This window comes from Myodes glareolus, chromosome 7 (genome assembly GCF_982192425.1).
Source record: "Myodes glareolus chromosome 7, mMyoGla1.1, whole genome shotgun sequence".
In the NCBI taxonomy this organism is placed as follows: Eukaryota; Metazoa; Chordata; class Mammalia; order Rodentia; family Cricetidae; genus Myodes; species Myodes glareolus.
In genome coordinates, this window is record NC_142032.1 from 54,702,020 (window position 1) to 54,761,989 (window position 59,970).

The 59,970-nt window shown below is 44.0% G+C and overlaps 1 protein-coding gene, 1 long non-coding RNA gene and 1 pseudogene across 4 annotated transcripts; 2 read left to right on the top strand and 1 right to left on the bottom strand.

Annotated features, from left to right (window-relative positions):
- The first annotated feature begins 8,937 nt into the window (after nt 1–8,937).
- On the top strand, nt 8,938–31,675 carry Spindoc (spindlin interactor and repressor of chromatin binding). Of its 3 annotated transcripts, none has more exons than XM_085693581.2 (6): nt 8,938–9,069; nt 24,035–24,364; nt 24,440–24,589; nt 24,708–24,833; nt 24,996–25,196; nt 30,888–31,675. In XM_085693581.2, the coding sequence occupies exons 1-6, from the start codon at nt 9,063–9,065 to the stop codon at nt 31,097–31,099; spliced, it is 1,026 nt and encodes a 341-aa protein (XP_085549707.1). In that variant the 5' UTR covers nt 8,938–9,062; the 3' UTR covers nt 31,100–31,675. The 3 variants fall into 3 exon arrangements, with proteins under 3 accessions (XP_085549707.1, XP_048313881.1, XP_048313880.1); XM_048457924.3 differs by lacking the exon at nt 8,938–9,069 and adding an exon at nt 14,008–14,370 and having other exon boundaries at nt 30,926–31,675; XM_048457923.3 differs by lacking the exon at nt 8,938–9,069 and adding an exon at nt 14,010–14,370.
- Nucleotides 31,676–33,151: 1,476 nt separating this feature from the next.
- LOC148121421 (uncharacterized) lies at nt 33,152–38,281 on the top strand. The gene is made up of 3 exons (XR_015738379.1): nt 33,152–33,234; nt 33,439–33,534; nt 37,465–38,281. It is a non-coding gene; the product is annotated as an uncharacterized LOC148121421 (long non-coding RNA).
- Nucleotides 38,282–57,865: 19,584 nt separating this feature from the next.
- Nucleotides 57,866–58,053, bottom strand: LOC148121422 (Nuclear RNase P; annotated as a pseudogene).
- Nucleotides 58,054–59,970: the final 1,917 nt, after the last annotated feature.

Sequence of the window (59,970 nt, forward strand, 5' to 3'; positions counted from 1 at the left end):
GGGGACCTTGGGGGAGGATTGAAGGGGGGAGGGGAGAGGCAGGAAGGGGAGCAGAGAAAAATGTATAGCTCAATAAAAAAATCAATTAAAGGCAGGGCCATACAAGGACATAAAAACTGCCATCTTTTAAATAATAAGGATGGAAGTGAACTTATAGTTCATGAAAAACTGACTTATAGGATTTAAAATGCAATTCTGAGTTTGAATAGGTTTGTTCCATAAGCTCTATGGGTAGGGAAAAAATATTCAAAATTGGGGGCTGGAGAGATGGCTCAGCGGTTAAGAGTACTGGCTGCTCTTCCAGAGGTCCTGAGTTCAATTCCCAGCAACCACATGGTGGCTCATAACCATCTGTAATGAGATCTGGCGCCCTCCTCTGGCATGCGGGCATACATGGAGGCAGAATATTGTATACATAATAAAGAAATAAATCTTAAAAAAATATTCAAAATTAATGTCGTTTGAATTTTCATTGTGATTTTAATTTAAAAGTAAATTATTTTAATTTTAGCTTATGTGTATGTGTGTTTATGTGTGCACACATGTGTGCATATGCCTGTGGATGCCAGAAGCAGGCATCAGATCCCTTGGAGCTTGAGTTACAGGGTTTGTCAGCTGCCTCACCCAGGTGCTGAGATCTGAGCTCCAACAATGATACTGAGCAGTAAGCACTGAGCCATCTTCATCCCCTCAATGTGATTTTAAATATGTATGTAACTTAAAGTAATAAACTAAATACTAATGGTTTCCACATTTAAAAAAAAAAACATTATGCAATCTATTTCTGGGGGTATTTATCATCCCTTTCTGTTTATTTAGCATATTCTTTAAAGTTCGATTTGATTTTTCTATAACTGCCTGCCCTATAGGATTGTTTGGTATACCTGTAATATGCTTTATATTATAATAAGCAAAAAACTGTTTTATTTTCTTACATACATATGCTGGAGCATTGTCTGTATTTATTTGTGCAGGTATACCCATGATGGCTATAACTTCTAGCAAATATGTGATTACTGAATCAGTCTTTTCTGTACTCAAAGCAGTTGCCCATCAAAAATCTAAATAGGTATCAATAATGTGGCATACATATTTTTTTAGCTTTTCAAATTCTACAAAATGTAACACATCCATCTGCCAGATTTCATTCCTTTGAGTACCCTTTGGGTTACTTACTGCAGGTAGTGGTGTTTGGTTGTATAAAGAACAAGTAGGACATTTCCTTATAATTTCCTTGGTTTGTTGCTACATGATAGAAAAGTCTTTTAAACCTCTGTTATTGACAAGATGTTTTCTATGAAATTCCGAGGACTCTAGCACATTCCCAATCAACAGTCAATCAATTTCTTCATTACCTTATGCTAGGGGCCTGGCAGATCTGTATGGACTCAGATGTATATTTTATATATCTATGGAATGATTTTTATTCCTGATTATTTTTTGTAACTGAATAAATAATAAATTCAATTTTGTATCATTAGGTATAAATTTAGCAGTTTCAATATGCAAGACAATTCTTTCTGTGTATTGCAAATTGGTAACTATGTTGAGAGGTTCTCTAAAATCCCTTAGTACCATGAGAATAACATACAATTCTGACTTTTGAACAGAATGATAAGGGCTTTGATCCATTTTACTTAAATTTTCTGATTTATAACCTGCCTTTCCTGATTTATTTGCATCAATATAGAATGTAGGAGCTTCAGTTATTGATGTGTCCCATACAATGTGAAGAATCCAGTTTGTTCTCTTTATAAGTTGAATTCTCTTGCTTTTAGGATATTTGTTATTAATCTCTCCCCCAAAATTACTACAAGCTCTTTTCCAGGGTTCACTTTCTTCCCATAATTTTTCAATTTCATCCTTTTTAAAAGGTACTATAATTTCTGCTAGGTCTATTCCTGCTAATTGATGAAGTCTCAATTTTTCTTTTTAGAATTAATTCAGAGACCTTTTCCATATAACTTTTTAATTTTTTACTCAGTCTATGTGGTAAAAAAAAATCCATTCTAATATCTTCCCTCTGCATTAAAATTCATGTAGGGAATACTTAGAGGGTAATATGACCAGAATGCAGTTAAACTTTTGATCCTCATGATCCACACGTGCGTTCTGTAATTTCTCTTCCACTAAAGCCAATTCTCTCTCTGATTCAGCTGATAAATTCCTGGGACTATTTAAGCCCTTGCCACCCTGTAAGGTTTTAACAAATTACTCAGTTCATCAGGACCTATCCTAATAGTGGGCCATAGATAGGAAATGTCTCCTGGCAATCTTTGAAAGTAATTAAGAGTCTGCAATAGATCTCTCCTAATTTGTACCTTTTGTAAACCTATTTTATAGCCTAAATAATTAATAGAATCTCCTCTTTGTATTTTTCCAGGAGCAATTTGTAATCTGCAACAAGGCAAATTTTTCATTACTTCTTTCTAAAGTATCTACATTTGAGTCAGATTATAAAATGCCATTCATGTAATGGCAAATCATAGATTGAAGAACTTGCTTACATATCATTTCCAACAGCTGCATACAAAATACTGGCACAGAGTGGGGCCACTTAATATTCCTTATGGGAGAACCTTCCATTGATACTTCTTAGTAGACTGAGAATTATTATAAGTAGGCATTATAAATGCAAATTTTTCTATTTTTCTTTCTTGTGAAGGTACAGTGAAGAAACAATCTTTTGAATCAGTAATTTTAAGAGGCTGTCCTTTAGACAATAGAGAAGGTAAAGGAATCCAGACTATAGAGAGCCATTGACTGAATCTCCTTATTAACAACTCTTAGATCTGTTACCATTTTCCAGATTTCTTTTTAATAACAAATACAGGAGAATTCCAAGGGCTGGTTGATTCTTCAATATAGTGAGCATCTAGCTGCTCCTGTACCAGCTGTTCTAAAGCCCGCAGCTTCTCTATTGTTAAAGGTCGTTGACTAACCCATACAGGTCTGTCTGTCAACCATTTTAAAGGAAGGGTTGTTCGTGTCTTTGAAAGATCAGCACCTGCTGTGCCCTGTTCTTGTACAGCCTGAATGGTTGATGACTGTTTTTACAATACCTTGCAATATTTTTCCCAGAAACACACATTAATTTATGGTTTGTTTCTAAAATTGGTGAAATGTTAATCTGAGTATTCCATTGCTGTAACAAGTCACATCTCCACAAATTCATTGCTATGTTAGACACATATGGCTTTAATTTTCCTCTCTGTCCTTCTGATCCCTATATATTTGACCCACATTGCACACTGCTTTACCTGAAATAAAGTCCCAATCCCTAAAAGTTTAACATTTACTTCCTGAAGAGGCCAATTTGGATGCCAAGATTCTGGTGTAATTACCGTTACATCCATGCCTGTATCTATCAGACCTTCAATGACAATGTCATTTATTTGTATTTATAAAAGTTTGCCAAATTACTTGCTTTATGATTTTTCCTGAATTTTTGTTCTCTCTTCTATAGCTATTCTATCATCCAGAGCAGTATGGATTCTTACAATAGGCAATTAGATTCTCTAATTGCTCTGGGAAGAAGTTTCCTCCATGATAACAGGAAATGACTGAACTGAATTTGGCATGGGGGCCTGAGAGAGACCCTTTAAGGCAAAGAGTTACCTTGAATTTCCCTTGGTGAGCTATGTTCATTAGTCCAATGCCTCCTTTGCAACACCTTCGGTACCAACCAGAGGGGAGGAACATTTTGTTTGAATTATGCTTAGAAAAACCTTGATTCTAGGAACACCTTGTTTTTTTTATTGCTTTATAAACAATACCATTCAAAATTTCTACTTCCTCCCCTCCTTCCATTTCCCTCCAGCTCACCCACTCACCCCCTCCAGTCCTAAGAGAGGGCAGGGTTCCCTGACCTGTGGGAAGTCTAAGTCAGTCTGACTACAGGACAAGGCCAATTCAGGCACCTTCTCCTCTACTGCCCAGGGTCCTAGCTGGGAATATCCCCTGTGGACACCTGGGAACCACTCCAGAGCCAAGCCTCTTGCCAACCCCAATATGACTCCCTTAATTAAGATATCTTCTTCCCTGCTCCCATGGAACACCTTGTTTATAATCCCTTTTAAGGTGACCTTGTTTGCTGTAATTGAAACACTTGACATTTTGATTTTTCTTCAAACCTCTGGAAATCACCTTTCCTATCCAAGTGTCATCATGATCATGAGATTCAATATTGATTGTATCTTGGATCCACTCCTCCAAGGGTGCTGATCTTGCCTTTAAAGGCCCAATTATCCTTTTGCATTGAGAATTAACATTTTCAAAATCCAGAGATTATTATTACAAATTATTATTTGTCTAGCTTATGAATTTGGTTTCATTCTATCCACTGCTAATGTCAATTTTTGTAAGAAATCAGTGAAGCTTTCTTTTGGGCCCTGTATGACTTTAATAAATGGCTCAACCTTCTTTCCTACTTCAGCTCTGTCCCAAGCATTCAAAGCTGCTGTATGGCCTAAAGCCAGGATGTGACCATCATATAGAGATTGCCTTTCTATATTAGCATAATCTCCTTTTCCAAGAAGTTGATCTTGGGCGATTTCCATACTTCTAGCTCTATTCCATTGTGTAATGGTCTTAGCCTCATCTTTCCACCAGTCCTTCACTGCAATTGTCGACCAGGCTCCAAGCCTCCCCAGTTTTGAGGGATGGTTCCATTACAAGTTGACCATGAGTTTAACATCTGCTTGACAAATGGCGAATGCATGCCATATGAGACTAACACTTCCTTGAGTCTCCTTAAATCTAACATTGCCACAGGAGTCCAATTAGCTCTTACAAAGCTTCTATCATTTGGCAGATTCTGTAAGTATACTGGATATATTATGGTTGGTTGCTTGAAAACCTTAGGCTGTTCTTCTCTAACCTTAGAATGCAATTTCTCTGTCTGGGTTTGAATATTTCTATGATTTGTTTTATTAATTTTTTCTAAGGCTTGTATCTTGGGGCTAATACCAAACAACTTTTTAAGAGCTAAACCAAGATTTATCAAAATGACAACAACGATTATCAAAAGGATAATTAACATTTTGTCAATTCCAGTTAAGTTGATTACCCCTTCATTTAATTGTTTCATTTTTAAATTGTGCATTGCATGATTGTATAGAGACCTAACTTTCTCTATTGTAATTGGGTTTACCATTTTTTAATGTGGGAAAAACTCTGTCCTTTAACTAATTCCTCCTTTAAGAATTCCCACTCTTCTCCCAGATCTGCCCACAATGATGACGCGGTGTGAGGCTGATGGCTGCTGTGTAGGACAGTAGAAGCCTGACTGGATTTCCAGGCAGCGACCTAGTTTGGCAGCAGCCTGAGAAGGGGGTCCCGGGAAAGTCCACGAGGAGAGAATAAAGGAAAACCTAGCCAGTGGGGCAGTGACTCTGGCCATGTTCAGCTCCAGCCTATGCTGGTGGCTGCAAAGTCACAGGTAAACGTTTTGTCATGAATTTGTACCCCAAAAGTTGGATGCCAGGCATAACACTAATTCTAATTGGTATTATCAGGGTAAAAGATGAAGGATCAGAGAAGCAGATAGGTCAGTCACTAGAGTTCTTACCTCTACTAATGCTCAGACCAAATAGGAGATCCTGTCCTCAGACTGAATCCTTAGATTTCTTTAGACTGATTGCTTCCTCAGACTGCACTGTTCCTCAGACTACAATGAGCTCCTGTCTCCCCCCACCTTATATTCCTCTCTCTGCCCAGTCATATCACTCCTGTCTCAACTTCCCTAGTGCTAAGAATAAAGACTTGTGATCCCAAGTGCTGGGATCACCTTTGTGTGAGCTGTTTCTCTTTTAGACTGGATCAATTTTGTGTAGCCCAGGATGTCTTGAACTAACAGATTCCTCTGCCTCTGTCCCCCTGAGTCCTGGGATTAACAGTGTGTGCCACCACTGTCTGGCCTCTAGTAGCTTAGCTCTGCACTCTGATCTTCAGGTAAGCTTTATTTATTAAAACACAAACAAAATATGACTACATTTGAAGAGAACCTGGGTTCAGTTCACAGCACATACATGGTGACTCACAATCCCACTTCCAAGAGATCTGTCACCCTCTTCTGGCCTCAGAGGGGTACTTGGCACACACATGGTGCACATACATAAATGCTGGCAAATATTTGTGTGCATAAAAATAAATAACTCTTGGGCTGGAGAGATGGCTTATTGGTTAAGAGCTCTGCCTGCTCTTCCAAAGGTCCTGATTTTAATTCCCAGCAACCACATGGTGGCTCACAACCATCTGTAATGAGATTTGGTACCCTCTTCTGCCCTGCAGGAATACATGCAGACAGAGCACTGTATACATAATAAATAAATTAATTTAATTAAAAAAAGAGATATATCTTTAAAAATAAATAAATAAGTCTTTGGAAAATGAAAGTAAATTTTCCAAATGGTAATAGGCCCAGCAAGTTGGCTCTATAGGTAAACAGACGTACTATCAAGCCGGATGCCCTGAATTCCATCTGCAGGACCACACGGTAAAAGGAGAGAGCCAGGCAAGGCATGGTGGTACAGGCCTTTATTCCCAACACTCAGGAGGCAGAGGCAGAGGATCTCTGTGAGTTCAAGGCCAACCTGGTCTACAGAGTGAGTTCTAGAACAGCCAGGGCTACACAGAGAAACCTTATCTCAAAAAAAAGAGAAAAAAAGAAAGAAAGAAAGAAAGAAAGAAAGAAAGAAAGAAAAGAAAAGAAAAGAAAAGAAAGGAAAAAGAAAAAGAAAAACAGAAAAAAAGAGAAAAGTATAGAGTTGTTTTAATGTTGAACTGTAACTCAGGGACAAATACTTCCCTAACATGTTTGGGGCCTGGTGGTTTTAGACCCAGCATCGCCCAAAACAAACAAACAAACAAACAAACAAACAAACACAGTCTAAACTAGTTAGACACAGTTGTGCAAATCCTAGCACTTGGGAGGCTATCACAGGAGGATTGCCTTGTATAAAGCCTGGACTCTATAACAGGACCCCATCTCAAAATAAACAAGTAAATGAGGTCTAATCATAAAAATAATCAGACTGTGAAAAAAAAAAACTTAAAGTGTAAAAATTGCTATAAGCCCACCATTCAATTTATTAATAATATTTATTTCTTGATATTCAGTCATATTCAATTTCTTTTTAATTGTGTGTGTGTGTGTGTGTGTGTGTGTGTGTGTGTGTGCATTTGTAGGGGGGCATTCAGGTCAGAGTCCACCTTTTGGGAATTGGTTATCTCCTTCCACAGGAATGGAACTGAAATTATTGGGCTGATATAAGCACCTTTACCTAGGAAGTCATCTTCTTGACTTCTTGAAAGACTGATGTCTTTCATTCTTTTTTTCTTTTTGACAGAGAGAGAGAGAGAGAGAGAGAGAGAGAGAGAGCCTCTTAGTGTGTAACCTATAACCCTGTGTTCCTGGCTAGCCTGGAACTCACTCTGTAGACTCATAGAAATCCACTTGCCTCTGTCTCCTGACAGCTGGGATTAAAAGTGTGTGCCACTAAGATAGGTCAGGGTTTGGTGTCCACAGATGGCAGAAGAGGATGTGAGATCCCCTGGAATTTGAGTCACAGACGGTTGTGAGCTGCCAAGTGAGTGCTGGGAATCGAACCCAGTCTTCAGAAAGATCAGTAAGTACTCTTAACTGCTCAGCTGTCTCTCCAGACTGTTTTCTTAATTTAAAAAAAATAGTGTATAGGTGTTCTGTCTGCATACCATGAGTGTCTGATGCCTGAGGTGGTTAGAAGAAGGTGTCATACCTCCTGGAACTAGAATTGCAAATAGTTGTGAGCCATTGTATGAGTACTGGGAACTGAACCAGATTCCTTTGGAAAAGCAGCAAGGTCTCTTCGTAGCTGAGCCCTCTCTCCAGCCACTCAGTCCAAATATCTTTGACATGCTTCAGCAGAAGAAAATTTCACCCAAGTAACTAGGGCTACAGACCTGAGCCACAAAGTAAGCCATATGGCTCTGGTTGAAGTCACTACTGTGGTGATGTTTTGTTTGTGCCTTAACAAACAAAACTTGCCTGAAGTTAGAGTGTGGAGGCAACACACTAGTTAGCCATAAAGGCCGGGCAGTGGTGGTGCACACCTTTAATCCCAGCACTCAGGAGACAGAGCCAGACAGATCTCTGTGAGTTCAAGGCCACCCTGGACTATAGGAGACTGAACCAATCTACAAGAGAAACAGTCAAGTGGTGGCAGCTCACATCTTTAATCCCAGCACTAGGGAGTTGGCAATGGGAAGTCATAGGTTGGACAGAGAGAGGACTATAAAGCAGGAGGAAACAGGAGCTCGGGATGCGATCTAAGGATTCCTAGAGACAGGATAACCCGTTCAGTCTGAGGTTTCATAGAGACAGGATCTGGCCCATTTTGTCTGAGCATTGGTAGAGGTGAGAACTCTCTAGTGGCTGGCTGCTTGCTTTTCTGATCTTTCAGCTTTGACCCCCAATCTGACTCTGGATTTTTATTATTAAGACTAATTAGAAATTGCAGTACACACTTACGTTAAGTGTGATGTCCCACCCCTTCCCTTGATGAATCAACTTAAGATCTTCAGCAGGTGACTGAAATATCAACAATAAAAACTATGCTCAAAGAAATGTTTCATTCCAGCTTTGGCCTCAGCTAAGCACACACTGATGTGCTTAGACCTGGAGTCAGTCATTGCTGGAACAAAGGCGATTCGCCACCCTCTTCATCTCTACCCTGTCCCTCCTGCCCCAGCTAGGAGGACTCACATTCCAAGAACAAATTCCTGAAGTGAAAAAGACTAGGCTTTCTGACGAGGCTCCGCCCCAATCACAGTGGCAGAAATCAACAGTGGGAATTCCCATTTCTTTGGGGTATTCTCGCTCAGCACGGAGTACTTAGCGTTACTTTTTTTTAAAGATATAAGTGGGGAAGGCCAGTTCCACGAGGGGCAGCGGTTCCACGAGGGGCAGCGGTTCCACAAGGGTCAGCGGTTTAACGACTGGTAGCAGTTCCATGACGGGCAGTGGTCACACGAAGCCTTTGTGGATGGGAGACCACGGCGGGTGAGAGACAGACAGATACATCATGCAGGGTGAGTACAGAGTTTATTATTGGGTTATGGAAGGGAAGGGGGAGAGGGAGAGGGAAAGGGAGAAGGAGAGGGAGAGGGAGAAAAAAAAACAGGCAAGGGGGAGGGGGGAGAGAAGAGGCAGCAGCCACCTCTTTTAAAGAGGAATGGAGATAGAAAGAGGGAGAGGAGGGGGAGGAGGAGGGAGGGAGGGAGAAAGAGAGAGAAGAAAGAGGAGGGAGAGGGGGAGAGAGGAGAAAGGGGGAGAGAGAAGGGGAAAAGAGAGGGAGAGAGGGAGGGAGGGAGGGAGGGAGGGAGGGAGGGAGGGAGGGAGGGAGGGAGGGAGGGAGGGAGGGAGAGCACTCGCACTCTGAACACCGGAGGGGGCGGGATATCTGCTTCCCCCTGCGGAAAGGGAGGGGTTGGGAGAGGGCAGGGCTTGCTCTTAAAGGGACAGGGTACCCAGGTGACAGACCCGCCAGCATATCATAACACACAGTAGTGGTCACAGCTCGGTACAAGATGGGCTTGAGTTTCCCCTCTGTGATGTTCATGCTATTCAATTTGGTTTCTTCAAGAATGTGCAGCCGGGTGGTGGTGGCGCACGGCTTTAATTCCAGCACTTAGGAGGCAGAGGCAGGCAGATCTCTTTGAGTTCGAGGTCAGTTTGGTCAACAAGAGCTAGTTCCAGGACAGATTCCAAAGTTTCAGAGAAACCCTGTCTCGAAAAATCAAAAAAGAAGAAAAGAAGAAAGAAGAAGGAAGAAGAAGCAGAAGGAGAAGAAGGAGGTGCTGGAATTAGCTAAGTAGTTGGAGGCACATTCCTTTAACCCCAACACTCCAGAGGTGGAGGCAGGTGGATATCTGTGAGTTTAAGGCCAGCCTGGTCTACAGAGCAAGTTCTAGGACAGCCAGGGCTACAGAGAAAACCCGTCTCAAACAAAACAAAACAAATCTCTTAGCTGGGTGGTGGTGGCGCACACCTTTAATCCCAGCACTCAGGAGGCAGAGGCAGCCAGATCTCTATGAGTTTGAAGCCAGCCTGGTCTACAAGAGCTAGTTCCAGGATAGGCTCCAAAAGCTACAGAGAAACCCTGTCTCAAAAAACCAAAACCAAACAAACAAAAAACAAATGTGTTAGAACTAATGGTATATACTCTGCTATTCTCTGGACAGTGATTTAAAGTTGCCAAGAGGATCCGATCCGAGAGATGGGTGATCCAGGAATTTAGAACATACTTGTTGATTTTTCAAAGGATCAGGGTTCAAGTCCCAGCTCCCCACATGGTGACTTACAATCCCCTGGAACTGCCCTCTTATGACACCATTGGCACCAGGCACACACATATGTATATGTAGGCAAAACTCTCATTCATATAAAATGAATAAATCCCCCCAAAATCTTTCAAGTTTCCAAGAGACAATGTAATATTATGAAGAGTCAAACAGAACTAGCGATTCCTGCTTTCGCAACAACCATGCTCTATTAAATCTGGAACATTATAAATTACAAGAGGAACAACTAAGCCAGGTGGTAGTGGCACACGCCTTTAATCCCAGCACCCAGGAAGCAGAGACAGGTGGACCTCTGAGTTCGAGGCCATCCTGGTCTACAAAGTGAGTTCAAGGACAGCCAGGACTACACAGAGAAGCCTGTGTCAAAAACCAAAAAATCAAATCAAAACAAAACAAAACAAAAACCAAACAAGAAGGACTAGTATGTATTTATTCCTAAGAAAAAACTGCTGTTAAACTATGACACATGATTTCTTTTCTCTCCCCCAATTCCCTTGTTTCTTTAAGTAATGTTTAGATTTATGTAGCACCACTAATAAAAACCCAGGGTTTCAAACTGAAGATCAGAAAAGCAAAACAGTCAAACTCTAGAGATGTCTTACCTCTACCAAGACTGGGAGATCTTGTAGTAAGCGACTGCAGACTGACCACAGACTGAGACCTTGAGCTCCTGTCTCCTCCTGTCTCCCCTTCCTCTCTAGTGCTGGGATTAAAGGCATGCACCACCACTGCCTGACCTCTGTGACTAACTAGTGCAGCTGCTGGGATTAAAGGTGTGTGCCACCACTGCCTGGCCTCTATGGCTAACTAGTGTGGCTAGCTTTGCACTCTGATATTCAGGCAAACTTTATTAAAACATACATAAAATATCACTATATTTATTTTATGTATGTTTTGCCTGAGGAGGCCAGGGAAGGCATCAGATACCCTGGACCTGGAGTTATGGATGGTTATGAGCTACCATGTGGGTGCTGGAAACTGAACTCCAGTCATCTGTGAGAGTGACCAATACCTCAACTGCTGAGCCACCTCTCCAGTCCTTTCCAGTATTTTGTTTTGTATTTTTCTTTTTGGAGACAGGTACTCTCTCTCTCTCTCTTTTTTTTTTTTTAAATCCAGTTGCCTCTGCCTTCCAAATTCTGGGATTAAAGGCATGGGATACCATGCCTGATCACTACCAGATAATTTTTTCTTTCTTTTTTTTAATGTTTATTTATTATTATGTATCCAACATTCTACCTCCATGTAGCCTGCAGGCCAGAAGAGAGCACCACATCTCATCATAGATTGCTGTGAGGAACCATGGTGGTTGCTGGGAATTGAACTTGGGACCTCTGGAAGAGCAGTCAGTGCTCTTAACCTCTGAGCTATCTCTCCAGCACCCCCCTTTTTTTTCTTTTTCTTTTTTTGATTTTTGAGACAAGGTTTCTCTGGAGCCTGTCCTGGAACTAGCTCTTGTGGACCAGGCTGGCCTTGAACTCACAGAGATCCGCCTGCCTCTGCCTCCCAAGTGCTGGGATTAAAGGCATGTGCCACCACCTCCTGGTGAGGTATTCTCTATGTAGCCCTGGCTATCATGGAACTCACTATGTAGACTAGGCTGATCAAATCTCAAACTCACAGAGATTCACTTGCTCTACCTCCTGAGTACGGGGATTAAAAGCCTGCACCACTACACCCATCTCATTTTTTTAGAAATTTCTTGAGGTAGAAGCTCATGTAACCCAAGCTGCTATCAAAGTGGTCAGCCTTGAAACCATATACACATCAGCAACAAAGCATACCCAGCTGGTTGTGTTTATGTATATACGTGTTGACGTGTATATTTGTGCATACACATATATCTATATGCATGTAACAATAATAAGAAAAAGAGGCTATCAAATTGAGAGCCATAGGAGGGACTCATGGGAGGATAGCTGGGACGGGCTAGGGGGAGCAAAGAGAGGGGAAAAAGAAATGAAATGAATCTTTCAAGTTTTTGTTGAAATGTAAATTCCTTTATCTCAGGATATGTAAGGCCATTGGGTGTGTGGTTTAAAAATCTTAAAAATCAGTAAACTTAAAAGCAAATAAAAAGTTTAAAACTTGTAACAGGCAGTAATTGTAACAAAAATTAGTCCCAGTACTTGGGAGGCAAAGGCAGGCAGATTTCAGGATTCAAGGCCAACCTGGTCTGCAAAGTGAGTTTCAAGACAGCCAGGGTTACAGAGAAACCCTGTCTCAAAAAAAAAAAAAAAAAAAAAAAGACAAAACCCTATTTATGTATATGAGTGCTCTATCTGCATTGCCAGAAGAGGGAATAGGATCCCATCATAGATGGTTGTGAGCCACCATGTGGTTCTTGGGAATTGAACTTAGGACTTTGGAAAGAATAGCCGATGTTTTTAACCACTGAACCATCTCTTCAGCCTTTGCTTTGTTTTTTGAGACAGAATCTCTATGCAGTCTTAGATTTCACTAAGTTTCCTGTTTTGTTTTGTCTTTTGAGACTTCTGGCTGTTCTGGAGCTCACTCTGTATATCAGGCTGGCCTTCCAACTCCAGAGATCCTCCTTCCTCATCCTCTGGAGTGCTGGGATTAAAGATGTGAGCCACCAACACCCTGCCAGGACACTTTGATCCTAACAATAGGGAAACTGAGGGAAGAGGTACAGTTCCAAGGTAGCTAGGGTTACAGAAAGCTCCAGGATAGGCTGTCAACAAAGCAACTCATTATCTCAACAAAACGAAGGCTGGAGATACAGTGGGGAGTGCTGGGCATGCCCAAGAAACACACACAAAAAATATTGAAAGAAAACATTTCTCTTCTCCTATTTCCTAGTCTTCTAGATCATCCCGGATTACTGTTTCTAGGCTGATTTTAGTTTTAAATTGGAATTTTTAGAGCCAGACATTTTTACAGTTTTTCAGCTGAAATCTAGTGTGTGTGTGTAGAGAGGGGGGTGTTGGTGAGGGCTGGGGAGGAAGTTGATGGGCTGTTCCGTAGAAGAGTAAGCATCCATTGTAACAGCCTCCACTCAGGGCACGAATGCCAGGCAGCAGTGCCATGGCAACCGCATCCCCGTCTTGGAGGTTCCCAAGGGATTTTCTGTGTCCTGGGAAAAGGCCACACTCACTGGACTCACGTTTTTTAAAAAGCGAAAATGATATCCACTGGGATAGGGTTTACACACGCCCACACGCCACTCCAGTACTCTTCATCATCTAGAATCTTTGTTTAGGAGGATCCAAAATGATTCCCCCACCCCACCCCGCGAGCGTATAAACTAGTAAAAAGAAACAAGGCGCAAAGAAAATTAAAAGAGATGCTGTCTGCAGGATATTCTGAGCCGAGGTCCTCCCAACACCCCTGCCGCTCTTTTTTCGTTGGAATGCCTTCCAAGCGGCCAGTCGAGGGAAAGCCAACAAGCGAGATGCCGGAGCCGCCCCGCAGCGCCCTCTCCGCCAGCGGCAGGTGGGGCTGCCCTGCTGGGTCCCCACGGCTGCGGACGCCCCTTCCGGGGACGACTCGGCGACTCCAGGCCTCTCAGGGCCAGAAGCGAGCAGCAAGTCCGCGCGCCGGTCCCGTTTCTGGCCGGCGCGTGCCTGGGGCGGAGCTGGGGGTGGGCCCTCGCGTGATTGGCCATCCGGGCCAGGAGGCGGGGCTGCCGGACGGACGCTGACAATGAGCCTCCATAAAAGGGAGCGGCGGGGTCGGGGGCCCCGGATCGAGCCCTCCCCGCCCGGGGTCGTGACTAGCTGAAGGCTGTGGCTGGCCGGGTGGGCGGCCGGCCGGGCGGCTGAACTAGACGATTCGCGGGCCCTGCGTGGTCCGGGGCGGGAGGCGGCCGCCACTGGCGGCGCGCCGAGGCCTGCGTGCCCGTCCTCCGCTATCGGGTCGCCTTTCTCCGCCTCGCCATGGCACTGAGAGCAGAAGGAGCCGCGGCGCTCGACTGCTTCGAGGTGACGCTCAAGTGTGAGGAAGGAGAGGACGATGAAGAGGCCGTGGTGGTTGCCGTGATCCCGCGGCCCGAGCCGATGCTCCGAGGTAGGGGGGGGAGGTGAACCTCACTTCAGCATGGCGACAAGGGGCTCGGCCACCGGTTCCCATTCCCTGGTCCCCAGGCGCGGTCTGGGCCTTTCCTGGTGGGGTCCACGGCGGGCGCGCGCCCTCGCTCCTCCCCCACCGGGGTTTGGAATCCCAGGCCTCTCTCGGAGCCCCTTCCTCCGCTCCCCTCCCCCGCTCAGGGTCTGGAGGCTTCCATCCACACCAAAAGAGCGCTTCGGGTCTTCCGGTTCCTTGTGCCATCTCGGGCCCAGTTTAAAGGCCGGATTCCCAGGACCGTGGTTTGTGCGCCGCTGCCGGCTCCCCGTTTCGGCCTGACTGCGTCCTAGGCCGAGGGGCGACCAGGCCTCTAGGCCCCAGGCTGGTCGCCGAAGCGATAACTGTGGCGAAGGCTAGCGCGACTGCTAAACTCCCGAGGGGAGCATTTTAAAAGCCCTGCCAGGTAGAGTCCGCCCGACCCCATCCCAGGCCTTCTCTCACAGGAGCCACAGGTGTCAGTTCCAGAACCCCGCCGTTGAATGGAACTGCAAGCAGCACCCAGTTTGACAAAAGCGGGACTTGATTGGGGGGTAGTACTAAGCCATCTACATGGAGATTAGTCACCAAAGGAGGTATTTGAGGGACAATTGGAAATAACTCGCTCACCCCTCCCCTTCTCCATTTCTCTTCCCCTGCTTATTTGGTCCAAAGGAGAAAACAAAGAACTACCTTTGTGCAAGGCTATCAGTCATTGTTGTAGTTTAAATGAAGTCATGAAATTGCAAATATTTTCTTGAGGAATACCTGTTTCCCTTAAGCAAGACTATAGCCAAAAGAGATTGAGAACTAAGTCCTTCGTCCTGCTTCTTAATGATTTCTGCGCCCCTCCCTTTTCAAGAAGGGAGGATTAGAAAATTCGAGAAATAAAGGGCACATTCCTCTCAGTGTTTGCATCACGCAGGTTGCAGGTTATTTTCTGCGTGTGCTGGTCTATGGAGTGCTTGCTCTGCTGTTGTCAAAGGCTCGCTGTTAATCCACTCAACATTTCTACCAGAGTGGCCTCATCACTGTTAGAAGGAAACAGACAACTACAGAGGTTCATTCATTCAACTGTATTTATTTATTGGGCAACTATATGCCAAGCGTTGCTTCAGGTGGGGTGGGGGTTGGGAGAAACGTAACAGTGGTGAGCAGGGTCAATGAAACCCTGCTCTAGAAAATACATCCCAGTGGCAGCCAACAGGAAAATTGAACTATAGTGTGTTAGCTGGCAATGAGTTCTTTTTTACTTGGTTTGTGTGTCACAGCATGCATGAAGAGGTCAGGACAACTTTTGAGAGTCAGTTCTTCCACCATGTGGGACTGAATTGGCTCATAAGGGTCTGGCAGCAAGAACTTTTACCAATCCAGCCATCTCCCTGGCCCAGCCATCAGGGTTTTTTAGGGAACACGAAAGTGGAATAGAAAAGTGGGGGTATAGTAAGAATTTTGTTTCTGTCAAGTGGTTAGGAAAAGTGTCTCTTCAAAACAGAACAAACAGAGCTGGGTAGTGGTGCACACCTTTAATACTAGCACTACAGAGAGAAACCCTGTCTTGAAAAACAAAAATAACAGTTACAAAAAAGAACAGAAGGAAGAAGTCTTAGAAAGTAGATGAGTTTAAAGTTTTGTTGTTTGGGCTCAGCATGGTGCTGTACCCCTTTAATTCTACCACTCTGGAGGCAGAGGCAGGCTGACCGCCAAGTTTCAGGTTATCCTAGTCTACTTAGTGAGTTGCAGGCCAACCAGAGCTATAGTGAGACAGTGTTTTTATAAAGAAAAGAGTTTAATTTGGTTTGTTTTTGTTTTGTCTTAGTGACTTTTGTGATAAAGACAAGACAACTTGTTTGTGGGACTTGTTGGCATATACCCAGCACTTGGGAGGCAGAGGATAGGCTGGAAGATCTCTGAATGAATTCAAGACTAGCCTGATCTATTGAGCGAGTTCCAGTATAGCCAAGGTTACACAGGAAAGCTGGTGGGGGGGTACTTAATTAGGAGCTTAGAATCCATGCAGGTAGGAAAGCATGGTGCTCAAGCAGTAGCTGAGAGCTTATACCTGATCCACAAGCACAGGGCAGAGAGAGTACACAGGAGCTTACCTGGGAGACCCTGAGAGAAAGAGTATAATGTGCTAACTGGGAATGGCATAGAGTATTTGAAACCTCGAAGCCCCACCCCCAGTGACCCAGCACCTCTAACAAGGAATGCCACACCTCCTGATCCTTCCCAAACTGTTCCACTAACTGGATTAAGCATTCTTATACATGAGTCTTTTGGGCCATTGTCATTCAAGCTACCCACAATTTTGTTCTCTGAAAGTGGAAGGATTATCAGTTTACTGAGACAGACAGGGATGAGGTGTAGACTTGTTGGAAGATTAGGATAGGTCTTTGAATATGGTTGCATTCACATTGTCTCTTACAGGCTCTAGCAGAGTGATTAAGCATTTGGATGTCTACACCTAGAATTCTTGTCCCATGGGTATATATGTGTTGCCAGGTCAGATAATCAAGCTTGTAATCTGAGCTACTCAGGAGGCTGATGCAGGAGGATCACAAATACTTGAACATCCTGGACTTGTCTCAAAAAGTAAAAAAAAAAATAGCTGGATATAGAGCTTGTTGGTAGCTCATCTGCTAAATAACAAGTACAAGTATGCAACCCTACAGTCAGTCTCCAATAATGCTGAAATAAATAAAATACGGGAGTTGTCAGCAGGCAACCAGGTGAGAATTATCCGAAGGAGGAGGCCAAACGGGGCCAAAGGGCAGCCAGTCCCTTGTCCTTGATACTTCGTACTGTTGTTGTTCTTGAGGTTTAGACATAAAAGAGAAATCTATCAAGGGCTGGTGCTGTACTGTGCTCTGGAGGAAAAAAGCAGGGGGGAGGTGGCATAGTCACCTGGTAGATTGCAGCTTCTGAAGGAGGTTGAGAAAATAGTTTTCAGAGTGATTGAGTAGGAGCAGGCAAGTTAAGTAAGAGAATCAAAGAGGACAAGCAGTGTCCTAAATGTGAGTGGTAAAAGTCACTAATTAATTAAGTGTCCTAAATGTGAGTGGTAAAATGTGAGTGGAAGGTGATTGACTGAGTAAAAGAATTGCTGTTGGGTCACAAGTTCTGGTTTAGGAGAATGGGGGGAAGAAGGCCAGTTGAAACTAGGGTGTCCTGTCACATAGGAGAAAGGTTCTAGGACCTAGACTATTCTAGATGTTACCTTTTCCTAAAGCCCCAGGTAAATGTCGGAATCCAGTTAATATAGAGATGGTTACAGTACCCAGGGATTACAGGCACTTGGCAGAAAAGTACCAGGCTGATGCTGAACAGAGGGTTTCTACTCTGTGGGAGCTTTTAGTTCTCATATACAGAAAGCCAGTAACACAAGCCAAAGGGGGCGTGACCATCATTGCAAATACTTTGGGAGCACCCTGGAAAAGGAAGGCTTGTTGTGAGAGACAGATTGACCTTTGGGAGAGTCCTCAACCTGTAGAGAAGCAAGCAGGGTAGCTGTTCCTTGCATGCCAGTTTTTTGGTAACAATAAAATAACCAAATTTAGAATCCTCACCCTCAAAAAAGAATATATATTACTGTGGTTAATCCTGGTGCCATCAGGAAAGAGGTGCTGTAGGCAGTAGTAGTTTGTAATTACCCACCTACTGGGGCATGGCCTCATATACTATATACGTGCAAGTGAACCCAGCGTGTTCTCCTCCCTCTTGCTTTTTTGCCGCCAGCTGCCCCTTTGGACATGTTATTCAAGGGTCAAGCGGAGGACTCAAGAAATGACTATCTCATTTCCCCCACAACCTCAACACCTGGCGTGTAACATGAGGGCCAGCTTCTTGGTATCTGTCCCCGCCTGGTACCCTACAGCCGGCAAGTCCCAGAGAAAATCAGAGATCTCTATAAGTTATAAAGCTGATTGGCCCATTAGCTCAGGCTTCTTGTTAACTCTTATAGCTTATATTAACCCATTATTCTGATCTATGTTAGCCAGGTGGCTTGGTACCTTTTTCAGCTGTCAGCTCACATGTTGCCTGTTCAGTGGTCTGGGCAGGAATGGCAGAGGAACCTTCCTGCTTCCCAGAATTCTCCTGGCCTCATTGCATCACCTCTACTTCCTGTCTGGTTTTCCCGCCTATACTTCCTGCCTGGTCAATCAGGGTTTTATTAAAATACATGATTGACAGAATACAGATAATTCTCCCACACCACTGGCGTCTACGTGGGTTTAAACTCCACACCCACCTGGCGGATGGTTTGGTCCTTCCATGGCCCAGACAGGCTTACTGTTGTCTAAGCTTTTTTTTTTTTTTAAATACCCACCACAATGGAGTTTGCAGCACTTAAGCAGTGAGTTCTCTCTGTGTGTGGTCACTACTCCTCTGACTCCATCCTTCTTCATCCCAGTATCCTTAGTTTGGTTGTCCTGCCTGGCTACTGGCCAGTCAGTTCTTCATTAACCAGTGACAATAATACATATTCACAGTGTACAGAATTGTTCCACAGCATGTCCCCTTTTTGTCTTATTAAAAAGGTTTTAACCTTGACATAGTGAAACTAACAAAACAGTAAGAATTACAGTTACAATATTCAGCCCATTTTTGTATTTGTCATATTTAGAGAAAATACTCTATTATTTATCTTATCTTTGTGACTCGTTTTATACCTAATTTACATTTTATTATAACTTATGGAAAACTTTAACTATGACTGTCTAGTTGTCAACTCTGTCAAAGACCCCAGAGGAGTGAAATGTTACCTAACAACAGGATATCAGGCTTGCCCGCACAGTTACCCTAGGTTCTTCTGTAACTTTGGGGTATCCAGCTCTGGCCAGATGTGTCTCACTGTCATGAAAAGCTTTAAGTTATTGAACATTAAATGCCATATTCTGTAGGTCTTTGATGTGTTTGAAGGCCATCTACCTAAATATATCTGTGCATGACCCTTGAAAACATACCTAACATGAGTATAAGTTTGACTATTACAGATAACTATCAGTCTGTATTTTTGAATTATATGTTACATTTTTAAATGAGTTGCAAAAGCACAATACCCCAAACAAGAGTAGAAACATACATATAAGTATAGGAAAAATAATTTTCTGTCAATAAACCAAAATCCAAAAATATTTTGAGATAAATAGGGTATGTTTTCTTATTTAGATTCAATAACCTGCCCTTTTTCCATTCTTCCTATATCACATTCCTCTTTTTTTCCCTTAGGAAGATATCTTTTAATTTAATTTTTTTGTTTAACCTTTTTTTTATACTATAACAAATAACATTTGTAACCAACCTCCTTAAATAATAACACATTCATAACCAGTGTTTTGGGTTTGTGAGCATCATTGTCTAGACTTCTGTGGGCATTGTTGTCTTTGGAGGAACCTTGACAAAGTCAATATAATTGTTTGATCAAAGCTGGAGTAATTTGAGAGATTGGACTATCTCAGCCAGCGGCTTTGAAGCTGTCTTGGATGTAGGATATTGAGACTGTAAAAAACATTTTGAGGAACTGTATCACCTGAGCCATCTATTTTTATTGGTGTCTGGTCTTAATGTTCTGAAAATACATAACCTTTTAAAGGTAACATACCATTTTTGTATTAATACGAGCATAGACTATGTGTTGTACACAAGTTAGTCTAAGATGATCTTTTGTTTTATATTTGACAGATAAAATGTATGTTACATGTTTTGTAATTTTTGTAGGTTTATGTCTGTTGTCAGAATTTTCAGGGAGAGGCTGAAGAGATGGCTCAGTGGTTAAGAACACTGGCTACTCTTCCAAAGGACCTGGGTTCAATTCCCAGCATCCACTTCACATCTCACAACTGTAATACCTGTTCCAAGGGATCTGATTCTCACAGGCAGACATTCCTGCAGGAAAAACACCAATGTTTATAAAATAAAAATAAATATAATTGATAAAAGAAAAAAAGAATTTGTGGGGAATTTTCTTTAATCAAACCTGATTTTCTTTAACCTGGAGTGGATCCATAGCTTCTCCTTTTCCATGAAATAAAAGCATAACTTCTCCCTCAAAGCAACGTACCTTTTGACTTAATTTTGTTTTTGTTTTAAAGATGTATTTATTTTTATGTATACAGTTATGCTTACATTTATGCTTGCATGCCAGAACCAGAGGGCACCAGATCTCATTACAAATGGTTATGAGCTACCATGTAGATGCTGGGAATTGAACTCAGGACCTCTGAAAGAGCAGCCAGTGATTGCTCTTAACCTATGAGCCATCTCTCTAGCCCTTGACTTAAATTTTGAAGTCAAGATATTTTTAAAATATGTAAGTTGGTTTAAACTAGTAGTTTTTATAATCCAGTGTCCCTGGGCAGCCAAAGAATTTAAAGACAACACAGTAACATACAGGATCCAGAGTCTGTGTATTCCCCATCTTTACATGGCTTTTTTTTAATTTTATATTACTTTACTCACTTTCTAAGAAGTTTATTTTAGGCCAGGTGGTAGTGGCACACACTTTTATCCCAGAACTCAGGAGGAAGAGACAGGCAGATCTCTGAGTTCAAGGCTAGCCTGGTCTACAGAGTGACGGGTGCCAAAGCTACAGAGAAACCTATCTCAAAAAAGAAAAACAAAAAACTTTATTTTAAAACTAAAAGTAAAACTAGGTATTACTTTTTTATGACTGTCTACACTTTCTCTTTTTCCTCCCAAGCCTATATATATTTTTAAACATACTGTAACCTGTTTAGAGGTTTTCTTCATCTGAATTTCTCTTTTTGCATATCTATAATCTTTCTGACTGCATGAGCCTTTAAACTGCTAAGTGGCATGGCTAGGACCTCTGCCTCTGTTTTGGTGACTGGTTCCATCTGGTCTGCTTGGTTCTCTGAGTGTGCATGAGAGCCATATTTATTGCCCCAACTCTGGGAGTTTTTGGATTCATGCTGTCACCAAGTAGTGCACCATCTGCAGTTCATAATCCCCACCTAAGTGTTTGGTAGCAGCCTCTCCACCCCCCCTTTTTTCCCGTTTGGGACAGGGTTTCTCTGTGTATCTTTGGAGCCTGTCCTAGACCTCACTATGTAGACCAGACTGACCTTGAACTCACAGAGATCTTCTGCCTGCCTCTGCCTCCCAAGTGCTGGGGAACTGTGCTGTGTTTGCTGCTAGCACTGATCCAGGAAACAGTCTCTTAAAGGAGCCTTGCCTCTGCTTACTGCTAGCAAATAGAGTTTGCCAGGAAAAGGCAGTTACCAAGAAGCTGTTCTTGACTCCACTTTTGTGTTTGGAAATTCTAGCCCCACATTGGAATGCCAGCTCCAGCAGCTCCCAAATAAACACTGAGGCTTAATGTTAATTATAAATGCTTGACCAATAGCTCATGCTTGTCACTAGCTAACTCTTAAATTTTCAGTTAACCCATATTTCTTATCTATGCTTTGCCACGTGGCTTGGTATCTTTTCTCAGAATGGCATGTCCATCTTGTTGCTTCTCTCTGTGTCTGCTTATGACTCCTGACTCCACCCTTTTCATCCCAGTATCCTTAGTTTGGTTGTCCTGCCTATACTTCCTGCCTGGCTACTGGCCAGTCAGTTTTTTATTAACCAGTGAGAATAATACATCTTCACAGTGTACAGAAGGATTATTCCACAGCATTCTAGGACAGCCAAGTCTACTCAGGGAAACCCTGTCTTGGTGCAGGAGTTGAGAGAAATGCCACTGATCAAGGGTTTGGGGGAAGTAAAAACTTACGTTTTTCTGTTTATTTGAGACAGGGATGCTCTGTGTAGCTTTGGAGCCTGCCCTGGAACTCACTGTGTAGACCAGGCTGACCTCAGACTCACAGAGATTTGCCTTGCCTCTGCCTCTCGAGTGCTGGGATTAAAGGTGTGTGCCACCACTGCCTGACTTTTTGCTTTTTTTTTTTTTTTTTCCTTTTCTGAGACACGGTTTCTCTGTATACTCCTGGCTGTCCTGTAACTTACTCCGTAGATCAGACTGGCCTTGAATTCAGATTCACCTGCCTCTGCCTCCTGAGTCTTGGGGTTAGATGTGTGCCACCACACCAGTGGCAGGAAGTAGACTCTTATCTGGACAGTTTGTATGATTTATTTCAATTTTAAGAATCTGCAAATGAAACCTAAGTTTTACTGGTACAATGGATGTTGGTTACCTGGTGCTGAAGGAATCAGCAGTAATTACTAAAGACCAACATGGCATCACTGAGATTAAATTTTGTGAGAAGTATTTCCTCAGGGTCAGCACTCAAAATCTGGTGGTCCAGTGGGGGCAGAAGCTGCATCTCAATCTGAAAACTGAACATGACAGTGTGTAAAACTCATCCCGTATGAGACTGATTTTGAAAGCATGAAGGGGTGAGTGGAACTGTTCAGTTTTTAGAGTCACCTTTAAAGAGAGAATGGCAGATGATTACTTCCTTCAGATTGGCTTGTGGGCAATGTCTGTTGGAAATTGTCTTGATTGATATGGGAGGGAGGGTCCAGCCCACTGTGGGTGGCACCATCCCTAGGCTGGTAGGCCTAGGCTATATAAGAAAACAAGCTGAACAAGCTACAGGGGGCCTGGCTTGCTTGTTTGCTTGCTAGCTTTTTTGATTTTTCAAGACAGTGTTTCTCTGTAGCCCTGGCCATTCTGCCTGCCTCTGCCTCCCAAGTGCTGTGATTAAGGGCATGCACCACCACTGCCTGGCTGAGGGAGCAAGTTTTCAAGCAATATTACTCTTTAAACTCTTACTTTAATCCTTCCTACTTTGGCTATTTTCATGATATACTGTAACCTGTAATCCCTCTCTTCCTCAAGTTGCTTTGATTTTGGTGCTTATCATAACATAAAACAAAAAGCAAACTAGAGGAACTAAAACACCGAATCTGGTTGTAAAACCCTATAAATCTACCTATTCAGGAGGCCAAAACAGGAGAACTGCATGTTCAAGGCCAGCCTGGGTAACTAAGCATGGCCCTGAGTTGTATTGCTGGAATCCATATAAAGGTGGAAGGACAGAACTTCATCCCACAGGGTTGTCCTTGGGCCTCCACGTGTACTCCTTGGCACATGTGTCCCCCTATTATACATACTTAAATTAATACTTCAAAGGGAGAAGGCTAGAACTATATCTTAGTGCTTGCCTAGCATGCATGGAGCAGCCCTAGGTTTGATCCCTAACACTTTAAATAACAGGCATGGTGGTGCATGCTGCACTAAGGAGGTGGAAGCAAAAAGATCAGGGGTTAAAAATTATCTTCAGCTATGTAGGAAACTTGAGGTCAGCTTGGACTATTTGAGACTGAAGTGTGCATTGTGACCTACACATCAGATATGGGTACAGTTGGCTAGTGGGTGAGGAAACCTAAAAATCTCACTGGAATGATATCTGCCAGGTGATCAGGGAGGTCACGGCAGACATAGGGTGCCGGGTAGCCCCAGAAACATGTGGAAGGGTACTCATGACTAGATGTGAGGTAATATAAAGGTGAAGGTGCAATACCAGGCACCCTGGCTGTGTGTTTCATGCTGCTCTGGTAGGATCTGGTGGGGAGGTGGAGCACTGCACAGGAACCCCTCACCCACCCCACACTGATGTGCTCCTGGCGTCTTCACAGCACTTTCCCCTTTCTGCAGTAACCCAACAGGAAAAGACGCCGCCACCTAGGCCTAACCTGCTGGAAGCAGGTGTCGAAGGCTGTGAGGAGCCCAAGCAGCAAGTGCCATGGGAACAGGAGTTCCTAGTGGGGAACAGCCCAGGAGGCAGTGGACGGGCACTGTGCATGGTGTGTGGGGCTGAGATCCGGTCCCCATCAGCAGACACTGCTCGCACACACATCCTGGAGCAGCATCCGCATACCCTGGACCTGAGCCCCTCTGAGAAGAGCAACATCTTGGAAGCCTGGAGCGAAGGGGTGGCCCTTCTTCAAGACATCCAAGTTGACCAGCCATCCCTGCCCAGCCTAGGTAGTGAGGGTGAGGGCTGAGGGAAAAGTGGGGCCTGTAGGGGCCCTGGAGCTCAGTGGGCTTTTGCCCCCTCAGAGGCAGGCCAGGATGGCCATCCAGACCCCAACTCCAACTCGGACCCTGCCAGGATGCCAGCAGAGATTGTGGTCCTCTTGGACTCCGAGGACAACCCATCCCTCCCTAAGAGACTCCGGCCCAGAGGACTCCGCCCTCTTGAACTGCCTGGTCAGTCAACAGAGGAGATCCTGTTCTATGGGCTGGGGTGGGCATGTGTTCTCAGGAGCCTGAGGTTACAGAGTTCAGGTATAGTAGCCTTAAAGTGCTAAGGTTTTTCCTTTTGCAGTTGCCCCTGTCACAGAGCCAGGAAATAAAAAGGCCCGTGGTCAGAGATGGAAGGAGTCCTCTGAGGAGGAGCCTCCTAGGAAGAAGAGAAGCAGGCATATGACCAAAAACTTGGACCCTGACCCAGGTGAGGGGATCTAGGGGTGTTGGGCCTGACTGTAGCACTGTAGCATGGAGTCCATGAAGAAGTCCATGACAGGCAAAGGGCATCTGCATGCAGTTCGGCTGAAGCTTAAGGCCTTTTGGTTCTTGCCTCCTCTACTCACAGTTCTTCTTGGCCTTCTTCCAGACCCCCCATCTCCTGAGTCACCCACAGAGACGTTCGCAGCACCAGCCGAAGTCCGACACTTCACTGATGGCAGCTTCCCTCCTGGCTTTGTCCTCCAGCTCTTCTCCCACACGCAGCTCAGGACCACAGACAGTAAGGACCCTTCTAAAGTCAGCAAAGGAGCAGCAGAGGGCCTGCCTCAGCCAGAAAGTCCCTCTTCAGGTGAGCCTTCCTGGGAGGGGCTATCAAGGAAGCTGAGTCCCTAGATCCCAGTCAGAGCCCAGGGTGGAGGTGCTCAATGTTTAGGCTCCCAAGAGAAGGCCAAGGATGGGGGGATTTGAATGCTGAGGATGCTGGCCCCTGTGCTGAGCATCTCTCGAGGTGGTCATTAAGTTGTACTAGGCCTCCGAAAGCTTGGTGCCCAACTTCGTCCGTGAGGCTAGTTCCAGCTGGAGCGCCGGAAGAACTCAACTCACAGTGGTGATATAGGGTCCAAGTGAGGTACTCAGCCATTTAAACAGGTGTGGGGCACCATAGACAGGTGATGAACATCAGATAGATATTCCACAGTCCAGAAAGCTTAGTGAACTTTTGTTGACAGCTTGTGTTTATAACCTGTCCCACTGACTGAGGAGCTTTTGTATGTAATTCATTTGTTTCCGTATAAACCAAGCATAATCCAACACTTGGAAATCTGAGACAGGAGTGAATAAAAAAAATAAAAAAGTGGCGAACGCCTTTAATCCCAGCACTCGGGAGGCAGAGGCAGGCAGATCTCTCTGAATTTCTGGCCAGCCCGGTCTACAAGAGTTAGTTCCAGGACAGGCTCCAAAAAGCTACAAAGAAACTCTGTCTCGAAAAACCAAAAAGAAAAAGAAGGACGTGTCAGCTCCTAGGTATGGTAGAGGAGAAAGTTTATTGTAGATAATAGGGAGAGCAGAACCAGAGGCATTTGGGAAAGTCCAGAGTGAATTAGCCCCTCAACCACATGATGAGAGGTGGGGAGGCGAGAGGAGAGCCAGGTGCAGCAGCCAAAGAGTAGAAGGTAATAAGGGAGGAGTAGCCGAAATGGTTTCCCTGTATAGGGAATGGAGGCAGCTGGGGGAATAATGGGATATGCCAACCATACCCTGTAACAGGTAGGGACTGGAGGATACTGGGAGAGCCTGGTGGCCAGGTCCACTTTGATAAATAGGCACCTCAGCCATTTGCTTGAGACTTAACAAGGAGGATTGCTGCAGGTTGGCAGTCAACCTAGGTTATAGAGTAAAAACATATTATAAAAGCTAAAACCCAAAAAAGTACAATGCCTGGCTTTTGTTTTGTTTTTGTTGTTTTGTTTTTGTTTTTTGGGTTTTTTTTTTTTAACAGTCTATAGCCCAGGCTGGCCTCAAAACTGTTTAGCCAAGGTTGGCATTTAACTCTATCCTGCTGCCTCTGCTTCCCAAGTACTGACCCAGGAAGCTGGTCACCACTGATAATCACCCCTCCTAACTTGCCTTCCCTTCCTTCCTTCGTTTGTTTGCTTAAGCTTTTTTTTAATTGTTTATTTTACTCATGGGAGGGCACATGCCATGGTGCAGAGAGGTCAGAGAACAACCTGCAGGAATCTGTTTTCTCCTTCCACTGTGTGGGGGCCTGAGATTGAACTCACATCAGCAGACTTAGTACCAGTACCCAGTGTACTTTCTGTTGCTTTAGGATTCTGGTCTCCATCCATCAGGCTTTGCTTTACTGACCTTTTATTTCTACCATTTGATCTTTTACTTCCTTGTCACTTGGAAGAGTCAGTGCTTAACTCAGATTAAGACTTAAGGCGTCTCCAGCTCCTGGACCCTTAACTAAGTTCTGAGCTTTTCCTCATGTCTTGCTCATGAAAGTAGAGCATGGGAAGTAAACCTTATGACTTTGTTTTATTGAGGGGAAAACTGAATCAAGCATTGTAATGGTGCACACCTATAGTCCCAGACACTGCTTTTGAACTCAGGTGCCTGATGTCAGCCTGTGGAAAGTAATTAGACCACATGTCAAAAGAAAAGCCAGGGAGGGACTGGAGAGACAGCTCAGAGGATAAAAACACTTGTAGAAACCAGATGACCTGAGTTTGATACTCAGATCCCACTATAGGAGAGCACCAACTCTAAAAGTTGTCCTCAGCCCAACTCTGACACTTGCAGCCTCACATCATCTATAGCTCTCCTCCCAATAATAATAGTTATTATGATGAAAAACCAGAAAATAAGGAAATTTGAGTTGCTAGTGTGGAACACTTGTTTAGCTTGTGTCAAAAACCCCAATATGTAGTGTTGTTTGGGCTGCATGTAAGTCTGTACATCACCTGCGTGCCTGGACTTGCAGAGGCCAGAAGAAGGTTTTAAAACCCTGCAGGTTATAGATGGTTGTGAGTCACCATGTATATGCTGGGAATTGAACCTGAGTCCTTTGCAAGAATAGCCAGTGCTTTTATCTACTAAATGTCTCCAGCACTAGTTTGTTTTTTTCAGAGTCATTAAGCAGCCTAGGCTAGCCTTGATCTCTCAGTTTTCCTGCCTCAGCCCCTTCAGGCTAAGATTATAAGCATAAACTGCTGCATCCTACAAAGATTTTTATCCCCGACAATACAAAAGTAAAGGGTTAGGGGACAGAGCTAGACCCTGGGCATGTAAAGTTTCTTGGCTAGGGTCTCTCACCCAGCAGGCTAGAGTTTGTTGTCCGTCCACCAGGCCCATCAGACATCTAGCTGCAAGCTTGGTACTCGGACCTGTTGTGTGACAACTTTTCTTGGTGTTGCAAGCCACGTACATGTTTGTTCCCGTTAGGGAACTGACTACATACCAAAATATGGAGACCACTTATGTTCAATTTGGTTAACCAGTGAGTTTTATTGGGGTTATTTATAGGCATATGAATGAGGGGTGACTTACAGGAGCAGAAATGACTCAAAGATCATTGTATCATCAGAGCCCACCCCAGCATGGCAAACATGTTACTTTCAAAACTGAACCTGGAGCACACTGCTTCCAGGCAGTTCAACAGGTTAAAGATGTCCTTTCCAGGTGCCTCTTTGGGGCCAAACCTCTTCCAGATAGCATTGGTTTCTGCTTCTCCAGGCAAGTGGTCTGGCCTCAGGCAGCTTTTCTCCTCTTTAAAGCTCTACCTGTCTGGCAGCCTGATTTTACAGCTCAGCTTTTATTGTTTACTCTTGCAGGGAGGGGCTTAGTGAATCTGATCAGTTTCCCGGACTTCCTGAAGGTTTTGTGAGTTGTTTACCTTCCTGCTTGAGCTGCTTCCCTGCAGGATAGAATGTTTCTATCTTTGAGGATATTGTTATGCAAGCCCTCCCACCCAAGTCTACCTCCTCTCCTCTCAGGGGAAGCCCCTAGCAGGGATTACCTCTTCTCCCATTGCGGGAGCACTCCACATCTTCTGTCATCCCACACAAAGCTGCTATTTCTCTTTTCCTGACCCCCTTCTTCCTTCTGACTATGTCCATTTATTCCCAAGATGGAATCTTTGCTTGCAAACCTGCCTTTTGCCTTTGTCTCTGGAGTCTGCTGGGCTCATATTTTATCCATAACAAACTGAAGCTTTTTCTTTACCAACGCCTGTTGACTGCCATAAGGTTAAAGCACACAGTTTGACCTCCATTTTCATCCTTTGAGTTAATCTGAAACAGACTATGTAGCCTTGTAGACCTTCATCCTCTTCTTCCCAAGTGCCAGGTTTACAGATACACGTCATCATACCTGACATTTCTCATGTCCTACAGTTGGTAACACATCATATTATTGTCTGTCGTCCCCATTCTAGAATGTAAGCTTGTTAGCCCCGTGATGGTCCCAGTGGTCGTAACACTTTAGGTGCAGCATTGTTTATATGTATCTAGGAAATGACATCTGTGTGGTTCCAGCCTGGCCCTCTCTCTCCCTTTGGTTCCAAACTCCCTACTGGTAGCCAGGCATTACCTCTACTTGGTCAATTAAAGTTGTTGGCAGAGGATATATAGTGAGATCCTGTCTCAAAAAAACAAAACAAACCCTAGCACTCAAGAGGCAGAGGTGGCAGACTGCAGTGACTTTGTGGAGTTTGTGACCAGCCTGATCTACGTAGCAAGTTCCAGGGCAGCCAAGGCTACATAGCAAGACCTTATCTCAACCAAAACAAAACCCCAACAGATTTTTTTTTTTTTTGATGCAGGGTTTCTTACCTCAGAAAAGTTTGTTTCAGACACCATTTCTCTTGTGGTTGGGCACACCTTTAACCCCATTATTTGAAAGGCAGAGGCAGTTGGATATCTGAGTTTGAGGGCAGCCTGGTCTGCAGAGTGAGTTCTAGGACAGCCAGAGCTACACAGAGAAACCTGGGGGTGGGTTGCCAGGAGATGCTTCCCTTTCTCTAGTAAACTGCTACCTTTGGTTTGCTGTAGCCAAACCATCAGTTACCCTCTTCTGTCTCTCAACCCTACATCAGTCCGTCTGCAAACCTCAGTTTACTCTTCTGTCAACTACCACTACTCTGACCTAATGTTGCCTTAACTTTTCCTGCAGAGATATGAAGAAATTTCTGCTTACTGCAGATAAGATGCTCAACTCATCTTAGTGTTCTGCCACTGAACTAATGCCAGCTCTGTTTACTTTTTATTGTGAGACAGAGTCTCATTCAGTTGCCCAGGCAGGCCTTGAACTTTGGGTTATGATCTTCCTGCTCTACCTTCTTATGGGCTGGGGTTATGAGCATGTGTGTGGTCCACACTGGTTTGATGAATCTCTCTATATGTGAATTGAACCCAGGGCCTAGAGTTTTCATGCTCCACCACTGAGCTTGCTATAGTCTCAGCTCTTTTTTGTTTTTTAAATAGAGTTTATACATAGACCTGACTGTCATGGAACTTACTGTAGTGTAGACTGGCTGGCCTCAAATTCACAGAGATCCACCTGCCTCTACTTCCTGAGTGCTAGGATTAAAGTTATGGGCCACCAGGCCTAGCTTGTATGCTCTTGCATAATTTTAAACTCAAGCAAAAATCAGCAAAATCATACCTGCTTTAATTATACAGAAAAGAATTCCTGGGAGGAAGAAAATTTACTGGATATATTTAAGTACATAATTAGCACAGTTTGATTACCATTTCCTTTTTGGGGGGTTTTGGTTTGTTTTTTCTTAGTAGCCCTGGCTGTCCTGCAACTCACACTGTAGATCAGGCTGGCCTTGAACTAAGTTCCACCTGCTTCTGCTTCCCAAATGCTGGTATTACAGGCAAGGCATGTGCTCAGCTTTTGTGGAGCAGGGCAGTCTCATACAGTAGGATTTGAAAATGACCTTGACCTCTTGGTTGACCTGCCTCTGTCTCTCTAGAGTGAGATTGCTTTGCCATATAATATCATGTGTGTGGGCCCAAGTCAAGGACATTTTTTTGTTTTCTGCCTTGTCCTATCTGGAGGCCTGGCATTGCTATTCCCAGTACCCTCGTGCCAAGACACCTGACTCTGTGACAGCTGTCAACTCCAGGGATGTGGAGCCTGGATGAACGCTGCAGAGCAAAGCTGGAGCATTAACCCAGGGTGTCTGTGATGTCCTTTGTATGTTATTCCCATACTCCATGGAGTCAATGGGTGTGTTCCTCACCATATCACTTTTGTGTGCAGTCTTGAAGTTAGAAATTGGCATCATGGCATTGTGAACCCACATGCCAAGTACACAAGGAGAAAGCTATATTCTATGCTTGCCCTATGCCTAAGGGCTGTGAGACTAGTCATTGCTGGTCAATCAAGAGTCAGCTTTATGCTTTTTCTTGGACTTCCCCAGGACAAGACTGTGGGCTATGGAAATGAGAAACCCTGGTAGTCTGTGGTTTGCAGTTTTGGGGACCATTGGAAGGCCCTGACTGTACTCTCTGCTCCCATCCCTTCCCAGCTCCCCCTCCGGGGCTTCGTGGGACACTGGATCTCCAGGTTATTCGTGTTCGGATGGAGGAGCCGCCAGCCGTCCGCCTCTTACAGGACTGGTCCAAGCATCCCCAGGGTACCAAGGGGGTGGGAACAGGTGACAACTCAGACTGGCCCACTGTTCTGCCAGAGTCCAGTGCCACTGTTAAGGGACAACCAGAGGCAGGAAATGGGGTATGAGTTTTTACTTTCCTGGGGAGGGAGAGGTGGGAGGAAGGAAAGGTGGGAGAGAGGAGGCAGTATCCCCCTTTGGCTTAAATCTCAGATCTGCCCAGCCAGCCACCTGATTGAGTTTTAAAACCAGGTGCCAGGAAAATGTGGAAGGAGAAGTGACATCACTGTCACATTGGGGCACTAGAAAATGCCTGCCCCTGGACAATCCTGAATTAGACAGAGGTGGCTTAGGCTATTGGGTGATATGGCATTGGGCCTGTGGAGAACACCTTCCCCAATCCTTTGCTGACTCACCCTCTGACCCCACACCTCTTTCCTGTCAGCTCCCACCATTCTCCCCTGGCACAGTGCCTTATGCAGAGGTGGTCATGATGGGGTTTGAACTGAGTCCCACTACCTCGGGGGACACCTCTCCTCCCCCACTTCTGGCTCCTTCAGGAGGAGGCCTCCATTACCTCTTAACCGCCTCATCCCTGCCGAGGGCTCCCTTTACCACCCCTTCTCCTATTGTCCTGTTGCATCTTTTATCCAATTGTATATATTGCCTTTGTTGACAATAAATTATTTTTTTTTTAATTAAAAGTTCTGTCTGGGCCATCATTGGGAAAAGGGAGCAGCTTGAGGAGCAGGAAAATTGAAGGGTAGCCTTAAGTTGGAGCCAGAGACCCCTGTCCCGGGCAAGGGAGCCTTGAGCCCAGAACAGAGCTTGCTTAGGCCTCTGGAACTGTTCTAATTTGGTGTCAGTCAACTGAGAAACACCTTACTTCTCTCCATTAGCACATTTTCTATATTTGACCTTCTAACCCACCTGGTAGACCTCTGTCCAAGCAAGGCTACCATGGAACTGGGACACTCACACCCAGGGAGATAAGAGTTATTGGGGCCTGAGCTGCACGTGGTGGCATGCACCTTTAATCCCAACACTTGGGAGGCAGAAGCAGACATATCTCTATGAGTTCAAAGCTAGACTTGTCTACAGAGTGAGTTCCAGGGCAGCCAAAGCTGTTACACAGAGAAACACTGTCATAAAATAAAATAAAATAAAATAAATGTTATTAGGGCCTGATCCTGGCCAGCCTGCACAGACATCTCTCCTATGAGAAGGTACCATATGCCTACTTTCTTATAGTTCAGTGCCCTCTGCTACACAACTCACCCTTAGCCCCCAGCCTCAACACAAGTCTGACTCGGGTTTCTGCAGATTTGGGGCTCTTGAGCTATCCTTATACAGACGTAATCTGTGGGCTCTTGCCCTTGGGGCAAAATGAACCTTCCAGGTTGCTTAATCCAAAATTCTAGGTTCCACTGTCCTATTCAGAATCCCCAGCAAGTATCTCGTACAGTGGGGCTGCCCTACACTGCTGACTACTTGGCTGTTCCAGTAAATTATAGAGACCTAGGGGAAAAAAAGGAAGACACTTCAACTGGGGAGAGTGAGGCTGTGTTAGATCTCATACTAGACAAAAGGATTGACCCTTTTGAACCATCTGGTGTTCTCAGAAGGAGCTCAGGAATGTAGAGGGTCCTTGTCCAGGACAGGCTGAGACAGGCATGAAGTAGAGGTGGCAAAGTTTCAGGGTACCTCATGTCCAGAATGCCTCAGCCATGTATGAGACAGGTGGGCCACAGGACTCCTGGGTCTGTACGTGTTTCTGCAGATTGACACAATTTGTATGCTCCCTAACAATGCTCCCCATCTCTGAAAGCACCAGTTGGAGTTGTAGGTAGTTTCTGTCCCTACAATTGTGTGACTTTACATTTATGCCACCTTTCTTTTAAAGACATCGTGGCTATCACAAAGTATTGAGGATACATGTCAAAGATGGTGTTGTGAAATGATGACCAAAAAGTCCATTTGTTGCAGTATGATCCTGGTTTGTCCTAGCCTGTGAACTGGGACAGAGACCAGATTACATTGACTTAATGTTTCTGGTGCCCTGCATAGGGACCTGGCACATAGGTGCTCAATAAACATCTGTCAGATGCTATCTTGGCCTCTAGGTGTGCATTCTGTGTGACCTTTTTCTCATACAGCCAATGAATGACTCAGTTCTTTTTGGGTTTTTGTTTTTGTTTTAGGTATTCTGGCTGTTTCAAAGTGATGATCATCCTCGATATCCTCCCAGGTGCTGGGATTATAGGTATTCTCCATGCCCACTCTTAACACTAAACTTATAACAGTAAAAAAAAAAAAAAAAGTATTAACACTGACCCTTCAAGATGAGGGGTTGTCTTATAACTAACTAGCTTCAAATTGAGAGTTCCCAGAGCCCCCTCATATGGAAAGCCTGGTCAGAGGGCACATGCCATGAAAACCTAATGACCCAAGTTCCTTCCCTTCCCAGAACTCATGGTGGAAGGAGACTTCTGGAAGTTGTCCTCTGAGCTCCATGTGCCTGGCACTCGAACCACGGCACTTGTGCACCTGTGCTCGGACAGAGGTATTGTGGCGTACACTTTTAATTCCAGTACTCAGGAGGCAGAGAGACAGGCAGTTCACTGAGATCAGAGACTAGCCTCGTTTATAGAGTTCCAGGCCATCCAGGTCTGTGTAGTAAGACACTTTGAAAAAACAAATCACCAAGGTAAGGGATGTAATGGCTTGGATGGATCATGGTTAAGACTGCTTGCTGTTCTTGTACATCAGCACCCAGATCCAGGATATGGTTCCCGTATGCTGGATGTGCTGTTCCCGTAACCCCGGCTCTAAGGCATCTGACACTCTTGGTCTCTGTGCACACAGACATGCACACACAGACACATAAAAGTAATTTTTAAAACAAGTAGAGCTGGAGAGATGACTCAGTGATTAAAGGCGCTTGGTGCTCTTCCATACGACCTGAGTTTGGATCTCAGTACCCACCTCAGATGACTCACAATTGCCTGTGGCTCCAGCTCTAAGGGGACCTGATAACCTGGCCTCCGTGGGCAACTGCATGCATGGCATACGTACACATAAAATTTTGAAACTGGCTATGAAGTCTCACATTAACTCAAGGAAACTTGTACTTAGTTTGCTGAGTTTATTACTACAGAGTATGCTACCAAGAATTTGACCAGCATGGCAGTGTGTCCTAGCAGACTTGAGATGTGCCGCCTTGCTAGCAGGTGGGCTTCCAGAGAAAAATGGAGAGAGCCTCTGGAGCCTCCAGCACTGATTTACAGCTCCAGTCCCCTATCTGCCCCAGCGGCCCTTGTCTCTGCCTTTACTCAGCTCTGAGCCCTAGGGAGTTCCAGAGGTAGATCAGGCTGGCCTCAAACTTGCACCATCAGCCTCCACTGCTGAGGTAACAGGAATGAGCTTTGGAGCCTGTCCTGGAACTAACTCTGTAGACCAGGCTAGCCTTGAACTCAAAAAGATCACCTGCCTCTGCCTCCCAAGTGCTAGGATTAAGGGTGTGCCACCACTGCCCAGCCTGTACTTTTTTTATGTGTATGAGTGTTCTGTTTCCATGTATGTTTCTGTACCACATGCATAGTTGGTGCCTGAGGACATCAGATCTGGAGTTAAAATGAGTTGAGAACTCTGGAGATTGAACCCAGGAATTCTGGAAGAGCCAGTCAGCGCTCTTATCCAGTAAAAAGTGCCTTCAGCCCCTAAATAGTATTTATTTCTTTAGAGTCACAGAGCCTGGAATCTAATGGAAGTGAGTGATGCTTCTCTCTATTCTAAGCATCAAGAACACAAACAGCACAAGTAAATGGCAGGAAAGTTTTAACTTGCAGAAGCGTAGGTTTGTAATTAGCCATAGGAGACAGAGGGAAAAAGACAACCCACCTTGAATGGAGAAGCAAAAACTACAACTACGCAGCAGGAGGCTTTCCTGTCCTTTGTCCCACTGCAGCCCTGCCTTTTTTTTTCCCTCCCTGTACCCAGCTTCCCCAAGGTGGTGTTTTAGAGAGACAGTGTTCTGTTCTGAGAGATGATCAGAGAAAAAAGGTCACTCCAGAATATGAGTCAGGCTATGGAGCAGCGGGGAAGCCCAGCCTCTGATGGACTAAACCTCTCACAGCCAACAGCTGTTCAGAAGCACATTGATTGATTTTTGCACAAAGGTGTTTTTTTTTGGGGGGTCCAACAAGTTTCTTATACCAAATCCCCTGATCTAATATATATGTTCTCTGAAGAAGCTCATCCCAGCCCTGCAGCCTTAGTAAGCACTGCTGACAGTACATAGTCCACCTAAGTTTTGAAAACATTCACCCAACTCACCTCCTAGAGGCTTAATAAGTGAAGGGCTGGAGAGATGGCTCAGAGGTTAAGAGCACTGACTGCTCTTCCAGAGGTCCTGAGTTCAATTCCCAGCAATCACATGATGGCTCACAACCATCTGTAATGAGATCTGGTGCCCTCTTCTGGCGTGCAGGCATATATGCAGACAGAACGCTGTATACATAATAAATGAACCTTCAAAACAAAACAAAAAAAACTCTTATCTCTTTTGGAAGGCAGAGGCAGGCAGATCTCTGTGAGTCTGAGGCCAACTTGGTCTACATAGTAAGGTCCAGGATAACCATGGCTACACAAAGAAACCCTGTCTTCAAAAACAACAACAACAACAACAACAACAAAAACAAGTTGTAACTCAAAAGATTTTTCCTGGGCATGGTAATATGCTTCTATAGCCCCAACACTCTTCTTATGTAGAGAGTAGATAATATTTTAGAATGAATATTTTTGCCACACAGTAAAAAATTAAAAACCTATGTAAAAAAGGTTTCTGAATTAATTCTGAAAGGAAAATTGAGATATATCAATTAACAGAAACAGACCCAGCAGCAGTTGTGTCTTTTACTAATGCTGAAATTTCCTCATTGTGGACAGAAAATTAATACTGGCAGAGATGTTTATTGGGAGAGATTAACAACAAATATCTCAAAAGCAAGATACTTCAATTTATAAAAAGAACCAGTTGAGTCCTTGCTCACATTGTGTGGGGAACACCAATATCTGGAGTCCCTACATTCTCTCTGGAGCCCCTACTCAGGAGACGTAGGTTATAAGTCAGGAAGTTTAACTAAAGTGGCTCAAAGACCTTATGATTCTGTTCTGAAGTCAGAATTATATGCTATTCTCATGGTATTGATTTTCAGAACCTCTTAATATCGTTACTGATTCTCAATACACAGAGTTGTTTTACAAATTGAAACTGCTGAACTTATTCCAGATGATTCAGAATTAACTTTGTTATTTATTCAATTACAGGAAATAGTTAGAAATAGAACTTATCGCTTATAAATAATATATATCAGATCCCATACAGGCCTACCAGGCCCTCTAGCACAAGGTAATGATGAAATGGTTGAGCTATTGTTAAGAAATGTGTTAGAAGTGTCAGAATTTCATAAGGAACACCATGTTAATAGCAAAGATTTAAAGAATGGTTTTTTCCTATCTCTTTGTTCCCTGTATAACCAAACTCTACTACCTGCAGGAAGTAATCCTAATGATACTCAAAGTAATAAAATTTGGAAAATAGATATTTCATTTGTAGAGTTTGGAAAATTAAAAGTCTCTGTACCATACCATCAGTACATATTCAGGATTTTAATGGATAACTGCTTTGAGTTCTGAAAAGGCTGATTCTGTAATCACACATTTATTAGAGGTTATGGCCATTATGGGGATACCTGGCAAATTAAGACAGACAGTACTCCAGCATATGTCTCTAGTAAGATGAAACAGTTTTTTACATTTTACAACATAAAACATTACAGGTGGGCTGGAGAGATGGCTCAGAGGTTAAGAGCACTGACTGCTCTTCCAGAGGTCCAGAGTTCAATTCCCAGCAACCACATGGTGGCTCACAACCATCTGTAATGAGATCTGGTGCCCTCTTCTGGCCTGTAGGCATACATGCAGGCAGAACACTGTATACATAATAAATAAATAAAAATATTAAAAAACATTACAGATACAGCACACAATTATACAGGACAAACAGTAATAGAACAATCTGATCATACCTCAAAAAATGCTTAAAAAACAGAAAGTCGTAATAAAGACCCCAGAGACAGATTACACAATTCTTTAAAATGTTTAAATGCTAATGAAAAGGGAACAACGGCTGCAGCGAGACATTGGATAATAGAAAAAAATGCTGAACTAAATTAGCTTGTATGCTTCAGAGATGAATTGACTTCAAGTTGGAAACCAGGATATGTGTTCCATTGGGGAAGAGGTTTTCCTTTTGTTTCCACAGGAGAAGAAAAGCTATAGATACATCAAAATTGATAAATATTTGATTCAAACATAAGAGACCCTTTGATTAGGAGAGGCAATAGTTCATCAAACTGCGGCAATTCTACCTGGCAACAAGGAAAACTCCTCAAAGTTAAGGTTGGGCAGGGATTTGTTTTTATCTTTCCAGAATAAAAACATCCAACTAAGGAATCTGAAGACTTTTGGACAAATGAAGCATCTGAAGAAGACAGAATCATCCAAAAAATTTCCCAAGAAAAGAAGTAAATTTGCCTAATGGTGCAGCACACTTCCAACAGGATAAGCCTCATAGCAGAAGAGGCACTTGGTATGGGACAGAAGAAAACCAAAGTCTAGAAACTATTGTCAGTAGTCTTATATCCCTTGGACTTATTTTGATTCTTTAAAATTTTCCTTAAGGTATAAATATTATCTCAAAGTTGAAAGTTTCTGTTTTGATATTAATGATCATATAAAGTACTAATTCTAACCTTAGGCTTCATGTAGCTTCCTGTACGTGATTTCAGGCTTGAGTCTGAAGCAGGTATTTAGGAATTAAGCCTATGTGTTGTAGTTCAGCAGAGTGTACAATAAACCCACATGGAAGTTTATTGATGGGGAAAAAAGAGGGACTCATGGAGAGGCTGGTCTCAGAAAAGGAAGAATTGAAGACAGAGCAAGGGACAGGTGGAGCCTGCTTTTAAAGGGGCCTTGACACTTGTGTATAGAGACGTACCCAGCCACACAGGGAATGCACATAGATTACAGATTACGTAGTGGCATACAACTGTAGGACCCTGGATCGACTAAGTATTTGCCTGAATACTGACAACACCAGTGCAGCCCTGGGATCCTGGTGTTGGCTAGGTATTGCCTGAGTATGGACAATGCATCCATGGCTGTTGGACCTTGGGGCTGGCTAGGCGGTGTTGAAATGCTAACATTCTTCCTTTTGTTTATAATAAAAAGTGAGTTAGAGATTGTTATTCCTTTTGGTCTCTGGTCCATTTAAGGGACAAGCCACGCCCACTCCCAGCGACTTCTGACCTCTCATCACCATCTTGGCCTCTTTCTGTTCCCTCTCTTGGCGTGTGCACACGTGTTTCTGTCTTTCTCTCTCTCTCTCTTTTTTTCTGTTTCTGTCTTTCCCTCTCCTTCTCCCTCTCCTTTTCTTTCTCTGCCCCCTCCCCTTTTCCTCCATAACCCCCTGAATAAATATCTTAGTCTCATTTTACATATCCATGTCTCTGTCTCCTGCCTGCCTGCTCACAGCCAGCTCTGCCACTCGCTGCGGGGAATCTGCACCGCTCTAGCCGTCTCTGCCTGGTTTGTGGCTGCTCTGCGAGCCCGTTGCCCGGGGATCTTGGGCAGGCCGCTCGGGGGGCACACCAGAATCATTTTTTTAAAGGAATATTATTTGGTGCTATGTACTCGACAGATTCGCCTGCCCTGGGGCTGGGGTCCCAGCTTCAGGCTCCGTCCAGGACTCTGAGCTCCAACTTCCGGGTCAGAATTGGGACTGAGGACCTTCTCGACAACGACCCACGTGTTCCATCTGCCTGGGCACAGCTCCTATGAACAACATGGGCTTCTAATTGTGAGTTAGATTAGAAATCTAATGGGGCTTCTAATCCCCATTTCGGCCAGCTTAGCTGCCCCTTTTGACCCAGGAATTGACGGCTGAGCTCACAGCAACCCCAGTGTTTCTAGGGTCGGGGGGCACTTCCCCCAACCACAGGCCTTCAGGGCCTGAGGTCCCTTCGCTGGCATTCAATTATGGCTTGCATCCTCTGTTAAGCCCGTGCCTGGGACAATTTGGCCTAGCCAGCCCCCCCCCCCCCCCCCCCCCCCCCCCGCACACCCACGGCTGGAGGCCTGGGGTCTCCAGTTCTCTTTTTTTCATTCCTTTCCTTCTCGTAGTTCTCATGGCTGCTACAGTGCAGCCCATGGCCACTGCTTTCTGAGCAATTTGCCCAGAACCAGCTAGGCCCATAACATCCCACATGTGGACCGTGGACACCCTGCCACATTGTCCTGGATGTTTGATCCATCTGCATCTCGCCTAAACGGGGAGCCGTTCTCACTGTAAGCTTGAGGTGCCACAGTTTTTTGCGGGTTTTTCACGGCCTTGACCAGGGAAAGCAAGCCGTCCCAGCCTAAATACAGCCTCATGCTTTGATGCCTTACTTAAAATCCTCTCCACACTTATCCGTCTTTCTTCAAAAATGGCCTCAATATAACTTAGGGGTAAATTGTTTGCGCGGGTTTTCACGATTCAGACTCTGGATAGCAACTGCCCATGGCAGGTGGCCCCTGGCCTTTAAATTTTCTACCGGCTTTTCCATTCCAGCTGTGGCATGGTGCAGTTTTTCATTTCCAGCCTTTTGCTCCCCTCTGCAGCTTGTGGTACGGCATGGCGGCTCAGCAACAGGGCAGATCACGCCTTTAGGTCCCTCTCATTAAGCTTAAAATCCTTACAGCTCAAAAATTGTAACTTTTTTCCCACAACACGTGGTCGCCGCCATGTTCCCTGGGGTCAGGTGACTTTATTGCTATCTTGACTGAGAGCCAGGTCATGTGACCAAGCTCTCCCATTCTTATGTATGCCCTGCCTTTTCCCCCTTCCCCGGTGTTCACTGAAATCCTCTCATTAACTCTGATTACAGGTGTTTTGCATAGTGACGTGCTTTTGATAGGGCCCATCAGAAGCATGCACGTTGCCCAATTCCTGTTCATTCTTTCTACATCTCATTTCAGACTACAAAATCATAAGTCTCATATTTTAAACTGGTATGTACTTTTAACTCCCTTATATTTAATATTAAGCTGTTCTCTACCATTGCCAGTTCTGCCACTAATCTTAATGTTACAAACAGTTTTTTTCTTTCTGTCTGTCTTTTTACGAATATGGATCTTACCTGTTAAGAGCCAGTACAGTCAAGCTCAGACTCAACCTTCCAGACAGATTCTATACTACAGCTATACCTAATAAACAGCCTCAACTTCTCAGAGATCTGGGAAATGTGATATTTAAGTATTTGATTATTTAAAAAAACTTTTCATAACAAAAAGAGACAGGTTGGCTCCTAGCAGCAGCACTCTGTTTCCTCCAAGAAGACAGAAGACAAATGGACACAGAACAACATCCATCTGCAGTTGCAGAGTAGTGTCCATCTGCAGTTTGCTTTGACTGCCAAACGCTGACCATTGGGCAAATCTGCCTTTCACCTAAACTGAAGACCTCCAGACATGGACAGAATCACTGGAATCGACAGCCTAGCTGCTCTGGTCAAGGCAGGCCTGTCTTCCTACAGATTTCTTAGTCCACAGGGTCTTCTAGAGCCTGGCAGGCCCTGTGCTAAACAGCAAAGATCAAATGCAACCTTCAGCGACCATGGAGGACCCAAAAGAGTAGCTCTGGGTGCCAACCAAGTAAGTTCTCTGTCATTTTTTAATCAGTAACTCAAGTAAAATCTTATCCTTCTCAAAGATCTTTGACAGTTTGATAGCTGAGAGGTTTTGCCAGGTTGCCCCACCAAATAAAAAATACTTTTCATTGTACAAAAATGTCACAGTCATTATATAATGTATATGTCTAAAACTTCTGTTTTTACAAACCCAAGGAGTTCTTATGAGTTCCAGGGAGCCGAATTAAAGAACCCACCTTAAACAGGTCAAATACATCCCCCTCAATTCCCTGGTCCTAAAAACTTTTTTCTTAAATTAACTTTGTCTTCTGTTCTACCAATACCCTAACCAGGTACAAGGGACACCAGACATTTCCATGCCACAGACACCTGTCGGGAGCAGAGACCAACTATGCCAGGATGTGACCAGCACCCAGCCTTCTCTCGGGTTCCCCCACCCAAAGACAACACCCACAAATCAGCCAGAAGCAGTCTGGAGAATTCACCGCCCCAATTCCCAGCAACCACGTGGTGGCTCACAACCATCTATAATGAGGTCTGGTGCCCTCTTCTGGCCTGCAGACATATACACAGACAGAATATTGTATACATAATAAATAAATAAATATTTTAAAAAAAAGAAAGAAAGAAAAACACCACCTAAAGTTCCGCTTTTGTACTTCAAACTACTCAGAACAGTTTTGAGGTGGTTAGCTGAGATGATCCAGTCTCACAGACTACTCTAGCCAGGACTTGAGACAAACCTTGCCCTTTCCCATTATGCAAGATTTGACAACCCAAATGTTTCTTTTCAGGATCCCCTAAAGATGCCCCTCCCCCACCCCAGACATCAGGAAGTAAATTTAAGAATAGAAAGCCCATATTCCCAAGGGGTGAGGTGCGTGGTTTTTGGTTATTCAATGGGGTTTGGATGTTTGTTATTGTTTAGGGGGATTGGTTACAAGTTGTTAATGGTAATGGTCAGGAAAAAAGCTAAACAAAGGAAATTAGATTCTAGGTTCTTGTTTTGAAAAGGAAAAAAAAAAAGGGATATTGATATGATAAGATAAAAAGGGCCAGGTGGTGGTGGTGCACGCCTTTAGTTCCAGGACTCAGGAGGCAGAGGCAGGTAAATCTCTGTGAATTTGAGGTCAGCCTGGTCTACAAGAACTAGTGCCAGGACAGGCTTCAAAGCTGCACAGAGAAACCGTGTCTCGCTAAAAAAAAAAAAAAGGTAGATTTTAAAAAGCAACTACTAGTTTTAATTATTTTATATTGTATTGGATTTTTATATATTATATACGGATTTTGTATATTGATACAAATGTATAGTTAGAACATACTATTCATACATTTCTACTGTTGTTCAAGATATTGTACCTATACAACTCATTAAATAATTTAAGGATTTTCTTGACAGTGAGATGCATCTGCTCCTGGCAGCACCAATTTACTTCATTAAAGGATGATAGACATCAAAGAATCTCTATGTAAGAGTTTACATTTTTTGTGGCAAAAGCTAGCCATTTTAGCAAGAAACTGCCCTTACATCAATGGTTGACAGTATGCTGTTCAAAACAGGACTCAAAAGAAATGACTGCCAAACTTTGCCAAGACAGTATGACAGTCCTTCAAAACTTTCTTCTTCACAGAAAAGTCTGCCAGATATTCTAGATATGTAGGCCAAAGATGGATGCCCCAACATTACAAATAACCTTGGGTGACTGTCCAGGCAGCCAGCTGTGTCTGTCATTTCTCTTTTTTGGAAGATGCTTGCTCTGCACTTCCTATTTCCTCAGGTAATAGTCTGTCCTTCTCGGGTCTTTGGTGGAACCGAAGACTAGATAACTACAGTCACAGTTCCCCTAATCACTGTAGAAGAAAGTAATTAGGTAGGAAACGCTTGACTCTTCAGGAGAGGAGAGCTGATGGAGTATGTTCTTTAATTTGCCAAATACAAATGGACTGGACATTGCAAATGTATTTCTTACTTGATAATTGCTCTTGTTGGCATATAGTTTCATTTTGTTAAGGTTAATATCTTTCCTTTCTATTTGGACAGTATTTGATAATTACTACTACTACTATTACTACGTGATAATTGTTACCACCACCACCACTACTACTACTATTATTATTATTACTATGGTTTTATCAAGACGGGGTTTCTCTGTGTAGCTTTGGAGCCTGTCCTGTGTAACTCACTCTCTAGACCAGGCTGGCCTTGAAATCACAGAGATCTGCCTCCCGAGTGCTGGGATTAAAGGTGTGCATCACCACCACCTGGTGATAATTATTCTTATTGTATATAGTTTTGCTATGTTAGAGTTAGAACTTTTCCTTTTTAATTAGATAGTAAGGGGGAAATGTTATGGGAATTTTGTTGTGATTCAATGTCCAGTGGAGTTAGAAGTTGGTTCGGGAGGCAGGGTTAATATTCAACTGATCTGAATGGATCATGGAGATCCCTGATGTACTTGGGAAAGAGAGACCTACAGGGAGAGGAGATGGAACCGGAAGGTCACAAGGGCCCTTTCCAGCTGGGAAGTGAACAGTGTTGTGTGTCGTGGTCACTTGGCAATTGTCTCAGGTTTTTATCTTTAATATTTGTCCCCGAATTTTATTTTATAATAAATGGTTAAAGAAATCATGTTAGGGTTTATTGTGACATTTTCTTGTCTGTAGCTGAGACTGGCCTCCTGGAACTCTTGTGTACCACAGGCTAGCCTGGAACTTGCTAGTCCATGCTGGCCTCCACCTGTGACAGTCCTCCTGCCTCAGGATCCCAAGTGCTAGGATTACTTTCAGTGAGCCACTGTACCCAATTAGTTTCTTTATACATCCATTGTGGATAGATCTCCAAGCTGGTCTCGTGTGACTCTTCAAATTATTTTAAGGCATACTCAATTCATCATTTCATATGGAAGTTTGTATCTCTGAGAAATTCAGACTCTTCAATAAATCATCATTATAACACTTTTTTAAAAAAGAGCTTTTAAATTTTATTTTGTGTGTATGAGTGTTTTGTTGTTATTTTCTTATGAGTACTATGCATGTGCTTAGTGCATCTAAAGGTCAGAAGAAGGTACCAGCACCCCTGGTAGAGTCACAGGTAGTTGGGAGTAGTCATGTGGGTGCTGCAAACTGATTCCAGGAGCAGTGAGTACTCTTAACCCTTAACCATTGAGCCATCTCTCCTGAACCATTTTTATTCTTTAAAAAATGTATCTATCAGTTGGGCAAGGTGGAGCATGCCTTTAATCCCAGCACTTGGGAGGGCAAGACAGGGAGATCTGTGAGTTCAAGGCCAACCTGGTCTACAGAGGGAGTTCCAGGACAACCAGGGCTACACAGAGAAACCCTGATTCAAAAAACAAAACAACCTGTGTGTGTGTGTGTGTGTGTGCTTGTGTGTCCATTCATGTGCATGTGCTCCATAGGGTTCAAACTCAGGTCGTTAGGCGTGGTGGCCAATGTCTCACCTTCAGAGAGCTCTCACCAGTCCCTGTTCCTTTTTGAGATAGGGTCCTATGTAACTCATGCTGGCCTCCAACTTAACACATGGGCCAGGATGACCTGAATTTCTGAACTTTCTGCCTGTATTCCCCAAGTGCTGAGATCGCCCTGCTTGCCTGGCACTAGAGCTTTGTGCAGCTAGGCAGATACTTCCCCAGCATCCTCCTTCCCACCTCTTCCCTTTTTATTTTTTCAGTTTTCTTTTGAGACAAGGTCTTACTATGTAACCCAGGCTGGCCTCAAATTAACAGTAATCTGTTGACAGAGGTTTCTGTCCCACCTGGTCCCACAGCTGTTCAGTCACAAAGAAACACAAAGAGGTCTAAATTCATCATAAACTGGTTGGCCTATTAGCTCAAGTTTCGTATTAACTCTTATATTAGACCATAATTCTTGTCTGTGTTAGCCACATGGCTTGGTACCTTTATCAGCGAGGCATTCTCATCTTGCATGTGTCTAGGTAATTACTGCAGACTGAACCTTTCTTCTTCCCAGAATTCTCCTATTCTTGTTGCCCCATCTATACTTCCTGCCTGGTCACCCTGCGTATACTTCCTGCCTGACTACTAGCCGATCAGCGTTTTATTAAAATACAACTAATAAATCTTTACAGGGTACAAGGTCATTGTCCCCCAGCAGCAATCCTTTTGTCTCAGCCTCCTAAGGTCTAAAATTACTGGCATGAGCCACCTGTCTGGCAGCTAACTGACTGTGATGAGAGGGCAATTCAGGATTGTCCCCTGATCCTCTGAGTGCCCAGGACAGTGGCAGTGTAGCAGAGGCAAGCAGAAGACACTTTCTACTCCAACACTCTTTCCTACCCTTGACTTCTTGCCAGCTGGAACTGGAGCAAATCAGCTATTAGGTCCCTTGTCCCAAGCTGGAGCCCAGGATATCCTGACTCTCACTTTCTTGATCCCAGGGCAGCTGCTGTGAAGGACAGCTGCGGGAGATCAGTTTCCTCCTGTTGTTTTGCTGTTTGTGTTCAGGTGAGAAAGCTTGGAATAGTCACGCCCACTCTCCCATCCCCCCCCCCCCCCCCCCCCCCCCCCCCCCCCCCGGCTGCTCTCCCAAGAAAGTCAGTGGTGCTGCCTCCTAGCACAGCCCGGCAGGGGCTCGTCAGTCTTGGCTCTCTTAATTAGTTCCTGGCCTTCATTTTCTTTTGAGACTAAGTCTCACATTGTCCAGGCTGGCCTCAAAGTATGAAACCAATAATGGCCTTAAATTTCTGGTCTTTTCATCTCTGGTCCTGAGCTGATGAACTTGAAGGTGTGCACCACCATACCTAGTTTATGATGTGCTGGGGATCGAACCCAGGGCTTCCTATAGACCAGGCGGGCAATCTACCATCCAGTCTCCATCCCCAATCTGGTTCTTGTCTTCTGAAAAAAAATAATTTAGTCAAGAGACAGAGATAGTTAAAAACAGTTGTTTATTTAGCAAAGCTATTTTTAAAATTCTATTTATCTTTATGTGTATTGGCATTTTGCCTACGTGTATGTATATGTGAAGATGTCAGATCTTGGAGTTAAAGACAGTTGTGAGTTGCCATGTGGGTGCTGGGAATTGAACTCTGGTCCTATAGGACAACAACCAGTTCTCTTAATCTTTGAGCCATCTCTCCAACCCCCTGTTTAGCAAAGTTAAACAAAGCAAACATTCTCAAGAGTGGGTTGCACTAAGGTGGGAAACACCCAGTAGTGTTCGGCTGTGGAAAATGAATTGTGTGTGTGTGTGTTTAGATTTATTTTATGTGTATGAATATTTTGCCTGCATGTATATATGTGCACCCTAAATATACTTTGTGCCCTCAGAGGTCAGGAAAAAAGGATTAGATCCCCTAGGACTGGAGTTAGAGACAGTTGTGAGCCACTATGTGGATTCTGAGACCCAAACTTCAATTCTCAGGAAGAGCAGCCAGTGGGTTTTTTGTTTGTTTGTTTGTTTGTTTGTTTGTTTTACAACTATACTAATGAGGAGCAGCCAGTGCTCTTAAGAGCTGAGCCATCTCTCCAACAGCTCGGGTATGGGTTGTAAAGATTTTTGTTCATTTATTTTTGTTCTTTTTTTTGAGAAAAGGGTCTCTCTATGTAGCCCTGGATGGGCTGGAACTTTCTGTATAGACCAGGCTAGCCTTGAACACAATGGGATCTGCCTCCCTTTGCAGAGTGTTAGGATTAAAGTCATATGCCACCATGCCTGGCTCATAAATATTTTTTAAATATTTAAATAAATAAAATGTATTTATTTCTGTGTTATATGCACATGCCATGTGTGTGTGCAGGTTAGAGGACAATTTGTGGGAGTCAGTTCTCTCCTTTACCATATGGCTCAGGTCATTAGGCTTGGCAGGAAGGTACCTTACCACTGAGCAACCTCGCGGGCCCTCTTAGAGAAGTATTTTATATTTACAAGGTAGGTGGCATATTCATAGGATAAGGTAACTTTTTTTCCTTCTGAAATCATAGTGGACAAGATCTCCTTTTTAAGATATTTCTTTCCATGATCCTCTAGAAAAAAAAAAATATGAAAGGGATGTGGGATTAAAGCCACAATAGAAGTGATGTCTTTTTTTTTTTTTTTTTTTTTCTACCAAGACAGGGTTTCTCTGTGGAACAGTCTTGGCAGTCCTATCTCGCTTTGGAGACCTGGCTGGTCTCGAACTCACGGAAATCTATCTGTGTCTGCCTTCCAAATACTGGGATTAAAGGCGTGCACCACCACCGCCTGGCGAAGTGGTACCTTAATGGCACAGATTTCATGAGGATGAGGATGCTGGGCCCGTATACACATGGGTGGGTAAATGCCCTGGTGTCTCAATTTCAGAGAAATTATTACCTATCCTACCTTGGTAAGTCCAATTTTATACCTAAGCCGATTTTTTTTTATCATAATTTGTATTACCATCCTAAAAATATCTTTTTAGACCTTAAAACATTTTCTTAAACAACTTAAGCTTTGGGGGCTGGAGAGATGGCTCAGCGGTTAAGAGCACTGCCTGCTCTTCCAAAGGTCCTGAGTTCAATCCCCGGCAACCACATGGTGGCTCACAACCATCTGTAATGAGATCTGGCACCCTCTTCTGGCCTGCAGGCATACACACAGACAGAATATTGTATACATAATAAATAAAATATTAAAAAAAAACCAACTTAAGCTTTTATATCTCTCAACCTTACAAACTTTACAACTCTTTTATAAGTTTTTTTTTAATTTAGTAACAAGGAAAACTGTAAAACTATATTAATTTATTCTTTAGCCCCATCAAAGACCTGAGAAGGATACAAAATTACCTGAGTAAACAGGAAGTGCAGAGCAAACAACTTCCAAAACTATAGAAGTGACAGAGACATCTGGCTGTAAGGACTGTCACCCAAGGTCCCTCTCCAACATTGGGGCATCCATTTTTAGCCGATGGTAGAGAATATCTAGCAGATTTTTTTTTTGTGAAGCAGGAATTTTGAAGAGCAGTCACCTTCTTTTGTGTCCTGCTTGTCCAATTTGGACATACTGTCAGCAGTTGAGGCAAGGGCAGTTGTAATTAACATTGCCACAGTGAAAGTAAATTCCTTATGAAGGCTCTTCAATGCCCATCAGCCTCTTTTGAAGTAGATTGGTGCTGCCAGGAGCAGACATGTCTCACTATTATGAAACCCCTTATGTTATTAAAACATCGTAACTGCCATTTTCTAAAAGTCTCTGAAGTGTTTGAAGACCATCTATCTATTTAAACTGTCTCTGTTTGACCTTGAAAACATGCCTACTATGGCCACAAATTTGGTTGTTATAGATGACTAACTACTGACCTGCACTTCTTAACTTTCTTAAGTAGTTTATAATAATAATAATATAATTTTATAATAATAATATAATAATTTTCCTTCTTTCTTTTGGGGGGGATTTCAAGACAGAGTTTCTCTGTAGCTTTGGAGCCTGTCCTGGAACTAGCTCTTGTAGACCAGGCTGGCCTCCAATATAATAATTTTCAAGGACTAAAACATATTACATTTTTAAATGAGTTGCCTAGGTATAATATCTTAAACAAGAGTAGAAACATATATACAGTATAACAAAATAACCTTAAATTTGTATCAATATGTAGTAAGAATGCCACTAGTTTGTTCCTGGCCACTTAGCCCCTAAATAATCACACAGAAACTATTATTTAAATCACTGCTTGGTCCTTTAGCTCTAGCTTCTTATTGGCTAACTCTTACATATTAATGTACCCCATTTCTATTAATCTGTGTATCACCACATGGCTGTGGCTTACTGACTAAAGTTCCGGTATCCATCTCTGGCTTCTCTCTCTCTCTCTGCCCTTCTTTCTCCCAGCATTCAGCTTAGTTTTTCCTGCCTACCTAAGTTCTGCCCTATCAAGAAGCCCAAAGCAGCTTTATTTATCAATGGTAATCACAGCATACAGAGGGAAATCCCACATCATCAATATACAAAAAATCCATACCAATATAAAATATTTGAGACTAGTAATTAGTTTTTTTTAGTTTAAAAGTAGATTCAATAATTTACCCTTTTTTCCTATCATTCCTATAGCCCCCCCTTTTTTTTTTTTGTTTTCAGATCTCTTTCTGAAATCCAACCTCGCTTATAGCAGGCTTTTTCTTTTGGGCCACCAACGAGTTCCCAAGTCATGACATGAAGACTTTAATATTAGCTATGAATGCTTGACCTTACCTTATGCATGTCCCAACTAGCTCTTATAACTTATTTTAACTTATTTCTCTTATCTACATTTTGCCTCGGGGTTTTTTACCTTTCTCTTCTTTTTTTTTTTAATATTTATTTATTTATCATGTATACAATATTCTGTCTACGTGCAGGCCCGAAGAGGGCACCAGATCTCATTACAGATGGTTGTGAGCCACCATATGGTTGCTGGGAATTGAACTCAGGACCTCTGGAAAAGTAGGCAATGCCCTTAACCGCTGAGCCACCTCTCCAGCCCCCTACCTTTTTTCTTCTGTATGTCCTACTCCATGTCTTGCAGACTGGCTCCAGGAGTATCCCTTTTTTTTTTCTCCCTCATTCTCTCTATTCCCCTCAAGCGTAGATTCCTCCTCCTATTTATTCTTTCTGCCTACCAGCCTGCCTATCTCTCTACCACCCAGCTATTGGTCATTTACCTTTTAATTAGACCAAATAGATGCCTTAGGCAGGCAAAGTGAAACCGCAACACATCTTTACATAATTAAACAAATACAGCATAGACAAATGTAATGCATCTTTGCCTAACTAAAGTAATATCACAACACTGGCTTGTTTAGTTTACTCCCTTACCATGACTAGTAACAACTTGTAACCAACCCCCCGCCAAACAATGATAAACATCCGTAACTCATTGAATGATCAAAAATGCCCACCCTACCTCTCTGTAATGTGAGTGTTGTGTTCTTAAAATTATCTCCTATTGTCTGGGGGCAATGGCATCTTTAGGGCACCCTGAGACAATTGAGATAATGGTCAAGTCATGGGGGAACTAACTATATCATTTGTTGTCCAGTCTCTGTGTAATGGGAAAGTGCAGGGCTTAACTGAAGTCCTGGCTAAGTGGTCTGTAAGGCTGGATCCTCTCAGCTAGCCACTTTGCAGTTATTCTTGATGCAGATTTTTAAGGAAACTTCCACAAAGGCATTCTGAGAGGCCAGGTCACCTGGGCTGCTTTTCTTTATCAGTGTCTGGTCTTTTTTTTCCTGTAAACACACAAACATTTAAAGGTAAGATAAATGTCTTAACTAGGGTTTCTATTGCTGTGACAAAACGCCATGACCAAAAATTAAGTTGGGGAGGAAAGACTTATTTGGCTTACTCTTCAACATTGCTGTTCATCACTGCAGGAAGTCAAGATGGAAAGTCAAACAGGGCAGGATCCCGGAAGTAGGAGCTGATGCAGAGGCCATGGAAGGGAGCTACCTGGCTTGCTTCCCCTGGCCCACTCAGCCTATTTTCTTATAGAACCCAGGACCAGCAGCCCAGGAATGGCACCACCCACTATGGGCTGGGCCCTCCTCCATTGATCACTAACTGAGAAAATTCCTTACAGCTGGATCTCACGGAGGCATTTCCTCAACTGAGGCTCCTTCCTCTGATGACTCTAGTTTGTGTCAACTTGACACACAAAACCAGCTAGTACACTGCATTAGCACAAGTATGGAATTTTGTGTGTACAAATCAGCTAAAGACGATCCCCTGCTCTGAAAACTTTAGAAGTCCATTTGGACTCTATAGCCAAGCTGTAATATAAATCTTCGTTCATGCCGTATGAAAAAATAGCATGTAATAATAAGTCATGAGAGCTCTGTAGATAGCAAGATTTATCACGTCTCATCCAGTCTCAGAGCTGTTTCCACAGCGGAGGGATCAGCATATACGTCACCTGTCCTGTAGCTTCCGTGCTTTCTTTCTTCATGTCTGAAGTCAAGATTTTTCAGAAGGTCTACCCCCAAGCAAGTCTGTTTTTTGTTAATTTTGAAGGAACCCATAGCTTTTTGTCTCCTGTGGAAACAAAGGCATAGCCTCTTCCCCATTGCAACACATTTTCTGACTTCCATTTTAAAGCTAAGAAGCCCTTAAAATAAATAGCCTGGTTTAATTCAGCAGGGTTGTTTTTTTTTTTTTAATTCATTATCTCTCAGCAGTGTTTGTCTTTTGCTCATCAGCAATGTAAAAATTCAGAGTCAACAGATCACCACACAGGATCCAGATGTCCCATTTCCCATCCTTCTGTGGCTTATTCTTTTTATATTACTTGATTCTTTTTTAAAAAGATTTTATTTTATTATTTTTAAACTATTTTTTATGACTGTGTGTACCCATTATCTCCTTTTTATTCAGCATCTAAACACACCTTTAAGCATGTTGTGCCTATTTAGAGGCTTTCTTGGCCTGGGCCCGGCTCTCTGTGCGCCTGCAACCTCCTCTGACTACGTGAGCCAAATTTTAACTGACTTAGCACATGGTGCTAGAGACTGGCTCTGCCCCCTTCGGATCTGTAGGCAGCTAGGAGAGCTGAGATTAACCTTCCCACCTATGCCTAACCATCCCAGCCTTGCCAGTCATCCCAGCTCTGGGAGGTTGTTGTGTCCAGATGCTGCAGGCTTTTTTTTTAACCTTGCCAGACTGCTCAAGTGTTCTGCTGCACTGCAGGGCCTTAAAAGGCGTCGCACTTCTTTACACTGCTAGTGTCAAGCCTACCTGAGAGACTGCAGCCCCCAGAAAGCCACGTATGATTCCATGTTTAGAGCTTTTTTTTTCAGCTTTTTCAGGCCCTATGTGGATATATGTGACCCCATGTTGAGTGCCAAATGCAGTCAGACTTTCCCTTGTGGGACCACCGCCTACTGAGACTTATTAATTATGAAAGCTTGGCCTTTACCTTAGGCTTGTTCCCAATCTAAATTAAACAGTTTTTATTCATCTACATTCTACCATGTAACGTTTTACCTCTCTTTCATTCTGTATGTCCAACTTCTTCAATGTCTTGCTACCTTTTCTCTTATGCTTAGATTCTAACCCTCTGAGTTCTTCTCCCTGCCCAGAAGTCCCACCTATTCTCTCCTGCCTAGTTATTGGTCATTCAGCACTTTATTAAACCAATCAGAAGGTGCCTTGACAAAGGCACACCTTCACAGTGTACAAGAAAGATTACCCTACAACAGACCTCCCTACCAGGGATACTTACTTAGAGTGGGTATTAAACAAGATTAAACTAACTCTGGCATGCATGACAAAAGTTTCTCCCATAACCAGGACCACCTGCATAATTTGTGGGGCACACTGTAGAATGAAAATGAGTGCTTTGGTACTGGGGAGATGATAACTCACTTTTCAAATGCTTGCCATACAAGATGGGGACCTGAGTTGAAATCCCCAGTACTCACATAAAAAAAAATAAAAATAAACAAAGTTTGTATGTGGTAGCATGGCTGTAAACTTAGCACCAGGATGTGGTGACAGTCAGGTGCCTAGAACTTGTCGACCAGCCAACCTAGCCAATTTAAACTCCAGTTCCAATGAAAGAGGTAGGGGCAGGAGGATATTTGTGAGTTTGAAGCCAGCCTGGTCTGAAGGCGTAAGTCACAGACAATCCCACACCAGTTTGGAATTATGATTAATAGAATGGTTATTTATTCAAAGGGAAAAAACTTACAGATTACCGTCCCAGACAACAGCCCCTCCATACGAACAGGAAAGGAGTTGAGGAGCCGGAAGCGGAGCCAGAAGCCAGAGAGAGCAAGGAGGACAACCGCTGCTTTTTTCAAAGAGAGAGAGACCACGCCCCAATGGGCTGGTAACTCAGGGCGATTGGCTGAAGAAGCGGAAAGAGCTCCCACAGCACTGGTCTACATAATGAGTTCTAGGAGAGTCAAGGCTACACAGAGAGATTGTCTCAAAGCAAGAACACAAACAACAAACAACAGCAAGGAACTGGAGACACTGCTCAGTAGTCAAGATCACTGACTGCTTTTGCAGAGGAACTGAATTCAGTTCTCAGCACCCACACAGTGATTCACAAACGATCTATAACATGACATTTATAGCATCGGTTCCAGGAGATCTGACCCTCTTTTGCTCTCTGAGAGCACCAAGCATGTGTGTAGTGGATAGATATACATGCAGGCATGCAGGAAAAAACTCATACACAGATCTTTTTAAAAAAGGAAGTCCAGGCGGTGGTGGTGCACACCTTTAATTTCAACACTCGGGAGGCAGAGACAGGCAGATCTATGTGAGTTCAAGACTAACCTGGTCTACAAAGTGAGCTCCGGGACAGGCTCCAAAGCTACAGAGAAACCCTGTCTTGGAAAAAAAGTGGGGGGTGGAGGAGAAAAAAGAAGGAAAGAAGGGAAGCAAGGAAGGAGAGAGAGAGAGAGAAAGGAAGAAAGATATGGTTAGTCTAGACATAGCCTTCAATCCAAGCATCCAAGCACTTATGAAGCAGGCAAATTGTTATAAATTTGAGGCCATCTTGTGGACTATATAGTGAGTTCCAGGACACTCAGGGCTACATAGTAAGATGCTGTCTCAAAACCAAACAACAACACAATGAAGTTGAAAAACTGGTGAGAAGGTTTAGTGGATAAGGCACTTGCCTCCAGGCCAGAAGACCTGAGTTCCCACTCCAGTGGAAGGGAGAGCCAATTACCACACGTTGACCTCTGACCTCCACATGCACTCCATGGGATATGCACCTACACATGGACACACTCAAATCAACAACTGTAAACAACAACAAAAACAAGATGGAGAAGGACCGAGAAAAGACATTGAACTTTGGTTGATTGGTCTCTGGCATGTGTTCAGATAGAAGCACTCACATGCACATCACATGTACCCAACCATACAGATGCATACATGTTCTACACATAAACAACAAAAACAAACAGGAGCTTTCTTAGCTTAAATTTTTTTCATAAGAATGACAGCTTTATCGGGGAGTGATGGCGCACGCCTTTAATCTGAGCACTCAGGATGAAGTAGGAGCAGGGAGATCTCTGTGAATTCGAGGCCAGCCTCGTCTACAGAGTGAGTTCCAGGACAACCAGGACTACACAGAGAAGCCCTGCCACATAAAACCAAAACAAAGAATGATAGCTTTACATTAAATCAAGCCAAAGCTCCTCTGAGTACAGACCTGTGTGTGACCACATAGATCACTGGCTCACAAAGTGACCCTAACTTAAGCCCTCTGGGAAGTCGAGGATGGTGTTTTAGAATACAGATGTCTCTAGAATTGGACTTGAAGATTATTCTGGCTTCTATAGAGGTTGGGTCAGAGGCTGGGGTGGGTTGGCTGGTTTGGTAGCCTTGTGAGATGAGGAAAGGAGGGGAAGTGACCAAAGGAAAAGTCAGGGTTTGAGTGGAATCTTGAGAAAGCAGAGTCTATTTAGGGTCAGTAGGAGCCCCCCTCCCCCCCCCCCCGCGCCATCAAATGTGTCTGCCTTCACCCTTCAACAGTTTCCTCTCTCCTTCCTACTCTTCAAACCATGGTCCTTAAAAATGACATCTGGCACAGGATGGGCAGTGTGACTCCCTTTGACCACCAGAGGGCAGATCATTCTCACGTTTAAATTTGGGGTGGGGGGCGTGGTATGAGCTCCAATCCCTTTTCCCACAACTCTAGAGCTCTGCTTTCCCCATCTACTTCCCAGGGGTGGTGCTTGTGTGGAGCTGGAGTGTGGCCCAAGGGAACTTCCTGGAGTCCTGTGGATTAATTAGCCCTGCGAACCTGTTGCTTTTGAAATCTTTTCTTACCTCTCTCTGCATCTGTCCAGCTCTCAGGGTAACTGAACTGATCATGAGATCCACCCAGTCAGCTCTCAGTGGTTCAGTTGATATTTTCCCTATAACCCAAGAGCTCTCTCAGCTTCTTTACATTCAGGGACCTAGCTCCATCCCTCCTGTTGCGCGTAGAGGGAGGGTCAATGGGCAAATTCTAACTTCTATGGAACCAGGAAAGGGGGAGGGCTTGAAGCAGAAGTCAGCATAGGCTATTGCCTCTGCCTGGTGGGACTCTGACAGCGCATTGCCATCTACTGAGTTCATTCCTGAAAGCCATAATCAGGCTATAAATAAAAATGACCCATACAGAAGTCTCATAATGTTTTAAGTAAGTCTGTGGTTCAGTGTTAGGCACAAATTGGACAGATCTGGGAGACTCCAAAGGAAAGTGAAGGTAGATTCAGGTTGCTACATGGATTTCTTGTTAAGATCTGGGAGCATTCCAAAGCTGAAGACTTCAGAGCTGTTAAACTCAGTAGGTCCATTTATCACTAGGGAAATTGAGGTCCGGAAAGGAAAGGGACATCTTCAAGAGGTCTGGCCTTGTTGTGCTGTTCTGAGGCTTCGTTGTTCCCCTGTTCCCTACCAAGGCATTACGTAGCACTGGCTATCCTATGTAGACCAGGCTGACTTTGAACCCTCAGAAATGCTCCTGCCTCTGTCTCCCAGGTGCTGGGTTTAAAGGCGTGTACCTCTATGCCTGACTAAGGAATATTTTTTTAATTTATTTTTAATCTTTGGGTACAAGTTGTACCTGCTTGTTTGTATACACACTGCACACACATGCAGTGCCTCTGGAGGCCAGAAGAGGTTCATGAGCTACCATGGGACCAAACCCATGTCCTCTGAAAGAGCATCAAGTGCTTTGAACTGCTGAGCCACTTAGCCAACAACTTGTTTTGGTGGTTTTTTTTTTGTTTGTTTTGTTTTGTTTTGTTTTTTTCAAGATGGGTTTACTGAAACCACTCTGTAGACCAGGCTGACTTTGAACCCTCAGAGATGCTCCTGCCTCTGCCTCCCAGGTGCTGGGATTAAAGGCATGTGTCACCTTTTCCTGGTTTGGTTTGTTTTTGAGACAGCGGTTTACTTTGTAAACCTGCCTGCCTGTCCATTATGTAGACCAGGCTGGCCAGGAATCATCTATTCTGCCTTTGGGTTTTTGTTTGTTTGTTTGTGCCAGAATTAAAGGGCAGATCACCATACTCAGCTTAAGGAATCCTTTTGTTTTGGTTGTCTTTTCTTTTTGATATTGACTGCATGGCCTCCTTCATGCTATGCAGGGGTGTTAAATAGCGCTCTCCCACTATCATACAACCCCAGAAATCCTTATTTTCATGAGTGCCTATTCTTTTACCATGAGTTTCTTTGTCTTAGAAGCGAGATTTGAAATGAAAATTAAAATGAAATGGTCTCTCCTGGGTTGCCTTGTAGAATATTTAAAAAGGTAACTTAAGGCCAGGGATGATAGTACACACACCTGTAATCAAAGTACTTAGAGGATGACAGAGACAGGAGGATCAGGAGTTCAATGCCATCCTCGAATGCATGTTAAGGCCAGCCTGGGCTACGTAATGCCTTGTTTCAAAAAAATTAAAAACCTGGTCGGGCATGGTGGTAGGTAGTATACACCTTCAATTCCCGCACTTGGGAAGCAGAAGCAGATAGATGTCTATGAGCTCTTGGCCATCCTGGTCTACATAATGAAACCATGTCACAAAATCAAAACCAACAGTAAAAATTAAATGTTGCATGACTTTAAAAAATATTGATTTGTATGTATATATGTGTACCTTTATGGGTGTGTGTGTATCACTTGCATGCAGGTGCTAGTAGAGGCCAGAGGGCATCAGATCTTCCGGAACTGGGTTTCCAGGAGGCAGTGAAGCCACTCGAGGTGAGTTCTGGGACCTGATCCAGGTCCTCTGAAAAAGAGTAGGTGCTCTTAAATGATGAACTGCGGGGGGCCATCCTGTCCCGCAGGAATGAACGCCACCAAAAACGAGAATTCCTTCTCTGGTCACATCTTTATTTGGAGCATTCCCTTGAGGAAAATTGGGGGAAGGGAAGATAGAGCAGGGACGAGAGAAAGCTTAGAGAGAGGAAGTAGGGTCCCGAGGCATCTGCTTTTAAACGGTGGAGCAGCTTGAACGCTGTCCTGATTGGTTAATGCCATTCTGCTGGTCTGAGCATGTGCAGGCAAGGGTGCAGGCAGGGTTGCTCAGCCCCACGTGGCTACCTCCAAACTGCAGGACCACCTGTGCCTCCAGGTGGCTCCCAACATCTCCCCCTAATTATTGTCTTTAAGAGCAATAAGGCAAAACTATTTTCCAATCTGGTCCCCACCTAGACGCAGCATGCCAAGGATATCTGCTCCCACCCATCCCCAAGGAGGGAAAAGGCAAAATAGAGTCAGAGATAAGAGGTTGCACAGGGTGTTGCTCAAGTCGATGGTGTGAAACAGCTGCTCTTGGCACCGCCCAGAAGGTCATCTCTGCTGTCTCCGCATGAATCTTCCACAGCAGGACACTCAGCATCCACTGGGTCATCTTCTTTATCTCTCTGGTCGGTCTCGCTGGCATCCAGATGTATGTCAGCATTCCTAGAAAAACATAAACAAAACTCTCCTCCCAAATTAACATTTAAGAGTACTAAAAACTCTCAGTGTAAAAATTCAGCACAATCAGTACTGGAAGTAGGCTGGTTTTGAACTTAGAGATCTGCAGGTCTCTGTTTCAAAAAGCAAATCTTGTTTGCCTGTACCAGCAAAATTTTGAATTAAAATTAAATGTAAAGAATGCAAGAGAAATCCTTTCTCTGGGGGAAGCTGTCACTGGTAGTGTAGTCCCCCTCTATTGTTTAAAAACCAAAGCAGTTGTCACTGGGAATTGAACTCAGGACCTTTGGAAGAGCAGGCAATGCTCTTAACCATTGAGCCATCTCTCCAGCTCCTCTATTCAGATGGAAAAACCTCTAGGTAGCATTGTTTATCTCACCAGGTGCCTCAGGCAAAAGGTCCGCCTTTCTTTGTTACCTAGGATACGGTAACCAGGTAAACATGCCTTTATTATGATAATCACGACCAGTTCTTTAAGGGAGAATGGACGTCGCTCATCAATCTGGCTACTTCCTGCTGACGAAGGGACGTTGTTTGGGGGGATAAATGTTTTTATCTGACTGAATTTTTGGCGACAAATGTTTTTATCTGACTGAATTTTTAGCGACCTTGGCTGAGGGCGGCGGCAGCGGACGGCAGCGGCAGCAGACGGCGGCGGCTGCCATAGCTCCGCCTCTGAGGCCCAATGTGGCGCGCTCCGCATGGCCCCGCCCCGGGCCGTGCGCGGGCTCGCCGTTTCACCTCAGGCAATGAACTCGCACCACCGGCTGTGAGTCTTTTTCAAGCTCCGGCGAGGGGGGGCATCCGCCCACCCGTGGAGGGGCTTCTCCTGCCCGGTCCGCCCGCGCGCAGAGCCCCGTTCTCTGGGAACTCACCTCCGCCCGCCCATGATGCTATGGAAACACAGTTTTTCCGCAGAGCCAATTCAGCTCCTCTTTGCCTTCTATGGCGCCGCTGCTCACCACGCAGCTTCCGCCTCAGTCAGGCGAGTCCGCTCAGGTGCTGAAAAAGTCCTCCAAAAACCATAGCCCCGCCAGAAGGCCGGGACATATAGCCTCTGATGTCACACGGACTTTAGCCTGCCCGTCGCCATGGCGATCTGGCTTTCCGTAGGCCCCCAGCAAACTCCCCGCCAGCAACCGGTTGCGTCTCCCTCCTGAGTAGCTGGGATCACAGGTGTGCACCACCGTGCCTGGCCCACTTCCGTGTTTCTAATCAGGCATTACCGCTCAAAGGCGGGCCGGCTGCCGCCAGCACTCTCAGCACGATCAAGCAGCTTGTCTTTCTCAGTCAAAAAATTAAAGTTTTTTGTACGTGAGAGCCAGAGACTGAGCTCTCTTAACAAAATTAGGCGAAAATCACCTCAGAAACTCTGTGGCTCTTTAAGAACAGGGAAGGCAGTCTTAGAACACGATCAAACTCGCCTCCCTACGAGACTGTTGCCCCGAGTCTCTTATCAGCGAGTACGCACGGAGGAAGCCGCGGATCTCCCAACCGTAAACCTCGCTTTTTCTCAGCTCCACCTGCACTGAACTTAAGGGATTTTTCTTCCCCGTTGCTTTTTGTACCTTCTTTCAGATACCTTAACTTTGATATTTTTTTTTTTTTTTTTTGTATTTTTTTTTTTCTATTTTAGGCCTATCCTTTGAAATTCCTTTTTACATTTCTTTTCCTCCCCTTTCTGGAGATTTTAACCGACGTCACTCACCGCTCCATGTTCTCAGAGTTCTGAAATTCAAGGCTCTCTGTGCTGGTGTCTGGTCTTGGCTTTTTCTCCCGGGCTTTCTCAGGGTCCCCCGGCGTAGTTGTCAGGGTCCCTCAGCGTCCGGGGTTTCGAGCACCAGTTGCGGGGGGCCATCCTGTCCCGCAGGAATGAACGCCACCAAAAACGAGAATTCCTTCTCTGGTCACATCTTTATTTGGAGCATTCCCTTGAGGAAAATTGGGGGAAGGGAAGATAGAGCAGGGACGAGAGAAAGCTTAGAGAGAGGAAGTAGGGTCCCGAGGCATCTGCTTTTAAACGGTGGAGCAGCTTGAACGCTGTCCTGATTGGTTAATGCCATTCTGCTGGTCTGAGCATGTGCAGGCAAGGGTGCAGGCAGGGTTGCTCAGCCCCACGTGGCTACCTCCAAACTGCAGGACCACCTGTGCCTCCAGGTGGCTCCCAACAATGAACCATCTCTCTAACTTGTATGTTTTCTTTCTTTTTTTCAATTTTTTAAAACTTTAGTGTGTGTGTATGTTTAGCCTGTATGTAGGTCTATGCAGCTGCAGGTGTGTAGGTCTGCACAGTAGAGGCTACCACCTGGAACTGGAGTTACAAAGTTAAAATTAGCCACCTATATGGGTGCTGGCAACATGAACACTGGACCTCTGGGAGAGCAAGCAGTGCTCCCTCCTGACTTCTGAACCAACTTGTACAAACCTTAATGATATTTTAATTTAGTGTATAGGGTAGCATAGCATGCCCATGGAGTCCAGATTTGTTTCTTTAGACTTGGTTCTCAGTTACTATGTGGGTCTCCAGGATCAAGTTCGGGTCCATTGAGCAATTTTGCCAGCCTTTGTTATGTGATCCTACATTCCCAAGATCACACAAGCATTTTCTCAGGACAGAATTGTATCGTAAAGATGGCCTTTGGAGCAATGAGGGGACTGAATTTGAGGATGTTAGATGGATATCTAGAAGCCAAGATAGTCGGGAGACGGAAGGTGTACAAAGCAGGAGACAGGTAATAGGGTGATACTACATTTGGCAGTTGACACGCGTTGATGGAAAGGTTGAATGATAAGGTGGGTTGTATGAGTTAACGGACAAAATGGGAAGTTGCGTTAGGAT

Excerpts from the sequence above, each read along its gene's own strand:
- Spindoc (XM_048457923.3), top strand. The coding sequence starts at position 14,241 with ATGGCACTGAGAGCAGAAGGAGCCGCGGCGCTCGACTGCTTCGAGGTG. Across the intron at positions 24,834-24,995 it reads AAACTTGGACCCTGACCCAG|ACCCCCCATCTCCTGAGTCA; the intron begins GTGAGGGGATCT and ends GCCTTCTTCCAG. Across the intron at positions 25,197-30,887 it reads GCCAGAAAGTCCCTCTTCAG|CTCCCCCTCCGGGGCTTCGT; the intron begins GTGAGCCTTCCT and ends ATCCCTTCCCAG.